Source organism: Ammospiza nelsoni, chromosome 14, assembly GCF_027579445.1.
Source record: "Ammospiza nelsoni isolate bAmmNel1 chromosome 14, bAmmNel1.pri, whole genome shotgun sequence".
Classification (NCBI taxonomy): Eukaryota; Metazoa; Chordata; class Aves; order Passeriformes; family Passerellidae; genus Ammospiza; species Ammospiza nelsoni.
Window position 1 is genome coordinate 20,969,566 of NC_080646.1, and position 69,068 is coordinate 21,038,633.

General features: G+C 53.9%; 2 protein-coding genes across 2 annotated transcripts; both read left to right on the top strand.

Annotated features, from left to right (window-relative positions):
• Window positions 1-13,848: 13,848 nt before the first annotated feature.
• Window positions 13,849-33,630, top strand: LOC132079346 (hydrocephalus-inducing protein homolog). The gene is made up of 13 exons (XM_059481868.1): window positions 13,849-13,878; window positions 15,671-15,805; window positions 17,245-17,444; window positions 20,093-20,217; window positions 21,491-21,695; window positions 22,877-23,066; window positions 24,157-24,256; window positions 25,483-25,601; window positions 26,701-26,924; window positions 28,815-28,882; window positions 31,042-31,274; window positions 33,222-33,322; window positions 33,600-33,630. Exons 1-13 carry the CDS (start codon window positions 13,849-13,851, stop codon window positions 33,628-33,630), a joined length of 1,761 nt encoding a protein of 586 aa, XP_059337851.1.
• Window positions 33,631-36,834: 3,204 nt separating this feature from the next.
• Window positions 36,835-40,820, top strand: LOC132079795 (uncharacterized). Its single transcript, XM_059482616.1, has 3 exons — window positions 36,835-36,960; window positions 38,244-38,470; window positions 40,311-40,820. Exons 2-3 carry the CDS (start codon window positions 38,358-38,360, stop codon window positions 40,708-40,710), a joined length of 513 nt encoding a protein of 170 aa, XP_059338599.1. The 5' UTR covers window positions 36,835-36,960; window positions 38,244-38,357; the 3' UTR covers window positions 40,711-40,820.
• The last annotated feature ends 28,248 nt before the right edge of the window (window positions 40,821-69,068 follow it).

A 69,068-nucleotide genomic window follows, 5' to 3' on the forward strand; every position in this document is an offset into this window, starting at 1 on the left:
ACGGTGGTTGCAAACGAGTGAGAGGGGTCTTCTGCAGGGTTCCACCACTCAGGAGAAGTCCAGCCAGACCGAGAGGTGGGGCAGCTTCCAAGGCTGTTGTTGCAAAAAGGGCACGGTGCCCCCTTCTCATTGGGCTCAGTGTAGCATACAGCAAACAACACTTGTGGAAACAGTAGCTTAGCAATGCTCTCAGGTCTCAGGGCCTTGTGGCATATGACTTTCTCCTACAGAGGAGACGGGGGGGAGGGGGGGGATCTTCTCTTCAGTGGTCCTCAAATGACGATCGTGAGGCAGATGAGGGAAAATTCGGACAGACTCTTACACCTGCTCAAGGGGAGGTCTCTGTCCCTGTCACTCCCTTGCTCTCCCCACCTTTTCTCTTTCTTTCCATCTCTCTCTCTACCTCACATTTACTGTTCAATAAAATCCACTTTGGATTTGGTCTCGTTAGCGCCTTAATTGGGGCTGAGGCATCTCTCTAACAATTTTCTTAACCAGATTGCCACATGATTTTGGCACAGTGAGTTCAGGGCACTGTTGTCTGTCCCCAGGTGCCTTTGACAACAGCATGGTTCCCGTCCTCTGAGGAGGTTGTGGTTCTCTCTGGAGGAACTCTTGGAAACTTGGACACAGCTTCCTCTGAGCAACTTACGGGAGAACTGATGAGGAAAATGGCTGTTGTGGGTGGCCAGTGAAAAGAAAATATTTTGTTGTCCTTCCTTGAAAAGTGTGTTAAAATCATTGGAGGAAAGGGAGCAAATGTTACCAGCGAGACTGACAAGGTTCATTCACCCCACAGTGAGGAACATAAGGCTGCTGAAAGTCCTACAAGAAGCCCAGCTCAAGTACCTAAATTCCTGAATATCTCCTGAATTCCCAGGCTTGGGTTCTTTGCCAAATGTGAGAATCATTTTTCTCTTGATCCCTGTCACCTTTGTGACAGCTACACAGAGCTTCCCCTTCCTTTTAATAATCTGTATTGGGCCAAATATTCTCTTTTCTTCTTTTAGAACCTGCCAGCAGCTGAGCTGGAGCTGTGCAGGAACCAATGAAACTTGGAATTGCCACATCACTGCTTGGATTGTCAGTTTATTCATATTTGGGATTTGTTTGCATTTCCATCACAAGTTACTTGTGGGAAGAGCAAATATTCTTCAAAGTGATTTATGCAGAGTTAAGTTTGATTTCTGCCAAGTTTATTTTGTCCAGTGCCCAGGAGATGCTCAAGGGGTCTCTGTGCCTCTTGCCCTGGGGGATGCTTGGGAGGGGCTTGGGAGTGTTGTCCCTGTCCCTGTCACCCCAGGCCATTCCCCAGGGGACAATAAAACCTGGCTGAAAGTGGAGCAAATTTTGCAAAAGTGGCAGTTAATGGAACAGTCAGTGCTACCTTGAGAGCTCAGTAACAAATCAAGGCGGCCCAAGGTAATTATGGGGCTCTGTGGACACCTAAAGTAGAACGTTTAGTAAATGGCAGGTATTGAAGGGAAGAACTTGATCTGTCTTCCCCAACAGTCTTGGGGACATTGGCAGGAGAAATGATGTCATTGTCTTCTTTATGGACTGTCAAGCTGACATAAAACCTGACTTGGAGGAAAATGTCCAAAGGCTTCACCCACAGAGACTTTTTGCCTGAACTCCTGAGAAGAAAGGATTCTGTGCCCCAACAACCCCATAGCTCAGCCAGGGGCTCATGCACAGCCCCCCTGGCAAAGACTGATCCCAATGGATGCTCCAAACCAGGCTGTGGGTTTGCAGCAGTGGGGGAACTGGCTCAGATGTGACACACATCTTAAACTGATCCAAAGAAAAACAATGAGGCTGTACTCACCTGGGAGAACTTTGAGCACTTTATGGCAATTAAAAGGACTATAAAAGGGCTGGAGGTGGACTTTGTACAAGGGCTTGGCATGGAAATGGCGTCACAATGACAGAGGGGAGAGATAGGTGGGATATTGGGAAGAAATTCTTCCCTGTGAGCATGGTGATGCCTTAACAGAGCCTGCCCCATTCCTGGAAGTGTCCAAGAGCAGCTTAGATGGGATCTTGCCGCAACCAGGTCTAGTGGAAAATGTTCCTTTACCTGTCCCTGACAGGGGGTGAAACGAGATGATCTTTTAGGTCCCTTCCAGCCCATGCCATTCCAAGGCTCCATTAATCTATGACTTCATGGGCCCCACTGGCTCCCAGGAGTGGAGTGGGGTGCGTTGCCTGGCTACAGGAGTTGTGTTGAGGAGGGCCTCAGTCCTGCAAGGGATGTGGAAGGAGAAAGAGCCTGCTGGCTGCTCGTCCTTTTTATCATTGCTTTGCTCATTGCTTCTATCACCCTTTTGTTCACCCTGTTTGTCGTCCATTTTGCTCATCCCTGACAGACCCAACTGGGCAGAAGGCTTGTGACAAATCAGGGACAGAGTGTGTGCAGACAGCGGGAGAGGAGTGTGCTCCTACATCCTGGGGTGTGCCCCAACCTTGCTGTGGTGTCATGGGTTCCTTTCTGTGCTGAAAGATGCTGACCCAGTTCCTGGAGAAGCTGCAGAAGGAGAAAGCAGATCAGCAGGACATGATGGCTGCCATGGACATGGTACAGTCTAAGGGGCCTCTGTGCCAGCCCAGGGCTTCCCGGGCAGGGTGACAAATGCCCCTTGTCCCTTGGGGGCTGGGTGGCAGAAATTGTCCCCTTGGGAGGGGGAATTTCCTGAGCTCATGGGGTCCCTCACCCTTCACATGGTGGGACCAAGCTCACCAGGGTGATGGGGCAAATGGGGCCACAGCAGCCTGAAAGGGGCATGATGGCCTGGAGGAAGCACTCCTCCCTCTGCCCCTCACACGCTGGCCCTGCCTGGCATTCCTCATCCCTTTCCCCGCCGCTCTCCTGCCGTTCCCCTCTGCTAGAAGGCGGACAAAGCTGCCTTGGACAGCAAAGTCAATTGCAGCCAGTTTGAAGAGAACATGGAGGAGCTGGATGAGAGAATGCAGGAGTTGCAGAGCCAGATTTCAGGCCAGGAGCAGCACTGGAACAATATGCAGCAGCAGTTCAGCAATGCAATTGAAGACAAGGTGAGGGGTATTTCGTCCCCACCATGAGGAACTGGCACCTTTGGGACTTGACAGCCTGCGGCAGCATCCCTCTGAGGATCCCCCTCCAGGCTGTTCCCTGGAGAGCTCCATGTCACATCCTGGAGCAGCTGGCTGAGGCTGTGCACCTGTTCACAGCTGGATCGCCTGGAGCTGAAGACTTTCCGTAAACACCTGGAGGACTCCTGGAACAGGAACATGGAGGAAGTCGAGGATAGGCTGTTGCATGAAAACGCCGCTGGGATTAAGAAGTGAGTGCGATGGAGATTCTGATGGCTTTGGGAACAGAGATGGCAACTGCTCCTCCAGGCAGGGCTGTCACACACTATGTCCCTGAGCTGGGCCGTGCCCTGCCCTCCTGACCGTGCACACGGGGGGACTTTGGTGCCAGAGAGGGGCTGAAAGTGCTGCAGGGGCTGCTTGAGATGGTGGCATGGGTGCCTGTGCCCCTCACCTGGCATCAGCAGCACCTTGGGGATGGGGAGAAACAGGCTCAACAGCCCACGGTTCAGCCTGCAATGGCCGTGAGCCTGTGCAGTGACCTGCCCAGCAGCTGGCTGCTGCAGGGAGCTGCTGCCTGTGTGCTGCAGGGCTGTGGGCCCAGGAGCTCAGCTGGCGCTCTTCCCTCACCCTCCTTAGGCAGCTGCCAGTGCCTTTCACGTGCCTGTCCTGTGACCGCATGCTCAGCATGCAGGTTCCTGGCCAGTGAGTAGCACCCGTGCATCGGGGGCAGCAGGGCTGGCATGGGGGGAGATGGGTGCCAGCGGTGACCCGCTGTGCTGGGCACAGGGGTGACAGTGTCTACTTGGGAGGGGCTGATGTGGGGAGCCCCCTCTGCAGCCCTGCCCATCAGCAGGGCCTGTGGGGGCTCATCCCAAGGGCTACAGGCAGCGAGATGCCATGGGCTACAATCCCATGGCTTTGGGAGTGCTGCCTCCAACAGGAACAGGTTCGTTGTCCCCTGCCACACACCTGTGACTCCTGCCCTCCCCAGGTACCCCGAAAAACTCCCATATTTGCAGCCGATGCCCCCTAGCAAGGAGCCACCGCCCAGCCAAAGGTAAGGGCTCTGAGGACACGTTCCCCACGCCTGGGGTGCAGGGTAGCCCTGACACAGCAAGGAGGGCTCTGCACCTGGGCTGGGGCAGAGGAGCCTGGGGGGACGGGGCAGGGTAGGGGAGCAGAAGGCAGCTGTGGAGGGCCAGTGCTTGCCCCAGGGCTGGGGGCTTTTGCATTCCTTGCCTTGCACTGCCCTGTCTGGCCCACCTCTCTGTCCCAAGGTTGCTGAAAGCACATCTGATGAGCTGTGTCTGTTTTCAGTCTGAGCTCAGGCTTGGTGGGGACTTGTGTGCCTCCTGTGAAAGGAGTTCCCAAAACCAATCCCTGCAGCTGGGACAGCGCAGCTCCTGCCAGCTGGTGTCCTGTGCACAGGGACCTGCCATGGCCATGGCCAGCACACCTTGCTGTGGGGACAGAGCCAGCAGATCAAGCCTGGTGGGATGGGCTTGGGGCTCCTGCAGCAGATGGACAGGAGCTGGCAGGGACATGCCCCTGCAAGCAGCCCTGCTAGTGCCCTCCCTGGCACAGCAGGGTGATGCCCTGCATGCCACAGGGCTGGGCACTGAGCCTCCTCTGTCCCATCCCACAGGAGGCCGCTGCTCTGTGCCAGTGTCCCCCGTATGCCTCAGATCTCTGGGGACCATCAAAGCAGCAGTTTTACGATGCAGAACATCAAGGCTTCCCCACATACAACTGCACAGCTGCAGCGTCTCCTGGTACACCACAACAAGGCAGGTGTGATGAAGGTAGAGACACAGAATGGTGACTGAGGCTTTAAGCATTGCTGACTATCCAGGAGGAATCTGTGCCTTCAGTCCCCAGGGAGACCTGGGTTAGGAGGATTATTGGGGGGTGCTGGATTGGGCCCTGCATTGCAGCCAGCTGCCCTCTCCTCCTCAGCCTCGTGTGACCCTGCTGCACGGTGATGGACACATCTGGAGGGGCCGTAATGACCAGCATTGCACGGCGATCAGGACACAGGATGTGTCAGACATGGCCCTGTCGGGGCAAGGGGGTCAGTGATGACAGGGGGCTGATTATCTGCAGGGTGCTAGCTGGGGGATGAGTGGTGTGCTGGGTAATGTGGCATGGGTATTTTGTGTCTGGGGTAAGAAGGAAGGGGCAGAATGGAGCAGGAGGACTGGCACATGGGGCAACTGAGCTTGGAGCCGCAATTATGTGGGAGAATGGCCATGCCCAGTGTGGGACAAGACCTTGAGTGCTGGTGCGCTGGGGCCAGCACCTGTGGCAGCTCACCCTTGTCCTTCACCGCCCAGGCCCTGCCACCTCAGGACAGCACCGGCCAGGCACAGCTCCTTGACAGGTCTCATGGGCCCCAGGGCTCGAGCAGCCTCTCCAGCCCCGCCAGACATCAACAGCCCCCAGCCAGCTGGAAAGGACTCAGCGCCCAATGCTCGGCCTGGGACATCTTGTCCGAAGCGAGAAACACCTGTGACAACTGTCATAAGGAACTTGACTTTTTACTTGTATATAATAACTAAGTTAGTTGTACATAGTTATTAGGTTAATAAAAACTGTTAAAATTACGGGCAGAGCCTTGTCTCACAGCCTGTCTCTCCCCGGGCTCCCTGGTGCTCCTTCAGCTCCTTCCCCCCTGCTGTGGCTCTGCCCCCGGGCTGAGCAGATCGAGCCCCGGGCCAGGCCCTGAGGCCGCTGCTGCTCCCGCAGCGCCTGCGGGGCAGCCCTGAGGCACCGGGCCGGCTGTGGGAGCCGGAGCCGCGCTGCAGAGCCCGCGGCCCTCACGGGCTGCGAAGGCACGGGCAGATGGCCATGGGGCCCGGCTGGCAATGCCGGCGCTGCTGCTCTCGGCTGCCGCCTGCAATCCTTACAGGCAGCCCTCATGCCGGCTCAGGAGCCGCTCGGAGCCGTGCCCGAGGGCTGGCCCCGACCCGCGGCCCCAAGGGCACTTGTCCTTCATCTCAGCACTGCCACATTCCGAGCTCATTTGTCAGCTCCCTCCTCCCCTTCCTTTCTGCGGGGCAGCGTTAGGGGCCGGCCCAGCAGCTTTCCTCCCGCACAGCCGGCAGCCCCTGGCCCACAGCTCCCTGGCGGGAGCCAGAGCTGCTTTCCAGCCGGGCAGCCCCGCCGTGTCCCGCAGCCCGGGCCGGCTCTTTCCCGCCGCCGGCAAGGCCCAGCGGCTGGGCCCGGCCATCCCGGGCCAGAGCAGCTCCCTGGCCGGGGGAACACAGCCGGACATGGGGGGACACACAGCAACACAAAGGGGACACACGACGGGCACCGTTTCCCGTGTCCCCGTTGCCGCAGAGCAGTGCTGTGTGCGGGGCTGGCACAGACCCGGGCACAAAGCCATGTCTGTGCTGTCACCGGAGAAAGGACACGGCAGGGGTGCTGCTCACGGATGAGGGTGCTTGGGGCTGGGGGAGCTCTCTGACCTTCTCACACCTGTGGAGGTCGGGGCAGTCTCTGTCCCTCTCAGCCCTGGTGTGACCCCACCCAAACATCATCGGGGTCAGAGGGACAGAGACACCCGCAAACCCCCAGAACAGCAGAACCTGGGATTTGGTTTGGGGCTGAGGATTTAGGAAGGGGCTGGAATTGGGGCTGGGTTGGAGTTGAGGCTGAGATTTGGATTAGAGCTGGGATTGAGGTTAAGGCTAGACATGGGATTGGCTTTGGGCTGGGGTTGGGTTCCAAACTAGACAAATTTGGAATTGGAATGTGATTAAATACAGAACTGTGAGTGTGTCTAAACGTGGAGTGAGATTGAGACCAGGATCAAGGTCAGGTTTGGGACTGAGCTCACCCAGAGCGGGACAGAGGGAATGTCACTGCAGGATGTCCCTGGCATCATCCCAGCCCTCCTCAGGCACCTCCAAACATGAGGGGCAGCTGGGTGCCCCAAGATCCAGGTGCTCCCACGCTGCCCCTCAATACCAGGCAAGCATTCCCTGAGGGCAGCCCTGACTGTGACCCTTAGGGCTCTGGGATCAGCCCTCACATCCCTGTGGGAGCAGCTGCAGACAGGATGAGAGATTTCCCCCCCCTCTTCCCTGTGGAAAGATGAAGCCCAGCTGCCCTTTCCTTCTGGTGCCTCCTCCTCTCCTCAGCTGAGGATGTCAAACTTCCCAGGAGCAGGAAAATCCCCATTCCCTGTTTCCTTGTGGCTGCAGCTTGGAACACCCACTCAGAATTAAGGACTTTCTGACAGCCCTGCTGAATGACACTGGGAGGAGATTTGTGAGAAAGGGAGGAAATTGTATTTCAATAGTAAATAAAAGGTGCAAAATTATTTCTTTCTGTCACATTTGTTTTCAGTCAGTTGCACTTCTGGTCCCAGGCCAGAGAAAAGGGTGGGGCTGGGGGCTGGGAGAGGCGGGGGGCTGGGAAAAGGTTGCGTTGGTGCTCGATGAAGAGATGCAGGGGGGTCTGGGTTCTCAGCAATGGGGGTGCCAGGGGGGTCTCAGGGTCATGGGAATGGGGGGGGTGGGCAGGGATGTGGAGAGGTAGAAGGGAGTTCCAGGGGTTCCTTGAGCCCAGGAAAGGGGAGTCCAGGGTTTCCCAAAAAGGGGGGACCAGAGTGGGGACACCCGGGATGTTCGGAAAGGGGCAGTTCAGGCTGTCTCTGCTTTTGCAGAAAGGTGTGCCTGGGAAAGGCAGGAATGGGAGACCAAGGCGTTCCAGGTTGTCCCAGAGTCAGGCCTACGCCAAGTCTGGAGGCTGGGAGCGATGGGATGGCCGGGAAAAGGGGAGCAGCGGGACCTGATGTCCAGAACAGGGGGATTCAGGGGGTCCCTGTGCAGACTAAGGAGAGCAGGGGGGTCCCGGTGCTGGCAGTGGCGGTTCAGGGTCCCGGTGCCGGGGGTCCCACTCGCCCCTGGCCCCCCAGGAGCGCCCTCAGCCCCAGCGCTGGAGCCATCGCGCTGCTCCTCCTCACTGCCAGTGTGATCCCAGGATGATCCCAGTAGAACTCAGTCACCCAGGAGCTGCTCCCAGGATGATCCCAGTACAGCCCAGTCACTCCCAGTCCTGGCATCCCCCCAGGCCTCTCTGCGTTCCGACCTGTCCCGGCTCCATCCCCGCCCCTGCCGGGGGCTGCAAGGGCTGCGGGAGCGGAGGAGGACGAGGAGGAGGGAAGGGAGGAAGAGGCGGAGCGGGGGAGGAGAGGGGGAGCCAGGCGGCTCCGGCGCTGCCTGAACTTGCAGCAGCCGCTTGTCCCCTCCTGTCAGGGAGTTGTGCAGAGCCAGAAGGTCCCCCCTGAGCCTCCTTTTCTCCAGGCTGAGCCCCCTTCCCTGCTGCCTCAGCCCCTCCTGCTGTTCCAGCCAGGGTCGGATACTAGTGCTACAAAGAGCAATGTACAGACCTGGCATAGGTGCCTTTGTCACCACATTTTAACCTTTCATTGGTTACAGAAAGACTCTTGGGAAGCCCCAAACTGCAGTCAGTCGCTGCAGTGCCAATGTCCTTGGCAAAGCCCTGCGGCCCGGCCCGGCCCCGCACTCGGCGCCGCGGTTGCCCGGTAACCGCGCCCGGGCCCTCAGCGCCTGTGACAGCGGCGCGGCCTCAGCTGCCTGAGAGCGCGGCCCTGGCTGGGTGTGCGCAGCCTGGGCTCCTGCAGGCGGCTGCACCGGGCCATTCGCCGGGTGAATTGTCGGCGTAGAGAATTGCTAAAGGTGCAGAGCATTGGCCTCTGCGAAAAGCTCCGCAGCGTGCAGAACACTGGTGTCTGCTAGGGAGTCCTGAATTTCACTTGAAGGTAAAGACCGACTAAAGTTGAACTTTTTGGTTTTGTTTCATCTGTGCTCTGAAAGAGAATGCCAAAGGGAAATAGAGGATGTGATCATGCCAGTCTTCTGGCGCAGCAGTTCAGTGACATGAACACCTGAGAGGATGAACAATAAATGAACTACTGATTGTGCTTTTTTTACTGAAGAAATGCAACATTTTCTAAAGGTAGTAGTCTATACATTTTTTCCCTATGGTAAGTGCTTAAACTGCTTAAAGGTGAATGAGTTCTGTTCAAGTTTCAGTGGGTTTTTATCATCTGGGTTTTAAAATTTTTAGGGAGATGCCTCTGTATTGAGGTGCAAAGGAGACCATATGCCAAAGTCAATGGTCTGGATTTTATAGAACAGTAAATGTGAGGGAGAAAGAGAGGGAAAGAAAAGAAAAAGTGGGAGGCGGATGGAGGTTGGGAAAGGGGGGAGGAGAAAGAGAGTGACAGAGAGAGGTTTAGTAGAAAATATCACCATTCCCTGGATCCCATTGGCCTACCATTAAATCCTCTTCTGGTCTTCTCTGTGGTGAGGTCTGGCAAAATGTAAGACTCCAATGGATTAATGCAGATTTGGGCAAGGGGATACCTTGCCCAGGTACCTCCCAGGAGTGGGGCAAGTTGGACTGTGTCTCTTGCTACTTTCAAATAATATAAAATCTTTAGCACCCATATATCCTTTGAGTCTGCCATGAGTTGGGTTCTGGATTTTCAGATTTGCTGTGTTACTTTGCATGCCCTGCAGTCGTCTGGTGCGAGGCCTCAGGAATGGGTCTGGAGGCACTGCGGAGGTCTTTGCTGGGAGGTTTGTGTGCAAACCTGGCCTCAGCAGAAGAGTCTGTGGCTATGACTTCCCCAGCCTGAACCCAGACAGAGCTGATTTTCAGGACAGCTGCTGGGTTTGGCTTTGTTGTGGATAGGTTTTACTCCTCAGCCTTGTTTACTTGTCCCCAGACCTGAGCTAATGGGACAATAGTGTCACCTTGATCTTGTCTCAAGTTCCCTTAGGCAGCTTAACTCACAGTGCCAAGTTCCAGTCAGGAGGCATTTTCAGGGAGGGGTGGGCTTGGGTGTTCGCAGCTTCTTTATAGAGTTTTGTCACAATGGGCAGAAAGTCCTTTATAATGATATTTAAGCCATTAGCCATAACATTCCAGTCTCTCATTAGTCTCTCAGCTGTGAGGAGCAGCTGAGAGAGCAAGGGTACTTTAGCCTAAAGAAGAGGAGGCCCACTCTAGCATTTTTTGAGTAATATTTAAGCTACAGCTTTGTCTGTTCGAACTGCTATTAATGTTCAGATTTTTAGCTCCAGGTTTCAGTATGATCTAACTTTGAATTGCACAAGGTAGCCATAGAGTTCAAATAAAGTCCAACTGGATGCCTAATTATACTAGCTACTTACACCAAACAAGCACTTAGCTACTTTCAAGTAATGTAACATTTTTAGCACCAGAATATGCCTTGAATCTGCCATGAATTGGGTTGTGGATTTTCAGAGTTCCATTGTTGCTCCTTCCAGTTTTGTTGAGGCACTGTCGCTCACCTGCGACACCGTCCCTTGGAAATGGCGTCTGGATTGCCAAAGAAGACACCGACCCCTCGTCTTTTGTCCAGGGAAGGGCTGAAGCCTAATACTGTGAGTACCCCCTGGGGCTGTGTTAAGGCTGGCACTGCCCTGGTGTCCCTGCTCTCCCTGCCCCTGTTGTCCAGCAGTGCTGTGAAGCTGCAGAGCCCCTGCCCAGCCCTTTGTGCTGTGCTGCTGTTGCTGGGGCTGTCCTGGTGCAATAGGGAACACTGTGGGTTGCTTCAGCTGTGTCTTGCCTGGCTGTGCCAGCAGAGCCAAGTGAAACCAATGTACAGCTGAAGGCCTGAGCATGTGTTCTGTCCCTTTCCCTGTGCCACAGGAATTCCTTCTGTCAGGCTGGGCACCACTCACCTGTGCTGCTCTGACCATGCTTGGGCACCTGGGCATGCGGGGGGGGGGGGGGGGGGAAGCTCAAACTCTGCCCAAAGCCTTGAGAGCCACGGCTGGTCCCAGCTGGAAGAGCTTCCAAAGCAGCTGTTCTCTCCCAGCTCCTGTGTGGGCACAGATGCAGGCCTGCAGGCAGCGCTGGAGCCAGGGCTGCAAAGGTCCCTTGCTGTCTGCAGCTCACTTGGCTGAAGATGCCCCACTGCTGAGGCTCTGTCAAGGAGATGCCTCTGTTTTCTTCTGTGGAGGGCTCTGTCAGCCCAGGCAGAGAAAACAATCAACAGGGAGAACTAAAACCTAGAGACATTGCTGTGCACCTCACTCTTGGTACAGCGTTCCTTTCTTGCATCTCTTGGACTCATCCAGCAGCGATATCTCCTTGCTGTGAGTTCTGGGTGTTGTGCAGGGATGGAGTTCAGGCAGTTCTGAGAGCTCCTCCCCATTCCCTGGAAAGGTCACTGCCTCAATCCAATGAAACGTAAGAGGAAACAAATGCCCAAAGAGCAGAAATCCCCAACCATGTCCCATCCAGTCATGGAGAAGCCAATGGGACAGAGCCATATGGCTGGAGTATGTGTGTTCCACTCTGTATTATTAATTCACTGATGCTAAGTATTTCAGCTGGAAACTCCCAGGGCTTCCAGGAATGTCCTAGTGGCTGTGATCACAAGTTATTCACCAGTGCCACTTGTTCAAGAAAAGCCTTTCTGAGCAAGCACAACTCTGAGGCTCTAGCTGGTTTACTTTTGCCTTTCAGCTGCTTCCCTCTAAGTTCCAGAGGGAGAAGTTTCTCAGCAGGAAGAAGGAGGCCAGCACTGGGGGGAGTATTCTGCCCAGAATTGGCCCATTTCTAGACAGGAGTGAGACTCGCCCAAAGGTAGCCTTTTCCTGCTCTTTTCCTTTCTGTTTCACATGAAGTTTGAAGAGGGTGTGTGCTTGTGACAGGCTTGCCTCCAGCAAAATACCTCAGTGTCCAGGTCCTGCTGTCATTGCAAGGTGCTGGGAGTGGTGGACTGGGAGTCCTGATCTGCACTAAGCCAACACAAATACCCTCTGCTGAAGCTGCTGGGGTGTGCTGGAGTGCAGCTGCCATTGCTAAAACAATGGGAGGAAGGCTGGGGACACAGAGGCCCAAAACTGCCCTTTGCCATTCTCCTGCTGAAGGAGCCACCTCTTGCTTTGGTGTGGTCACCATCAAATGCTCGGGGTCACAGAATTCCCTGCAGAGTGGCAGCGTTGGCCTTTGAAGGCCAAGGATCTGCAGGAATTACTTCAGATGGAACAAAACAAATTGCATTACTGCTTTGGGCTGGAACAATGTGTTGGAGCCTGACGGGGTGTTAGATTTTGCAGGCTGCCAGATGTACAGGGGACTGGCCCTGGGCAGAGGGGAATGGATGTGCTTTGTCTGGATCAGTGCCTATTCAGAGGTGTGTTTAAAGCTGCTTTTCTGGCAGGACTAGCTCGGTATAAAGCACAGTCCAAAAGGGTAGGTGACTGAGGTGGGCTGTTGAGCAGGAAATTGGCAGCAAGAGACACGGAACACAATCCAGGTTAAGGATTGTCCTGGAGAGGGGCCTTGGGAACACCTCAGGAAAGGGCACAGCTAAGGGACAGTGTGCTGCAGCCACTCCCTTGAGCGGAATGTGTCTGCTGTGAAGTCACAGAGGAGACCTGCTTGTGTCTCTGCGGTGACAGCAGTGTGGCTGGAGAAGGCTGACAAAGCAGGGCAGAGTTTTCTCCAAGCAATGTCTCTGCTCCAGAAGCATTTGCTGTTGTTGTGTCATTCCAGACGTGCCTCTACAATGGCATGAAATAAGGTTGCAGTAATGACAGGAAAGCACCCATTTAAAGGCCATTGAAAAAGGAGATACCAACTCTACTTTTACCCAAGTTGCTGAGAAAATAACTGAAACTTATCCTCATTCAGCATCCACCTTACTTGTCTTTTTATTTTCAGCTCATTTGTCTTTTTATTTTTGCCTTTTCCTCTCTTTGGAACACACTAACTTTTAAATACAATGAAAAGGAACAAAATGATCAAAGCAAAAGAAAAGTGTTTCTTAGTAAGGATTCAGCTGAGCTGGGGATGTCTCCCTCTCTGAGAGCCAAGCGCACACACACACCCTCTGAGAAAATGGCAATCTTTGTATCCCCTTTGTACCCGGCTGGGGCGGTCCCTGTGCCCTTTGCCATTGGATGGGTACTCAGGAGCTTCCATTCTCTACTGAGCACCAACTTTTCTGTCCGCTCCCTTCTCATCCTCCTTCCTTTTGGTCAGGTCTTCAACCCTGTCCCTCTATTTGTGACACTCAACAAACCAACCTGAACAAATGCAAACCACAAATAACACACAGAGCCAACAAATTCCATTCTTTTGCTTAATAACCTTTTGGCTTCAGCCAAATGTCACCTCATCTCTCACACCTGCTCTGGTCCTGTGCTCTTCTTACTGAAGTCTAAGTTCTAGAGCAAAAAAGATATTTGCAGTTGTGTGGGCCTCGGTTTCCCTGTCTCAGAGTAAAAGACATCCCAAATCCTTTCCCATGGAGTCTCCTGTAAATTCATGGGTTTTACTTACTCCATGAGTGCTCAGTCAGTGCCCCAGAGCTCTGTGACCGCATGGGCACAGGGCTGTGTTTTAGGAACGTGCTGCCTGGCATTCTGGAGAAAGAAACCTGGAGAAATCCATGCCAAAAGAGCAGCTTGGCTTGAGCCTGCTCTGTGTGGCCCAGCAGCTGTGGATGAGCTCAGAGCAGAGGTGGGGGAGCCACTGTTTGCCCAGTGTGGGCTGGGCAGACGTGCTCCCTCAGAGTCTGTACTTCACTGGGGATCAGTGGAAGATTCTCCTGCATGAACCTTCCTCACAGCAGCTGAAGCTCTCCCTGCTCTCTCTCCTCTCCAGCTGCCGTCAGCTGCCCCGAAACAGAGCTGGTTTGGGGTTTCCCCACCAGAGCTGGTATTTCAGAACTTCGTCGCTCGGCAGGTGTCGGAAATGGTGCTGTCTCTCATGAATAAGGACAAGGTAAGTGCTGGCACGCAGAGCTTTAACGCTGTGCTGGAAGAGGAGAGTGCTGTCATTCCCTCAGTGTACAGCAAAGCAAGTTATCTGCTGCAGCACATGCAGAAGAAAATGTCTCAGCACCTTCTTCTGCAAGATGGTGGAAATCTTCCTGTGCTGGGAATTGTCCCCAGATTTTGGCCAGGCGTTGATGGTATCTATCCCAAAGGAGTTTCCTTCTCTTGAAAGCTCTGGATTGACTGGAATGTTGAGGGCTGTACAGTTCTTACCTGCTCTCATGCTTTGCCTTGGGTCTATAGCACACCCTGTGTGTCCTTGGTTAATCTTGGCTCCTGGTAGGAATCTCTGCCTCTCTCAGCCAGTTTGGCTCCCTTTGTGCAGCTCACAGGCAAAGCTCAGGGGCTGAGCCTTCTGCACTTTATGCTGGAATCACTTCTCATTAATGGCATTGGCCCTGCAGGAACCGTGTTCTGCAAGAGCCCTGCAATCAGAGTGATGGAGCAGAAGCAGTGAGAGGCCTTCAGGTTCCACTTGAGGCTCCTGCTCAGCTTCATCCAGCTCTGCTCAGCTTTTCCAAAAGCAACACGGTGCTCTGCTTTCCCTTTGCAGAAGCACAGCACATCCAAAGCCATGTGCTCCTGGAGGTTTCCACCTTCACCTGAAGAAACTGGGATTGTTTTGCAGTTTCCCAAGAGAGCTGAGAGGGAAAAAGTTTAAAAATGTCAATTGTGTTCCACTGTAAAGAGGAAAACTTGAGACCATTTGAATTTCAGTCAGGGAAACATTTTCTCAAGTGAGGCTTGTGCCAAGAATGGGCTGGCGGGAGGAGAGAGGAGGGAGTCCAAATCACCTGGTTTAGATTTTTGGAGAGCATTTTGGTGCTCAGGGGTTGATGAGATCAGTGTGCTAGAAAATGCATGTGTGCTGTGTCTGTGTACCCCAGAGGGCCGAACCTGGCCTGCTGGCTGCAGGCAGGAATGCCCAGCAGCCCAGCTTGCCTGCACAGGCAGCAGGAAGCCCTGGAGAGCCAAGATTGGCTTTTCATACTGGAACCACACTGTCAGTCAGTGCTGGTCCTGTTTCTCCAGGCAGAAAATGCCTCTGAAGCCCCACGGTCAATAGACACCGCCTGTCTGTGTTTCTGTCACTGTTGGCAAGCTGGTTGCTCTCATGGTTTTATGATTCTTCCTTACTGCTTTACTGCCCATTTAAATTCTCTTTGCCATCTCCTTGTTTTAGGGATTGTCTTGCTGTGTTCATTCCTTCTTTTGCTTTTCAGGTTTGCTTTTATTCCCAGTAAGACCACAGTGTTTGGTCTCCTGTCTTGCTGCTCTGCCTGCCTGACTGTATCCCCAGAAGGTCCCTACCCAAACCTGATCTGCTGGAAGGGAATTTCTTCCTTCCCCCACAGAAATGGGCTGGTTTGCTTTTAGGTAGCACATTCCCCCTCTGGAACATGACCACTTCATGGCTGTGTGCAGGCAGAAGCCAGCAGGTTTTTTGGTCTTGTTGAACATGCAGGTGACTTGGTTCAGGTGCTGTGTCTCCATCCTGCTGGTGCTGACCTGCTTGGCCCTTCCTTCCCAGCAGGCACTGCCCTACTGCCCCTGGCCAAAATGCTGGAGCCAGAGAGAAGGGATTCAAGTTCAGCCTTGTGAATGATGTGCCTGTGCCTGCTCAGCTGGAAGTGCTTTGGAAAAGGGGCAGGGGAGGGATGTTAGCAGGGCATGGACAGGTCTCCTCTCGTCCTGTTTCCACAAGGGGTTAAAATCATAATTTCATGTCTTTGCTGCAGTTTCTTCACGTGGTGAAGGTCTCCATGGAGAGCTCACCTTACTTCCAACTGGTGAGCTCCAGCGATGCGTACCGTGCCGTGCCGCCGGGCGCCTCTGCCCCTGTGCGCATCCGCTTCACCCCCAGCAAGAACAAGGTGAGGCTGGAGGAGCCAAAGCACACAATGATCTCCACAGCCATTGTTTTCCCTGCACTCTGGCTCCAGCCCATTGCATGCTGTGAGCTGGGCTCCAGGCGTGGGCAGGCAGCCTGCAGCCAGTCACACCTTGGCACTGCTGGCAGGCACTGCAGCCAGGCCTGACAGGCTCTGCTTGCCCTCCCTGCACACTGCTGAGCATTGCCAAGGGAAGATGCACGGGAAACAGGATGAAAATGACAGAGGGCTGTTGATAGATGTTGGGCCATCTCTAGGTCCAGTGGAATGAGTTTCATTCTGATGGAAAACACCAGAGGAACAAAGAGGTCAGAGAGCTTTCCTCCTTCCTGGACTGCCAACAGCTTCTCTGCCTGCCCCTGGGCTGGAGCACAGCCGGTGCTTTTTCACCCCCTCTGTTGTGCAGCCTTGCAGCTGTGCTGTCCCAGAGCACAAGTGAGCATGGCACAGCTGCAGGGCCAGGGCAGAGGATGTGCTGTGCCCGTGAGCCCAGCCTGGCACAGGCACACTGGGCCCTGGGTGCCCTTGGTCAGCAGGAGGTTGCTGAGCTGCAGGGCACTTGGACACCTGCCTGAAGGAGCTGGTGTAGGGCAGGTACAAGCTGCAGGCAGAGCTGTGAGCCCAGAGCCCGTGGCAGTGACACTGCTGGGGCTCTGTCTTCATGCCTGTCCCTGTGCTTGCTCTGTCAGCTGGCACCCATTCCGTGCCAAAGGTGCTTTTGTGGGGAGCTTTGAACAGCAGTGCTGAGGCCCTGGCAAGTCTGATCTCAGTGCAGGGATCTGGAGGGTTCATGTTCTGATCTGGAGGCTTGTTCATACAGAAGGGTTGAGGGCATGGCATGGAAGGGAGGAAGCCTTGCAGGGAAACAAAGAGAGGCCCTTTCCAACAGCATCCTGCTACCTCTTAGCACCGTTCTTCTCCTGACTTGGTTGGACAGGCAAAGTTAGAGGGGAGTTGTGAGCCAACTGATGTTTCTGCACCAGGCCAGAGGTGCAGGATGTCTTTGGGTGCAGCTGTTTTCTCCTCTTCCTTTTGCTGCTAAGAGTTAGTTGAACACTTTGTCCTATTCTCAGACAGTGGGAATATAGAAGCCTAAAGAGCAATGCCCTGTGTTCCCCAGCTCCATGTTGCTTAGAAGGGGCTTAGGAATTCTTTAACATCATTAAAGTTTAGAGTAGAAATGATGGTGGCCTAGGGCTGTTATCTGTATGAGCCAAGTGACACAAGAGCTGAATGCCACTGAGACGGATTTTGCAAAGTGCGCAGGTGCCTTTAAAACGTGACATAGCAGTAGAACTTAGTGTTCATGTGAGGGTGCAATAGGTAAATGGATGCCCTTGAAGGGGTATAGGAAATGGTTTTTCTTCTGCCATGGGGATGGCACTAAATGTCCTGTGCTGAGCCAGTTTCTTTTCCTGCAGGATTATTGCCACGAGCTGGTGTGCCTCACTGCAAGGGAAAGGATCGTTGTGCCAATTCGGGCCATTGGTGCCCGAGCTGTGCTGGACTTCCCTGCCCAGCTGGACTTCTCCAAGTGTCCAGTCAAGGTCAGCACCCAGCAGACTCTGCTGGTGCGCAATGTCGGTGCCCGAGCAGCTCGGTACCAGCTGAGCACGCAGAGGTGAGGCAGCTCATCTGTCCCTGCGCAAACACCTTTGGGTGAGAGCAGAGTTGGGAAAGAGCTACAGAAGGAACCAAGCACCGGATCTGCTGCCCTGCAGCCTGGCTGGAAGTGAGCAGGATGGAAGGCATTCTGCTCTTGCTTTCAGTGGCCTTGGAGCTTTCTGTGTCCCAGATTTCCTGGAGGCTGCTGGAACATGTTGGGAGCTGGCTTGCACCCTGCTGAGCACAAGCAGCTTCTGAAATGCTTCCTCAGCACTGTCAGCCAAAGAGAGCCATTCTCTGGGAGGCCACAGGCACGTGGCTTTGCAGTGGTCCTGGAGGGGACCTCTGGAAATCATCTGAGCAAAGACACTGCTCAAAGCAAGAGCAGTGTCTGGGGGTTGCAAGGTGCCATTGGGAGACATGGACCTGTAAGGCATCTTGTAAGATGCCTTACAAGAAAACAAACATGTCAATGGACCTAGTATAAAAGCAGAAGAAAACAACCTTTTAAAACCCCCTCCATACCTTATCTTTTCTGCCTGTCAGGTGCAGTAGTGATTCATTGAGAGGATGGATCTAACAGGATGAGAAGTGTCTTAAGGAGCAGCTGACAATTAACAGAGAAAAGCCCAAAATTTAGCTTTCCAGGCCCATCTCTTGACAGCGATTTTAATTTGGTTCTTACAGTGTCAGGGATGTCTCCTTCACAGCTCTTCTAGCTGTGGGCTCAGGGAACAGTTTAGTGGTGTTGGCCGAAATTCAGAGGAGTTAAGTTTAGCTGTGGAGCTTGTGTCTTTGGGTCTTGGGGAGCCAGGTGTGTGTGAGAGATGACTGCTAGAGCAGGGACAGAGGAGTCTGGTGGGTAGAGCCCAGGGATGGAGGCGATGCGGGGGCTGATTTGCACTCAGTTTTTCAGTCCTGACAGCTGAGTCCTGAACTTGGCTGGATCCTCTTCTCCTGATAATTTGAAAAGAAGAAGACACCTTCTTTCTCAGGCAAGCCCTGAAGTCATCCCTGGAATGTTATTCCCATCCTGCCACCTGAAGGCAGGAGCATGTAAAATGGGGCAGGAATGGGAAGGGAATGGAATGGAAGGCAGTGCTGAAGCCTGGCCAGGGATTCCCCTAACTGGCAGCTTCTCTATTGCGGTGAAATTTCTGGCCAAAGACTAAGAACAGAATGCTGTGCCTTGCCCCCAGCAGGCCCTGATCCCCCAGCCCCAGCAGAGCTGCAGCAGTGCTGGCATCAGCCCCGGGGCAGATGCAGGAGCACGAGCACTGATCTGGCTCTGGGGCTGCTGGGGCCTTGTCTTTCCTCCCCTCCCTCCAAAGTCTCACGTCCAGCACATGAACATTGCTGGCCCAAGGCTTCTCCATCAGCCAGCAGTGATGTTCTCACCAGTGGCAATGGGAACAGGTCAGCCCATAATTACAGCAAGAGGTCCTGAATGAGCAGAACCTGAAGCGAGTTCATCAGCTGTTACTACTGACATGAACAAAGTTCAGCTTGCCAGATGTTGTCTTTGCTTTTGTGTGTGATGCATTCATCAGCAAAGTCCCCAGAACACATTTGAAGTGACAGATTGACCAGCAACAAAGCACCAAGGCCAGGAACTTTGGTTTCCTCACTGGGGCTGTAGAAGGGCACAAAGCCCAGCAGCTGCTGGGCAGAAGCACATTTCCCCTGAGCTGTCCCTGAGCATCAAAGCACAGAGTCTTGTGTTTGTCAGGCAAGAGCTGTTTACCTGGTGACTAAATCCTGATTGCTCCTGTTAAATCCAAAGTGCACCAATGCATCTGCATCATTATTTCCAACACATTGCACAGAGTTTCTCTGCTGGGCCAAGCAAACAGTTACCAGCCTGCATGACAGCGCAGAGTCCCAGACTGCATTGCTGGTAAACACACAGAAACCTCCGATTCTGCTTCCTTGATGTGCTCCTGCTCATGGTGCTTCATTTAGCTGGGATTGGACCCTTCAGACTGTAAATGGCATCGTCCTTTTGGGTTTCCATGTCACTGTATTGCTCTAGTCTGCATTTGCACTCTTTCAGAGTTTTGATTACTCCTCTTCTTAGAGCAGCTTTCATTGAAATGCCTTGAAAAGTTGCCCTTTTTAAGCTAAATCACGATGATTTCAAGGTAAAATAAACCAAAGAAGCACACTGCAAATTCAACAGGAACTATTCCTTGGTCTTCAGGGAAAAGTTCCTTCTCCCTGTCTGATTCCTAGGCTGTAATCTCCCAGGACAGGGAGTGCCCTACTATTTGCATCTCTTGAGATGGGATTTGTAGGCAGCAGGAAAAGGCTAATTCCTGAGGCAGACAGTGTCAAGTTGTGCATGCAAATAGCTCTGAACCCTCTCTGTGCTTTTCACAAACCATTCTCTGATGGGATTGCTGGCAGTGGGAGCCTTGAGGCTCATTGCAGAGAGCTGGATGCAGAGAATGGGGAGCTGAGGCCCTGTTACCCCCAGGATCTTGTGAGGGCTGGATCTTGTCAGCAGTGGCTCAGTGGCTGTTTGTGATCCTGTCTGTTCTGTCTCTTGTGCTGCCTGTGCTTGGTTTGCTCCCTGCTTGGCCAAGGGAGCTGCAGGGAGCTGCAGTGCAGCAGGAATCTCATGGCCAGGCGTCCCCAGGCCTGACCCCTCTCTCTGTGTTGCAGTCCTTTCTCCGTGGTGCCGGCCACAGGAGCTCTGGGCGCTGGTGACACCGTGCAGGTGACAGTGGCATTTCACCCGCTGGCCAGCGGTGCCCATTGCGGCTCCCTGGCCGTGTGCTGCAGCTCAGGTGAGTGCTGGGCCCTGCAGGGCACAGGACAGTTCTGCACATGGCTCCCTGCTGTCCCATCCCCTGCATTGCCTCCAGAGGTGCCTCCCCTGTTCAGCCTTACCCCAAAGCAAACTGAGAACTCCTTGGTGTTTAGGGGCTTGAGAAAGGCAAAGATTTTTGACTGCTGTTTTGCTGGGACTTGCTGAGTGGAGGAAGGAGGAACTCTGATTCTCCACTACCATGTGGCTATGCCTGGGTGAAGTTTTATTTGATTCCTGGGCAGTGCTGTAGGTGAGGTCTCCATCAGACTCTCTCCAATGCAATGGATTTCTTGCACACCTCTGTCCCATATGCTGCTTCTCCACTGGCTTGTCACAGGCCCTTTTTCTGTGTGGCCCTTACACATAGATGTAGTTTCTGTCTAACAACATTTTCAGGCCTTTAAGTTCCTTTTTTGTGACAAATCAAAACAATTTTTTCCCTGTCCCCATTTCCCAGGCTGTTGAAGCTGTTGCAAACCTCTCACATCTATCTCCTATTTGATTTCTAGACTGAGGGATCCCATTCAGTCTTAATGTAGAAACTGCTCTGTACTCACTGATCTTTCCTTTGTCCCTTTCTTCTTTGATTTGCAATGCTCCAGCTTGGTTTTTCAGATCAGAACAGTATAAAATATTTAAAGACTGATGTGGCTGTGGGTTTGGACAGGGAGATGATTTTCACGGTGCCCATTCTGTAGTGGTTTGTCACATTGCAGAGCCAGGCTGGTTGTGTTTCCTCACCTGTGTCCCCTCCTGCTGTGGGCTGTCACTTCACTTGTTCCTCTGGGCCTCCTTTTGCTGCCCACCTGCCCCCAGGCATATTTGCTGGTCAGCAAGAAGGGATCCAAGGGATCAGGAGAGACAGGAGTCTCCTGGGATGCCCGGGGAGAGCCTGGGCAAGGCAGGACTGAGCAGGGCTCCTCAGCCCTGTCACCTGAAGGACTTGGATGCAGAAATCCTGGTGATCTGAGTGGGTCACCGGAGCACATGGACCAATCTCCCTGTCCATCCTGTCCCCTTGGGGCCAAATCTCTACAAACACCCTCAGAAATAAGGTGTTTTAGGAGGTGCCCAGGACATCCTCACGCTGTACACACAGAGCTGAAGGATGTGATCAATGGGGTGGTCCACAGAAGTGCTCCTTCAGCGCAAAACTGGGACACTTTCTTCTGTGCCCTGTGCTTTGCTCTGTCCCTTGTGCTTCCATCAGCCAGTGAGCTGAGCAAAGACTCCCCTTTGCTTTGTTCCAGGTGAAGAAAGAATCCACACAAAGCTCCAGGGAGAAGCTGTAGATGTCAACGTTGGGCTGAGCACAAATTCCGTGGAGCTTGACAAGACTTTCACCAGCATGTCAAGCCACAGAACCCTGTTCATTGAAAACAGGAGTAACATCACAGCCCACTTCCAGTGGAAGGCTTTTGCTACTGAGGAAGAAGAGAATGAAGCGAAGAGGAGGTTGGTTTGAAAGATGCATTTCAGTGAGATACAGGCCCAAGACTGAAACTAACGTGTGGCCTCAGGGGATGTTGGTGCTTTTGAATGGTTTAGGCCAAGTGAACCATGCCCGGCACTGGGGTGTGTGTCCCTGGGCTTCAGGAGCTCAGCACTCAGCATTCCAGGTCATTTATACTCCAACCAGGGATGGCATTTTGGGAAGGAAAGGTTGATTGGGATGACTGGATTTCCTCAGGTTCTAATTGGGCTCTTGTCTCTCTTCTCTTCTTTCTACATGACCTGGCAACATCCTTAAGCATTTCCTGAGTTGCCAGTCCCTCTTTCCAAAGGTGATACACCCTCTTTTTTCCCTTTAGTTCCTTCAAAATCTCCTTGCCCATGCGGGCTGGTAGTGTGTCCCTGTGCTGCTGTCAGAGAGGTTTTGTGCTCTCAGAGCAGAGAGGATTTTTTGTGAGAGAAGATAGTGCAGGATCCTTTCCCTCTCAGGACATTCTAGTGCCATGCACTGGGATGGGATCCAAAAAGCTCTGGCTCATGGAAAGGTCTCTCCAGGAGTTTGCTGTCTCCCTCCTGCACAACAAAGTTCCTTCCCCTCTCAGAGCCTCTGTTTTCATGCATATTGCATATAAAAACTTGAATGTCCCTGAAGGGATTCGGTGCCTGAATTCATCAATTTCCTGTGGAAGTGCTCTGGGATGCTCTTGTGAAAGGCAGAGTAGGGAACGGGGCAGGTGCAAACTGGAAGAAACAAAGAGTGATGCTGGTAACACGTAGCTGCAAGCCAGCTTTGTCTCCCCTTGCCAGGGAAATGCTGCAGTGGGTGCTCTGTGATCTTTCTGTGCCCCCCCGAGCAGCTCAGTGGGAGGAAAAGCCACTTGAAATGGCTGGTTGATTCTCCCTCAGCTGTGGCAGAGGCTTTGAGGCAGGAGGCTCTCTGGAGGGATGCTGGCTTTGCAAACCTCTGCTGAGCTTGCAAGGGTGGAGTGAAACTCCCTGCTGGGCCAGGGAACAGCAAGTTGTCCTCTGATCCCTGTGGGACCCTCGTGGCTTGGGCTCAGCCTTTGCTGGGGAGCTGCTGCTGCTGCTCCTCAAGTGCTTTGCTCTCTGGCGCTCACAATTCTCTCTGCAAATCTGTGGCTCATGAAACCATCTGCTGGCCTTGTCTCTCCCTGGGGCTGCAGGCAGTGCTTGCTGCGGCCGCCCAAAGAGGTGTCCCAGGAAAACTTCCCAGAGGAGAAAGAAACAGAGAAGGTGAAGAGCTTTTGTGGAGATCACAGTGCCCTCCTGAGCAGCATGGACAAGGAGAAGATGGTAAAGGTGCAAGAAGACCCCATGCTGTTCTCTGATGACATTTTTTTCCTTGAGCCAATGGTAAGTGATAGCTGAGAACATTCTCTTCCTCCTCCTCCTCCTCCTCCCACCCACCCTCCTCCCTACACCCACCCCTTCCCCTGCTGCGGTCACTGGGCAGATCCTCAGCTGGCTCCATGTGCTGGCAGGGAGGACATGGAGTTTCTGGTGAGGCTGCAGGGCTCGCTGCTGAAAGCATTTGTGCCCTGCAGGCTCCAGGCAGGGCTGGGAGCCTGACAAAGCCCAGCTCTGCTGCCAGGCTCGAGCTCAAGGCACTGCCTGCATGCCCTGTCAGTGTCCCAGGGAGCAGTTCTTGTAGGCAGGGGCTCCCCTGACACGTGGGGCTCAGCAGAGGCTGTTGGAGCACTGCCAGCTCACACACTGACCTGAAGCTTGCAATTGTTCCCTAGCAAAAGGAGGCCAAATTCAGCCCAAGGTTAATGACAGAAATGCCAATCCCCTCCTGTAACCATGCCTTGCACTATTTCTGAGTGTCCCTTCCAGTGTCATCTGTGAGCCTGGACACCAGGGTGGAAGGTTAAAATGGGCCTTTGGAGTTGTCCTGCACACAGGGACAGAAAACCTTTTCCTTTTCTGGTGGTGCAAGCAAACTGCCACATGCTCCCATCAACCAGAGCCTTGATTCTGAGTACTGGCATTGTGAGAGATGATGAATGCCTGGTGTGTGCACAGTGGAACACCCTTCTCATCTTGGAGAAACCTTAGAATAATCCCAACCTCTGCTTTCTTTCAGTAGAGGTTAAACTAATATTTTTATTTCCAAGGAAGGGGATCATGTTCTCTTCTTGGTTACAGCTATGGCCCATCTAAGGCCAAGAGCCAGCAGGGCACAGTGGCAGTTGCATCCCACTGTAGCTGACAGCAGCATGATGTGCCCAAGAGCTTGTGTCAGAGCAGCAGGAATATTGTGGAGAGTGGGAGCTGATCAGCTGAGCATTGAGAGCTGTGTTGGGCTGGGTTTGGAGTGTTTCCTTGGCTCCTTGTGTTGTTCACTCATCACTGATGCTCTAAACAAAGGCTTACAGGAGGGTGGTGAAAACAAGAATGTGAAGTTTGCAGACCAATCTTTTGCTGTCCCTTTCTGGTGTAGGAGGGAGAAATCAGGCCGAATTGTTCAGCTGAAATCAAGGTGACCTTCAAACCCCTGGAAGCACTGGAGTATGGAAGTGTGGCTTACTGCAGCATCTCAGGTGCAGCTCCTTTGCCCTGCCTCTGTCCCCCTCAGTGAAGCCCTGGTGGCAGCCTGAGCCCACTGGGCTCCCATGGAAGTGCTGGGAAGGGTCCCTGGTCAGCAGGGCAGTGCTGGCACATCCCCCCTGGCCCTGCAGCTCCCAGGGAGTCTCCCGTGCCAGGCCAGGGCTCAGAATGCTGTGTGTGCCTGAGTGATCCCAGAACAGCCCAGGCAGTGCAGGGAGAGGTTTTCATGCCGTGGCTTTGCCAGCATTCCCTCAAAGGCCAGAGAGCTCCAGAGCAGAACAGCTTCAGTGAACAAGCACTCAGCCCCTGCAGGCCCCTGGCCTCCAGGATGGCTCCATTTGCCATGAATCCATCATCAGGGAGCAGGAGCTGAGTTAGAAATGGGCTCCCTGAGCCTGGACCACCTCCCAGTGCCCAGACAGCAGCAGAGCAGAGGGGGCTGAGCCCACTGAGCCCGGGCTGTTGGTAGAGGGAGCAGCCTTGGCCAGCAGCTGCTTCTCTCCCTGTGTGGCAGTTGTCACCTTGCAGCTCTCAGTCTGTGGCAATAGAACACAGTGCTGAGTGTCACAAGGGGAGCACCTGGGCAACAAAGTCCTGTGCTCCTGGGCCAGGGAGTTTGGCAATTGCCAAACCCTGTTGGAGCTTTGTGCCTGCACTGAATGGATTTCAAAGCTCCTATAGGTGCAGGGGAAGGAAACACAGAATCACAGTATGGTAAGGATGGAATGGACCTTAGAGATCATCTAGTCCCAAGGCCCCTACCATGGGCAGGAACACCTCCCTATAGAGCAGGGAGCTCCAAGCCCCATCCAGCCTGGCTTGGAACACTTGCAGGGCTGGAACCTCCACAACATCCCTGGGGAACCTGCTCCAGTGCCTCACCACCCTCACAGGGAAAATTTCTTCCCTAATATCTCACCCAAATCTCCTTTCTCTCCATTTCTACCCATACCTCCATGGCCTGTCACTACAGGAACCAGAGATGTTTTAAACTCAGCAAACTGGTGGCTCAAATTGGAAAGCAGCCCAGGGAATGGGTTAGAAATTGCAAGTCAGCCTCAGGGGATATGTCCTGAGGGAAGAGAAGGGTCCATATCTTCTCCTGCAGCATCAGGAGCTGGTTGCATCCAGCTCAGAGTTGGGGACTAGCACTGAGGCAGCCTGGAAAATCCAGTGGAGCAGAGGGAATGATTGTACTGCAATGGACATCTCTCCCCAGGCTGTGAGAGCAGGCTGCCCCTGCAGCTCAGAGGGGAAGGCCAAGGACCCTTGGTTGAACTCAGCTCTCCTACTCTGAACCTTGGGAACGTTTTCGTCAACACCCCCCATGTCTATGAGGTGAGCAGCAGGGCTTGGGATGGATCCTGATGGCTCCTGAGGCAGCAGCAAGCCGGGTGCAGCTGTGGACTTGCTGCCAACCTGGGCAGCTGTGAGCAGGGAATATTTGATGGACTGCTCAAATCTGGGGGGACACAAAGGTGTGTCAGTTGTTCCTGAAGCCCCAGTCCCTGCTTTTGGGCAGCCTTCCTTAGGGATCAGCTGGGAGGCTTCCTGCAAAACAACTCCTTGGCCCATGAAACCAAGCCTGGGTCAAAAAGCTGCATGTTCAGAGGCTTTTGTGGCAGTGCCAGACACAAGGCACCTTTGGACTGGGCTCTGCAGAAGCAGCTGCACCAAAGTGGCTGCCTTTGAGCTTCAGCCCACTGCCAACAGCTGCCAGCCAAGTGTCTTCTGCTTATTGCTGCAATCACAGGAAATCCTTGGGAGTTCTCTCCCTTGCTGACCAGTCCCTCACAGCACTTCAACCTTGGTGCATTTCTGGCTCTAGAAAGAGAAAAGTGTTCCTGGGAATAAAGCAAAGGGTTTTTCTACCTATTTGTCTCCCCCCCAGTAGAGTCAAGCTTGCAAAAACTTCATGAGGCACTGCATCATGGCAGACACTTTCAAAATCTTGGCTGTGGATGGGAAAGACACGCTGAGATTTGTTACAAACGATGGTGCTCTCTGTACGTTTTGACGCTGATGCCTCATTCTCAATGTATTGTTTTCATGGTCTGGGAAAAGGTGAATGAGCAGATGGTGCTGTTGGAGCTGTGCTCACTGGGGCAGCAGCAGCTCTGGGGTGATTCCCTAGGCAGCTGCAATCAGCCCACGTTGCTCTCAGCGCCAGCTCTCAATGCGCTTGGTGCTGCTGAGCAGAGGGGCACTGCTCTGTGCCCATGGGATAAGCCCAGGGTGACTGCAGTTCTGTGGAGTTGCCACTGCTCTGCATGAAAACCCAAAGGCAGAAGTTGTCCTGTTGAATCTTTGGACTTCTGCCATTCAGCAGCACAAAGCATCTTCTGCCTTTTCTGGGTGTTCATTGCATCATTAGACAATAACTCACAAGAAGGGGAGATTCCACACGTATTTCCATTTTGCTCTCTTGCTGCTGCAGGTGAAACTGATGAACCCAGGAGCTATTGATGCTCCCTTCACCTGTCTCCCTTCAGCCACCAACCTGGGCTTGTGTTTCAAGTTTGCCCCCGAGGAAGGCATCATTGCAGCAGGTGGGAGCCAGGCTGTGCAGATCTCCTTCAGTGCCACCGTGCTGGGGAGCTTTGAGGAGGAGTTCCAGTTCAGTGTGGCTGGATCTCCTACGCCTGCCATCCTGACCATCAAGTAAGGACCCTGGGAGCTGGGTGGGCACATCTGTAGCTGTCTCTGGGACATCCCCCACCTGCCTCCTTTTGGGGTGGAGCAGAGGAGAAAGGTGTTTCCTGAGGTCTGAATCTCTGCTCTGCCGCTGGCATTGCTTTGGTGTCAGGCTGCCTCCTGCCCTGTGTGGTGGCTGGGAGCTGGAATGACTCGTCCCTGCAGGGATCTCCCTGTGCCTTGGGCCATGGCAGGCAGTGGGATGGATCAGCTTTGGGCAGCAGCTGCTCTGGGATGTCCCACCTGAACACCCAGCAAGGCCCCCAGGGCTTTGCAGATGGGCCAGCCTGGCTGATTCTGCAGCAGCAGCAGCAGTGTTTGTAAAACCTTGTGTGAATAATCCATGCCAGATGGGCAGCAGCAGCCTCAGCTCACCTCTCATGGCCATGCTGTGGGGCACAAGCTGTGCCCCCAGCTCCTGTGCCCAGAGGGCTCTGGTGCCTCCTTTGCACAGCCAGCAAAGCGCTGATGTGGGAGTCAGGAACTGTGGGCTGGTGCCATGGCAAGAGACAATCCTGGCCCAGCCACAGGGAGAAGGGTGGATCATAGGGGAGGCAGAGCTCAGTGCTCAGCACCACAGCAGCGTGAGGCCTTGTCCCTGCCAGCCTGAGCCATGTGCTGCAGGATAATGGAGTGGAAGCAGGAGAGCTGATGCTGGCTGCTCTGCAGCTTTGGAGCTGGGCTGCTGCTCTTGGGCAGCACTGGCTCAAGGCAGTGAAGAAATGAAAGCAATCTGCACCTGATGATACCAATGAGATAAGGGAGATGGGTAAAGAAGAACAAGGAAGTTATTCCTTAGCAAGAGAAAAGTGGTGAGCAGGTCTGCCCATAGTGCAGAAACAAATCTGCTGCCTTTGTTTTTGGAGGAAAGGTGCTGCTTTATTCATTTGGAAATCAAGAGGGAACCTTTCACCATCAAATAATTGATTCTCCTCTGTCCCTCCCCCAAAATGGCCATGGGGTGTTTGTGCATAAGCAGCTTTCTCCTTGAGCAGGGGCAGGTGTCTCTTGTTGAGATGTGCAGAGCAGAGCCAGGGGCAGTCCTGTGAGTACAATAGAGGACACAGCTGACTGGTTCTTGATTTTGAACCAAAAGGCAGAGTGGGCACTGATTGGCATCAACCATGAAATCAACTGGTGAATGTTGTGCAGCTTCAAGTGCTGATTTCAGTGGATGTTGGTGGCTTTTGGAGTGTGCCTGCTGAGTTCAAGGGAAGGTGAGGTGCTGTGCTAGATTCAGGACAGCCAAGTTTGGTTGTTGAAGCTCTTGCTCTTGGCTGTGCCAGCTGGTGCACTGCTGACAAGCTGGTCCTTTCCTCTAGGATTCATCTGTGCCCTGGGTAGAACTGTAGCTGCTCTTTTCAGAGGATGTTTGGGAATGCCCTGGATTCGTGTCTCAGAAAGTGTCTGTAATGATTGTGTGGGTCAAACTCTCTTGAGAAAGCTCCTCCATGGGAACAGCAGTTGCAGCTCAGAAGGAGCAAAGCAGGGAAGCTGTGGTTGGAAGGGCTGCTTACAGAAGTTAGTGGGGACACCTTGATGTCCATGCCATTGCAGATGGGGAAACTGAGGCACGGAGCCATGTCTGAGTGTGTGTTCAGGGTCCTTCATGGGACCCCCAGCAACCCGGGGGCTTCTCCTGCCTGCCCTGTGCCCAGAGCCCATCAGGGGCTGTTGGCTGCTGCCCCTTGGCTGGAGCTGCCTCCTGTGCCCAGGGCCCTGTGCTGAGCACACGGGGCTGTGTTGGTTGGAAACCCCGGGTGCCCTGAGCCCGGGTTTTGTGCCCCCGAGCCACGACAGCCGGAGCTTTGCAATGCCTTTAACCGAGCCATTGCCTGCTCTGTCCTCGGCCTGCAGGGGCAGCGTCACTGCACCGAGTTTACACTTCGACCTCGCTGAGCTCGACTTCGGGGACATCTCCTTTGGTGAGTGTTCCCTGGGCTGGGACACAGCCTCAGGGATGTGTGCCTTCCAACAGAAAAGCATCCCTCACTCCTGCTCTGCCCCAGCAGCCTCTTCAGGCTGTGAACTGCAGAGCTGCTGCTGCTGCTGCCTCAGGGGGCATTTTGCCATTGTGAGATCCAGTGGAAGCAAGGAATAGAAAGGCAGAATTTTCTGGTATCTCTGTGCTGCTTTAAAAGACAGATGTCTGCCAAGGAAGGTGGGAATCTTGCTGCAATGGAAAGATGAGCCCCTCCCTCCAAATGATTATCCCTTTGAAATGACAGGGCTCCCAGGCAAAAGTGTGGGAAAAGGAATAACAGTTCTTTGCTAGACTGTCTCAGGAGAGCACAGACAAGAAGGCAAGAACAGACATTTCCCAGTCCTGTTTTTCCCCTTTGGTGGAGTTCTGGTTACGGCAGGAGGATCTGTGGGCTCTGGCAGGCCAGGGATCCCCCCCAGCCGGTGCGGGAAGGGAAGGGAAGGAGGAAATGCTCCTTTTGCAGAGCCCCAGAGGGCAGGGGGATGCGGGCAGTGCCCAGCAGCAGCAGCAGCAGCAGCAGCGGGGCAGGCAGGCAGGGTCGGTGCCAGCGCTGAGCTGCAGCCAGGGCAGCCCCGGGCCAAGCACAAACCTCCCGCAGCAGCAGCGGCCGAGCTGCGACCCCCGAGCGGGAGGAAGGGAAGCTCCGCTCCCTGCCCAGCCTCAGCTCCCACTGCACAGCCGCCCACGGCATCACGCCACAACTCCCAAAAACCCCCCAGGGAAAAGCCCAGCCCAGGGCCAAAACCGCCCCAAACCCCCCAGAACCCCTGTCCCCCTTCCCAGACCCAGGGCAACGTTCACTGCCAAGCCTAAAGCCAGAACAATGAAGTTCATGAACTTCTGAAGGAAACTCATTGCCTTTCTTGAGCTGCTTCTTCTCCAGCCTGCATCACCACGGAGGCGCTTGTCAAGTTGCCTTTGGAAGGAATAAAACACGAAAGGAAAGAGATGGAAATATGGTTCTGAAGCAGGAGATTGATCCTGCTGAATCCATTTTCATTCCTAAGGGCTCTTCGGCTGAAGGCAGCTGTTGTATTTTTGCTTCTTTGTAACTCTTGACTGTTGTCTGCATGTGCTGGCCTCAGTCTCCTTGGAGGTTTTGACATCTGGGTTTGTCCTTTTTGTGCCTCTCTTGCCTCCCTGCTGGAGTCCCTGCTGGAGCTGGCAGTGGTCACTTGGATGGGCACAGAGAAGCTCTGGGCTGCAGCTGCAGTTGTTTTTCCTCCCCATCTGTGTCCCAGTGACTCCTGGTGAGCAGGCCTGGGGAGAAGTCTCCTCCCCACAGAGCTGGCCAGCCCAGCCAGATGTGCAGTGCAGAGCAGGCTGTGGCTGCTCTGCGCGCTCTGCAGGACATCCCCACCATGAGTGGCTGTATCTCTGGCTTTGCAGGATGGAAAGCAAATCTCAGAGCCAAAGTGGGGTAAACCCTTGCAGGCAGCACTCTCAGTGAGCAGCACGGCTGTGATGTCCCTGTTTGTGGGCTGAGGTGGGACCTGGTTCCTGATTGCTAATCTCAAAGCAAGGCTCGGCTGTGCCCCCAGCTGAGCGGGCTCTGAGCTGTCACGTGCTCAGTCTGTTTGGCCCAAAGCAAGAGATGCCTTAAGGATCCTGCAGAGAGAAGCTGCATTAGGGTTCTTTGCCTCACGTTCTAGTTGCGGATTCCATCCTCACTTTCTTTTGCTGTAGCTTCTTCTCACTGACAACTCACTCTTTATATGTCTTGAAAAAGGTGGGAGTGTTGGCAGGCTGAGCAGGGAATTGGACAGCTTGAATTCTCAGAGTAAATGCTGGGTCTGGGTGCACACTCATCACTGAGAGAGAACTGGTGCTGGTTTGGGGCAGGTGAGGGAGCTTGGCCCCATCACAAAGAGAGAAGCTTGCAGTGTTCAGCAGGGCTAGGAGTGGGCATTTTCAAGGCTGCAGTCTGGAATCTGTGTCAAAGGGAGCTAAGTGACGATTAATTCCTCACGCAGCTTCTGGGTGAGCTGTAGTTCAGATCATAGAGAGCTCCACTCCAATGCCACTTTGATCCTGCCAGGATCTTGCCCCCAGGATCATGGCCTGCTGGGTGCCTGAATGGATATTTGTGTCCTTGCCCAGGCTTTCCCTACACGCAGCGCTGCCGCCTCACCAACAGCTCCGCGGTGCCCCTGACGTTCCAGCTCCGCATGTCGGACGATGGCACGCAGCCGGCTGTGGACAGCGTGGATCAGATCCGCAGGGACACCGACCCGGCCTGGAGCAAGGGAATCCATTTCCGTGTGGAGCCCAGGGAGTTCACCATCAATCCCAGCGGAGGCACCATCCTCCCCCAGGGACACCGGGACATCGAGGTACGGCAAGAGCCCAGCCACAGCCGCTGCAGCACCAGGGCTGGAGCTGCACTGCAGGGTGGGAGGGCTTTAGCTCTGGTGCCAGCTTGGAGCATGCTGGCACGGAGAGATCTGCACTGCTGGGACGCCTCTGCTGGCAGGCTTACTCGGGATGTTTCTCAAAGAGCACTGTTTGCTTTCCAAAATCATATGCTGAGCTCACAGACCTTATGGTCAAGGCCTGAAGCCATTCTTGTGTTTTTGAGAGCGATTGATTTGATTGCAATGGGGCAGAGCAAGGATGAGGGCAGAAGGTGGCTGTTAGAGAGATGTCATTGTATCAAGCAGTGAGCTTTCCTTTGTGGTGTCATTTCCCCCCTCCTGGGCAGCAGAATGATTTGTGTTCACTGCAGGAAGCTCCAGTGGAGACAAAAAAATCTGCAGCCATGTGTAGCGGTTCAAATTTATTGTATTGATTCCTTGTTAAGTGGTTTGTTCTGTGGTACCCCGTGTTCTCCCTGAGTTGGTTTACCCCTGGGTTTTAGCCTCCCTCAAAGCTGTCCCTCATGCCATTCCCTGCCCCTTGTTCCAGCTCTTTCCCTGCCTGTCAAACCCAGCCCCTTTTGTTCCCCAACCTTCTTTGCCAATTTAACCTGGAGCCAATCCCTGTCTGCAATGCCCCTTTGGAATTCCCCTATTCCTGGAGGCCCCATTGGCCCATGTGAGCCATCCTCCCCACCCTCCTACCCAAAGTGGCCCCAGACACTTGATGTAATCCCCTCAGTGCTCCCCTGAGGATTCCCTTTTGGCTTGCTGTTTGTATTCACCCTCTGATTTGTGTCTGTACAAAAGCCCTTGCACGGGAGTGTCCAGGGCTCTTTTGGCTTTGACCCTTTTGCTTGGAATAAACCCTTCCTTGTGGAACTTCAAGACAGAGATCCTCCTCCTTTCTCCTCTGCCTGGTCCCGTTGGTGGCTTGTCTCTTGCGGCGTAGAGCAAGAGGCTCTGAGGGTTCTGCCTGTGGTCAGTGCCCACCCTGGGGCAGTTCTGAGGGTTCTGCCTGTGGTCAATGCCCAGCCTGGGGCAGTTCTGAGGGTTCTGCCTGTGGTCAAAGCCCACCCTGGGGCAGTTCTGAGGGTTCTGCCTCTGGTCAGTGCTCACCCTGGGGCAGTTCTGAGGGTTCTGCCTCTGGTCAATGCCCAGCCCGGGGCAGTTCCCCACTCCTGGCGTGGGGCCGGAGTTCTCAGAGCCAGCCTGGGGTCAGGGTCCAAGGGCAGCCATGAACTGCCCAGCACCTGCTGGGCCACACTTTGCCCTCAGCCTCCTGCTGTAAAGCTGAACTCGTTGTGGTCGAGTCAGATTTCCTCGGCATGGATGTCTTTGTAGTCAGATGAGAAATTGGCCCCTTAATTTGAATGCAGTGTTGCATGGAGCTGTAGTCTAATGTTTTAACGTAGCTGACCTGACATAGGAAGGGGACCAGGACACCAGGTGGTTCATCACAGGTCCAGTTTATTGAAGAAAGCTTCAAACACTTATACAGCAAATAATAAGCTTATGAATATTCTGTAAGCCAAGCAATCTATTGGTTAAACTATACCATTAACTCTTCCTCATTCCTTAGGGGTTACATCTCTCTTTTCTCATGTCTCTCTCACTATTTGTTATCCTACTACAGCTAGGCCCAAGGACACGCTATCTCACAGGTGCAGGACTTGGAATTAGCCACAGTCTTGTACTTTTCCATTCTCTAGTCTCCTAAATTTCCCAACACTGACCTGTGCCCTTATAGCAAGGTGTGTTTAACAAATGTGGTATTGCCAGAAGGCTTTTGTTACTCTGAGACTGTGCTCTACACATGGAGCAGCAGAAGAATGAAGGGCAAATCCTCCCTCAGGAACTGGAGGTTATCACCCGTGGGTAATGAGCTTTTGTAAGGAAGCATTAACAGTTCTTCTCTTCCACCAGGTGACCCTGTGCTCCAACACGGTGATGGAGTTCTACCGGAGATTGCTGGTGGACCTGGAGGGTATTGGCAAGGGAGTAGCATCCCTGATCATCACAGCCAGGTACCAGCCCTTGCCTGGCCTCCCCCAGGCACTGCCTTGCCCAGGCTGTGCTGGCTGCAGCTGCCAAGGAGAAGTGCTGCTGAATGCCCTCATGTTGTGCCAGCTGGACACGAGAACAGCAGTGCTTGGGCAGCAGCCCGTGGTGAAAAGCACGTTTGCTCGCAGCCCAGCACGGTCCTGGGCCCTCTTCTAAAGGCACCAGGAATGATATCATTGATTGGCCTTGTTTTTGGTGCTTGAGGTGGAACAAATTTCCTGAGGGCCTCCTCTCCTTCAGGCTGCAAGAGGTGGAGTTGTGCTGGCTGTGAGCATGGTGCACTGGTTTGGGCCACACCAAGCAGCTGCTGAGAGTCAGGCTCTGCCTCTGTCCATGAGGGCACATGGCAGGGGAGAAGTGGCTCCCAGCAAGAGTGGGGAGGGCAAGGTGTGACAAGGGGAAAGCAGCCCTTGATGTGGCAGGTCAGCTCCAGTTTTTGTCCTTCCCTCTGCTTCCCGTTTTGAGCTTTAATGTTGTCAGAGTTGAGAGCAAAAGTCGTTGTTGCTGCAGCAGAATTCCATGCTGCTGTGCTGTTGTGGGTGTCAGTGTGATGCCCAGAGGGATGCAGCTCCCTGGTGCTGTTCCCTGTGCCAGGCAGAGCCATCCAGGCAGTGCCTGGGCTGCCACTGTGTACAGCAGGTGGAGCTGGGGCCAGGCAGTGCCTGGAGCTGTGCAGTGAAGGAGCCAGGGAGCTGCAGGGCCTGGCAGGGGCTGATCAGCCCCTCTGTGGGGCAGCTGCTGTCTCGTGCCCTCCAGGGCTGGGGCAAAGAGCTGAGTTCTCAGGCAGGGCAACAGCACAATGGCAGAGAAGGGAGTCAGTTTTACTGAGACCCTGGAGCTGTGTGTTCCTTGAGCCTTAGGGAGCACTGATCCTTGTTGGGAAGGCTTCCCCAGAGCTCGTGGGTCACTGGCACTGTTGCAGGAGTCCTTGCAAGCCTTCTTGGGTAAAGGAGGGGCTGAGGCAGCTGTGGGGCAAAGTGCTCTGCCTGGGGCACTTGGCAGCCTCTGGGTGCTGCCTCTCAGGGTTTGCCCCTCCTTGACAAGACATGTGGGAGTGGGAAGAGGTAGAAGGCAATTTATCCCTGTAGGGCTCTTCAATGTGCATTTGACAGTGACCAATGGGTTCTGCTCCATTTCACAGTCTTTGGGGGTAGGCATTCTCCATTCTCTCAGTATCTCTGATTGTCCTGGGGTCATCTCTTTGCCCAGATGTCTCGTTCCTGAGCTCCAAGTGTCCTCCCCAGTGGTGCTGTGTGATGAGTGCCACCTGAAGGTGCCCTACGAGAGAAAGATCCTCATTAGGAATCCCAGCCACCTTCCTGGCTGCTACGGGCTTATTCCCCAGGTTTGGCATCACATCCACCTTCTCCTGTCAAATATTCCTGAGGAGATTATTAGGGGAACAAAGGGTTTGGATAAGACCTTGCTGCTTTCCATTCAGTCTTAAAGATCTGCTGAGAGCAGGATCCTACCAAACTGTAAACTTTAGGAGGCAGTTTAAGCTCCTGAGGAAACAGTTGATGCTCTAGTCATCAGGGTGTTTTCCTGTGGGAGATCTTAGAGGGTTGTGAAAAGCTGCTGCACCCACAGACACCAGTGCCTGTGCTGGCAGCCTCCTTGCAGGATCCCCTGGGAGTGCTAACCCTACAATTCTTGCATCTTGTTTGTGCCTTTGACCTTTGTCCTGGGGAGCTTTAAAGGTGTGTGTAAGTTGCTGTTGTGGTGGATGTTAAGGAGCCTACAGTTTCTTGAGAGGTCCCTCTGAATCTGCGTTTCATTGTGTCCCTTCCAGAAGCGCAAGGAGGACTCTGCTGTGCTCTACTCCAGCCCCAAGCCCTGTGGGATTGTGCAGCCCCAGAGCACAGCAGAGATCCCAGTTGTGGTGGCAGTGCAGGCCCTGGGCACTCATCGCACCAACGTTCTCATCGGCGTGTTCGGGGATGAGAGAAACCCCCTGGTGAGGGCAAGGGGAGATGTGAGCCTGTGTGCAGCTGCTCCTGGCAGGATGCACAGGGACAGGGATTCTGCCGGGGAAAACAGGCACAGGCTGCTGGGGAGAAGGACAGGAGGGACGGGGGCACAAACAGCTCCTGCCTTAGAGGTGGGAATCTCAGTGTCTGACACAGAATGGAGTTGGGCTCAGCTGGAATCCAGGGGGCATTTGAGGTCATTATTCTTTCAAATGCTGGTAACTTTGGAAACATCTGTTTGAAAATGTCATCTCTCTGAGCGCAAGAGAGGATGTCAGAAGTCTTCTGGGAACCTTGAGCTTTCTGTAAAAGAAAGGAAAGCTGGCATTTGAAGAGTGGTTGCAAGGACTGAAACTTCGATTAAAACATATGGAAATGGCAATGCCAAATTCCCCGGATGGCACCAAACATCTGAACCCGGGCCGTCGTGGCACTGCCTGTAAATCAGTGAACAGGAAGGAAAGGCAATGCAGGCTGTGCCAGGGAGCCTGAAGTTTGAGCAAACAGTTGCTTTTAACTATCAGGCTGCTTCCCTTAAAGAGGAGGGTTTCTCCCCACAAGAAGAACCAGTTGTTTAACCGTCAGGCTGGTCTTACCTAGAGATTTCTTGCAAAGATAAAACCTTTCGGACAGTAACTTTTAGTTTGAAAGGTTCTCTTAGCTTAATCCTTTTCAATTTGGAGGAGAACATGTAATTTTCTTTTTCCCCAAAAGCCCAGCATTTCAGCTGGAGAGTGGTAGCTGTCCCTAAAGAAATAACTTGAGCAGGGTTGAGCTGTTGAAGGTTTTTTAGGTTTCTCTGTTGTGGTTTGTTTTGGGTTTTTTAAAATCTTTCTTGCTTGCTTCCTGGAACAGAGAGCACAATTACGGAGCTCAGGACGGCTGGCAGAAATCTCCCCAAGCCCAAGGCTGGCAGAGCTTGGCAGGATCCCAGCACCACAGCCTGTGTATGTATGGATGGAAGGAAGGATGGATGGGGAATGCGACCTGAGTCACCTGGGAGTGTTGTAAAATGTCAACCAACCCCCCAGCGGTGTCAGGGGAACATTCCTGATAAATCCCTGGTGGAGCTGCAGAGTTTCTGGCCTTGGGCACTGGGTGGGCTGTGCTGGCTGGGCACTGGCTGGGTCTGCCCCTCGGTGTCTCAAATCTCACCTTTTTGCTGCCTTCTCTGTCTTTTCCTCTCCCACTGTGCTTTTTGCATCCCCACCAGGTGTAAATGCCTGTTCTCTGTAATTGCTCAATGCGAGCAGTTGCAGCTGCTGCAGCACCTCAGTGCCATCCCTGGGCTGCCTTTAGAACAGACCTGCCCCAGCCTGGATTGGGAAGGGCTGGATCAAACCATTTCTCAGTCCAACGAGCCAGCACCCAGCCAGGGGCTGCATCCTGGCCAGGAGCTGCTCGTGCAGGTGTCCCTCCCTCCCTCTCTCCCACTGCAGGTTCCTGTTCATAGTTATTTATTTTCCAGAGATGAGCTCCACCCACCTAAATTCAAACCCCAGCCACCGAAGGAGAGGAGAACCAGTCTGGATTGTGCGGCAACTCGATGGAGGCACTTCAGGACTGGACAGGAGGAGGCAGCCAGAGCCCTGAAAGAAGTGCAGGATTTTACCCACTCTTCAGGAGCAGAGGTAGATTTTCTTGTACACCGACTGCTTGCTTTGCCTCCCCAGCCTGCCAGCACCAAGTCCTGCTCATGCTGAGCTCCCTTTTTGCTGCCCTGCTGTGCTGTGCCCTGACAGTGGGCTGGGCAGCAGGGCCAGTGGCTGGACATGGGCTGAGGGGGAGGGAGAAATAGGAGAGTTTTCCTTGGAGAAGCTGGCTCAGATCCTACAGGCCTGTGCTGAGTGTGGGATTTTTTTGCCTTGTTTCCTTCCCAGTGTAAGATGAGGCTTTTCTCTGCATCATCATGGTAACACCTCCAGCTTCCCTCACAGAGCAAGCTGGGATTATGCTGATCTCCATGGACCCTCTTCCCAAGGCAGCCAGACTCCCTGTTTGCAGGGCTCTGCTTTCACCCAGAGCTGCTATTGCACTGCTGGCCCTGGAGCTGTCTGACAAAGGCAGACTTTGCAGAGGGGCTGTCTCTTCCTCCCAGCACAGAAAATGGCTTGTTTTTTGGGTGCCAGCACCAAGTCCTGAGCACCCTCACCTGCCTCGAGGCTTGGAGGGATTCAGGTGCTCCCTGGACGTGGCGCACACTGCCCTGGGAGCAGAGAAGGCAAGAGGGAATCTGACTCCCTTGCCCATTGTCAGTGTGGCAAGCAGGGCTGGAGCTGCCAGTGCCACTGGGGGCCCTCAGCATTGGCCACAGAGGGGCCTCCCATCCCTGCAGGCCCATCGCAAAGTGCTGCTGGAGCAGCTGCTTGTTGGAGAGGCCGTGCAGGACACGTTGCAGGGCTGCCCAAGGATGCTGTGCAGCACCTGTGGAGGGCACTGCTCCCCCTGGAACTCCTCAAGTGCTCCACAGGAAATTGTTGCAGGAGCTTTTGCTGTAGCACCTTGAGAAAGAAGCATTTAAATCAGAGAGAGAGGGGAAGAGCCTCAGGAGTCAGATGAGCTGGACTGGACTCCTTCCCTCAGCTCCAAGAGCTCTCACTCTGAGTCTCCTCCTTTTCTAAAAGCAGGAAGTTTTGAAACTTTGTAATGGCAAGTTGTGCATCAGAGAGAATTTCTACTGCCAGGAGACATCCTAGTTCACTTTCATGTAATGTACTAATTAATGCATTGTGCTGTGAGTATGGGAGAAGATTTTCCCCATGGTCCCTGCACTGGTCAATGGCATGGATGCAGGATGAGGTGAGGGTGATTCTGGCAGTGTTTGGGGAATAGGCCCCTCTGGCTACAGCTCCAAGATGCTCTTCTGCATCCATTTCCATGCTCAACACCTCAATCTCACTTGTCTTCCATCCAGTCTTTCAATATCCTGCCACTGCCAGGTGTGCTGCAGCCAGGAGAGAGCCAGCAGGTCACCTCCACCTTCTCTGGCCACCTCAACACCACCTGCAATGTCCCGGAGCTGTGCCACATGGAGGGAGGCTCCACCTCTGAGGTGCTGGTGCCCAGGGCGGCCTCACGTGTCAGCTCCTCCCTGAGCCCCCAGGAGATCAACTGTGGCTCTCAGGCCTCTCTCAGGGACAGGTGAGTCAGCCTTCCGTGGGTTCCTGCTCTGCCATGGGTTATTGTCCCTGCAGGGCTTCCCTGCTCCAAGGCCTCTGAGCTCAGAGGAGCTGCAGAGCAAAGGCCAGCAGCAACATAGGGATGGCCACTCTGAGCTCCCTGGCTGCCAAGAGAGGAAGGACCTTCTTCTGTTGAGACAGAACATCATCTTCTCTATTTGAGTGCTGAGCCCTCCTGGCTTAGCTGCTCTCTGCGGGGAGCTGGGCTCTGGGCCTGCCTTGGCACCGCATTTAGAGGTGTCTTGAAGTCCATGGTGTTGAGTGGCATCTTCTTCATCATCTGCCTTCTTCACCAGAACAGTGGGATTGTGGTATGGGCAGGCGTGGGGCACAGAGCAAACCTTGCTTTGGGTCCTGCTCCTGCCACAGATGAAGTCCTTGCACTGCTGATCTGCCAGGGTTCTCCTTATGGTGGCATAGCAGCCAGAAAAACTCCTGTGCTTTAGGCTCCCCTGCAGCTGCAGCCGTAGGCAAGCACAGGAGAAGCTCAGCTCCAGCAAGGCAGCCCAGCTCAGGACACACAGGCCAAGTGTGGAGCTGGGAGTGGAGGTGCTTAAAGCAAGCCTGTGCATCAGGACTTCTTCAGGCCAGGCTGAAGTTGGTTTCATGGGGAGGAGACGGACGAGGCTGCTTCCAGTGGTTTCCATGGCAGCCAGCACTGGTTTGCTTGGTCCCAGCTGGGTTCCAGCAGGAAATCTGCCCGACAAGAGCCTGTCTTGCAGGAGAGGAGTTCCTGCAGCCTTTGCTTTCTGACTGATAGGATTGTTCTCATGAAGGAGCAGGCTAGGAGTCGTTAAAACCGAAGATCACGGGCAGAGACTCTCTAACTAATTAAAGTTAGACAGTGGGATGTTTATTAACACCGGCGGGCGGCACCAGAGCCGTCCCTAAAAGGCGTGACCGCGCTGTCCAAGGTTCTTTGCCCTCTCTTTATTTCCCAAGATCTTACACACAATACATCTGCACAACCCCAGCACCTCCCATCCCTGCTCTGTATTCAAATGAGGTCATTGGTCCTTCACTCCTGTGCAATTCTTCCCTTGAATTGGGTTGGTGTCTCGAATTGGGTCAGTGGTCTTAGGGGATGAAGTCAGGAATGTCTTCATCAGGTCTCTGTGACCCTCTGGCACCATCCAAGGTCCCCTGCTTAGTGATTGATTGACATCAAGCCCAGGTGCTAACCATTGTTCTACTGGTTTCGAGATGTTCTTATAACAGTTCACTTCCTCCACTTCCCTCTCCTAATGGTAAACAATAGAACAATCTGCTCCAGCTTAAGCATCTCATAATCATTAACCTATGGTCTGCCTATCTAACCTACATCCTGATCAATGGGAATTGCTTCTAACCCTCAGCTGAAATCTGAACTCTTTAAAATCATGCTTCAGCTATGCCCAGGGAGAAGGGGGCTGAATGAGCTGAGTAAGAACTGTAGGAGAGCTAAGCAGATGTCAGCAATCTGTGCTCTGCTTTAAACTGGGAAGCCAAGAGACAAAGGGCGTTTCCAGGCACCAGTGCAGAGAGCTGCTGGATCAGCCTTTGGCAGGGGCTGGAGGGGTCTGGCTGTGCCTTCAGAGGGAGCTTGCACAGTCAAGACCTTATGATGGCAAAGCTCAGGTTTGGCCGGTCCTGGAGGTCCCCTTCCACCCATGCCCTCACTTGGGATGTTCCCAACCTCTGTGGGTTGAGGAGAATTCACGGAAATGGCCTCAGGGTCAAGGAATGAAGTGCAGGGCCAGCCAGGACGAGGGAGCCCAAGGTTCTGGTGGGACTCTCAGCCATATTTTCTGTTTTGTCTGCAGAAGGGAGCTGAAGGAGCCAGCTCAAAAGGTCGAGGAGGAGGCAAAAGCCTTAGAGGAGGAAGAGAGGAGGAAGGAGGAAGAGAGGCAGAAGAAGGGAAAGAAGAGTGTCTCTGTTGGCAAGCAACCTCCAATACCAGCAAAGGGGAAAACCAAGACCCGAGAGAATAAGGAAACCAAAATTCCAAAAAAAGAAACCAAAATCCCAGAGAGGAAGGAAAGCAAAGCATCAGAAGGGAAGAAAATCAAAGCATCAGAGAAGAAGGACACCAAAGCATCAGAGAGGAAGGAAACCAAGATGCCAGAGAAGAAGGAAGACAAAGACCCAAAGAAGGCGGAACCCAAAGCTCCAAAGAAGGGAGAACCCAAAGCCGTCAAGAAGGGGGGAACTGAAATCCCATAGGACTAAGCTAAGATGGAGAAGAACTCTTTATTCTTTATTCATACAACTCATTTTACACAGTTTAACAGACCTTGTGTGCACCTTTAGTTCATTCAAAGGTTTCTTATCAGTTAGTCGATTATTGGTTAATAAAATAGATTTTACTTGTGCATCAAATCTCTCTATTGTATTGTTTACCTCTTCACTGATTCTCATGGGACAAATTACTTGTTATTGCAGGTGCATTTGTTTTTCACCCTCAGAATAGAATGGTCACAAAGTCTCATTCTCAAAATAGCTTCACATGGGAACTTGTAACTGCTTAGTTGCACACAGAAGAGATGATAGGCCAGCTATTGATGTGGCTGAACAAGGCTTCATTTCAAAAGGCTTTTCTGTCGCAGACATTTTTTCACAGAAATCCTTTCTTTCAGTTTTCTGTGTCTTCTGGAAGGCTGAGGCCTCAGAGGAGAACATAAACAATTATTATCAGCTTCTGGGGAATGCAACAGGGGCACCTATTTTGATTGGTGATTGGTTCATGTTCCCATGTTTATAATTAAGGGCCAATCACAAAGTGTAAGCCAGGGGACTGAGTCCTTGGCCACAGCTTTGTTGGGATTCTTTTCTATCTCTTCCTAGCTAGCCTAGCTGCTCTGCAAACCTCTCTCCTTATTCTTTCTAGTATAACTATAATGTATTATATCTTATATTAATAAATTCAGCTTTCTGATTCAAGAAACAAGATTCACCGTCTCTCTATCACCAGCAGCGCCCACTCAGGCGCGGTAATATCTGGTGACCCGACGTGTCAGAGCAAAAATTAATTTAATAAGACCAGAGGAGCAAAATTGCTGCACTGGGTAAAATCCTGTATGTGTGGCATTTGATGGTTGCTTTGAAGTGACCAAAGAAAGTGGATTCAAGCCAGGAGCTGAAGAACTGAAGATCCTGATTTGGACAGAGTTCACAGCCAAGGCTGACCACAACAGAACCTTCTTCTGGAAAACCATCAGGAAAGATGATGGAAAAGGGCAGCAGACCTGTGGAGCTGGCCAGAGCAAGCTGGACTCTTTTAGAAGGTACTGTGGGCTTTTCTATCCCTGATGAACCAGCCCTTCATAGCTTGTGGCTGTTCGTTTGGCAGACACATGCCTTGCCAGAAGAGATTCAGTTCTCCGCTTCAGAGGAAAAGCTTATTGCCCTCTGGAAATATTGGTGCAGAGAAGATGGTTGCTTTTTGTCAGAAACAGATATCTATGGGTTCTTTCGATGGGCAAAGCTTTTTGGGTTTTTTACTGATGTCCTGTACGCTTTAGATGTTTTCGTCTGGGAGTGCATGGACTCAATTATCCAGTGCGTCTACAGTCAGGGACGCGTGTTGCCTTCTATCTACCCAGCATTTATAAAGCTTTTCCCAGTCCTGAAGCGCAGAGCAGCTTGTTTTCAATGGATCTCTAACTGTTATGGCCAGGCTCCGTTTCCACCGCCCTTGGCAGAAGACCCCATGGGTGATGACTTTGGGCTTTTCGCCCCCCCCTGCTTCGCGGCGCGGGGGGCTGAAACTTCGTGGCGCGAAGAAGTTTTTTTTACTCTTGCTCCGGAGCATGCTCAGATGGAGTGTTGTCCTCCCCCCCCTTCTCTCTTTCCGGGGGGATGGGAGTGGTCGCTCAAGCCAGCGCCGGCCTCTCAGACTCCGCCTCCTTCACACATCGGAGCGGCACCGGTCTCCGAGGCTTCCTCCACGCCCCTGCTAGAGCCGTCACTCCAGGAGGTCCCGCCCGCGGTTTCACCGGCCTCCCCGCCCCCGCCAGAGCCTGTGTCGGAGAAGGCAGAAGAGAACAGCACTTTCGGCGATTGACCTGTTGCTAAGCAACAGCGATGCCCCGCCGCTTCTCCCGGCTCCGCTGCTGCCTGTTTGCGCTCCGAAGGAGACTGCGACTGCGCCTCTGCAGCAGACCCCGGAGTCAGCGGCGGGGCACGGCGCCGGCCCCGTGTCGTGCCTGCCGCTGCTTTCAGGGCTGGGGGACGCGGCGGAGGTGGGTTCTCGCGCATCCCCGCCGCTTCAAGCCGAGACAGTCCCAGAGTCAGCGGCAGAAAACGGCGCTGAACCTGCGGGACTCTCGGAGCAGCCCGCGGCTGATCCCACGATCAGCGTGATTCCCTCCTCGGCCGGCTCCTCCGTGGCCAGAGTCACTGCCGCGTTCCAGGCCAGCCCCAGCGTCATCCACAGCCCCGTGGGCCCCCACCCTGGCCCAGCGCCCCCCATGGCCGGCCCGCCAGCCCCGGGCCCGCTCCAGGAAGCGGCCCCGGAGTCTGGTCTCTCCTTCAGTGGAGCGGGGGCTGCCCGCCAGCTGACTCTTGCGGCAGTCCAGCTGCCGGCTTTCAAGCTCGGCGGTTTGGGGGGTGGTGTTTCGGTTGCTGTCCCATAGAGGCTGCCATCTCTGCCGCCCATCTTGTGCCCTAGCGGCGAGGGGGAGGGGGCTCCCGAAAGTTCTGCCTCTGGTCCCCAGCCCGGTGGGGGTGGTGACATGTTGCTGTGGGAAACAAACATTCCCAGACCCGAGATGAAGATTCTCGGGGCAGCTTCTATTTCCCTGCTGCTGCCATGCCTCAGTGGTTTAGGGGAAAGGAAGCGTCTCACTACCCGTGCTGCCATTGTACTGGCAGCAGGGTTCAGGCCTGTGGATATGCAGAGCCTTCCTCATGGGTTTGGCCTGGGCCGTTGGGCTCAAAAAATTCCTGGGCTGGTCCCACTGCGTGGCCTCCTTATGTTTTTGGGGACTCTGGTTTCTTCTACCGGTCCTGGTCCCCCTTTGTGAGCCAGTTTTGGGGTTCCTGGTCCAGTATGGGCCAGGGCCCCCAGGGCCTTTCCTTGTCTGGCACTGCTCTGCTCGGGTGCTGCTCTTTTGTTTTTCAATAAAAAAAAAAAAAAAAATTAAAATTAAATAAAAAAGATTGAAAACAGCGGGCAGCAGCTCTGAAGCATTGAAGGGCCAGAAAGGACATTCCACAAACTGTTTAAAAATTGTGTTATGACTGTCAGTGGTTTTTTGATAACTATTGATGGGATTCCTTTTGCAGCAAGTTGTTTTCAGGACCAAAAAGGACTCTCAGATATTCCAAGGGAAACAACTTTGGCTCTTGGACTGTTCCTGAAACTCAGCTGCATGGACTCAAATTCTCTTTGCATTGTATTTTGCATTTTTCTTATATTGTAGCATTGTTCTAGTGATTTGTTAGTTATTGTATATTCTACAGGTGAAGAAATTTCCTGTTCATTCCACATCAGCATTTTTTTTATTTTATACAATTTAGAAAGGTGAGATGTCACAGACATTTTTTCACAGAAATCCTTTATTTCAGATTTCTGTGTCTTCTTGAAGGCTGAAGCCTCAGAGGAGAACATAAACAATTATTATCAGCTGCTGGTGAATGCAACAGGGGCACCTATTTTGATTGGTGATTGGTTCATGTTCCCATGTTTATAATTAAGGGCCAATCACAAAGTATAAGCCAGAGGACTGAGTCCTTGGCCACAGCTTTGTTGGGATTCTTCTCTATCTCTTCCTATCTAGCCTAGCTGCTCTGCAAACCTCTCTCTATATTCTTATTAGTATAGTCATAATGTATTATATATAATATCTTAATAAATCAAGCCTTCTGATTCAAGAAACAAGATTCACCGTCTCTCTATCACCAGCAGCGCCCACTCAGGCGCGGTAATACTTTTCTTCTATCATTATTCTACCTATGACATGCCCCGGTGTGTCCTTGGACCCACATTGTCACAACTGACCCACGGTTCCATGAGGTTCCCCTGTGTCACCATGGTCACTGTCAGAGGCTGGATGAGATCAATGTCCTGAGACACTGTGGGATGAGCTGTCAATCAGTCACACAGTGGGTACAGTGCTAACCCAGCCCTGATTGCCTGTGTGATCAGAAATCCCACCTGGGGGAGGCTCACAAGGGCCCGGGGGCTTAAAATATAGAGCACAAGGTGAGCCCCTGGTATGGACTCTGCCCTCTCCTGGGGTTTGTGTCTCACCCACACTGGAACCCTAGGAGCTGTTAGTCATATATGTGTCTTTCTATAGAGCTTCTGTCTTTCTGTCTCTCTCTCTTTCTTCTTGTTCTAATGCTCTTTATATGGAACATTTTTGGATACCCTAACAGCTTACGTGTTTTAATGTTTCCAGGATAAATGGGCTAAGTTAATGAAGTTACTGCTATGATTAGTGTTTTATGTGTAATTTGATGTTGCGTTAAATCCTATTCCAAAGTTCTTGATTTTTTGCACTTTGCCAGTAGAATTTTGTGTCATTTTGACCTCTTACAAATATCTGGCTGGTGTTTTTCCTGTGCACCAAATTTGAGTAAAGGTGGCAGATGAATTGGTGAGTTGGCACGCAAGCCCTGAATGGAGCTCCGGGTGCGTGGAGGATCGGGGCAGTGTGAGTCGCGCACAATCCCTGCAGTGGGGGGACACGGGTCCCTAGCGGGGTTTAGGGTGCCCCGAGTACAGCGGCAGCACTGAGTAGAGCCAAGAGGGCCCCAGTGCCCAGGGTGGAACGGCGGTGCTGGGGGTTCAGGGTGCCGCCCTTCAGGTAGAAACCGTAAACCCACTGAAGGCCCCTGAGGGGATTGGGGTCACAGGGCAGGGCAGGGCTGGGCTTACAGGGCAGGGCAAGGCTGGACCTGCCCCTTCCTCCCCCACACACAAAATGTTTAGAGCCAACAATCTCCTCCAGTCTGTCAAAACAGGCAGTGTTGGAGGTGAAATCCCAATTGTGGCCATGGGCACCTGGCTGAGAAGGACAGTTCTTTTCCATGGGAAGGAAAGCACAGAGCCTCAAGGTTTGGAAGGCAAGTGAGAGCCTCAGCAGGCCAAGGCCAGCTAGATTGTCAGTAATTGCAGAGTTTGGATTTAGGGAATTTTGGAGGTGGAAACCCAATCTCAGCCATGGGCACCTGGAGAAGCAGGACAGTTCTTTCCTTAGGAAGGAGAGCATGGAGCCTTTCCCAATGTTTTGGGGACGGATGAGAGGTGACCCTTGTGAAACCACTGCCAGACAGACTTGTCCTGGCAATATTCCTATTGGAAGAATCCCTGGATATAAGGACCTTTGGAGGTGAAATCCCAATTCTGGCCATGGGTGCCTAGAGCAGGAGGACAGTTCTTTTCCATTGGGAAGGAAAGCACAGAGCCTCAATGTTTCAGCAGCAGATGAGAAGTGACACTCAACATGCAAAGGTCAGTTGGACCAGTCAGGCAGTCTATGGGAGGCCAAAGCAGCCAGACTTGTTTTGTGTTCCCTTGGTTTTGTGGGGCTCCATATTGTCACAATGGTTCCTTGGATCCATGGGGCCCCGCAGTGTCAGAATGGTGACTTGATTCCATGGGTTCCAGCAGTGTCACAATGGCCCCTTGATTACAAGAAGACCTGCAGTGTCACAAAGGCCTCTTGGTTTCACGAGGCCCCACAATATCACAATGGTCCTCCCAGGATCACAATGGTCTCACTGATTCCATGAGGCCTCACAGCGTCACAATGGTCTCTGCGTTTCCATGAGTCCCCTGAGTGTCACAATGGTCTCTGTGTTTCCATGGTGCCTCTCAGTGTCACCATGGCCCCTTGGTTCCATAACACCCCAAAGTGTCCGAATGGTCTCCATGGTTCCATGCAGACCCACGCTGTCACAATGGCCCCTTGTTTTGATGAGGCCTCTCAGTGTCACAATGATCCCTACATTCCATGGAGCCACACAGCATCAGTACAGTCCCCATGGATCCATGAGGCCCAGCAACGTCACAGTGCTCTCCATGATTCCATGAGGCCCCACAGTGTCACAATGGTCCCTTGTTGTCACAGGGTCCCACAGTGTCACAATGGTCTCTTGGTCTCACAGGGCCCCACAGTGTCACAATGGTCTCTTGGTCTCACAGGGCCCCACAGGGTCACAATGGTCCCTTGGTTCCATGGGCCCGGTGCTGCTGCATTCCCCCCTCCCCTTCTCAGGCCGCCCTGCCAGCTGAGAAATGCTCCCTGGGCAACAAATGCTCGCCTTGGCCAACAGCCCCTGGGCTCAGCTCCTCTGCAGCTCATCACAAACACTGTCTGCTCCAGGCACTGCTGCTGCCCAACCAGCTCCTGGTTCCTATAGGAGCAGCCCTGGGACCTGTTTGTGTTCCCTGAGCGGCACAACATCCCTGTTCTCACCCTGCCAAAGAAAGCTGCTGATGCCAAGTGCGGCCAGGATGAACCATTGCTGGGACTGAAGCCCCTCTCTTGGGGCCCTGCAAACAGCGCTCCAAAAGGAGCCCTTGGAGCTCTCCTGGGCCAGCCACTCCCTCTGAGTGGGGCCTCTCCCAGCCGGGAACTCTCCCGTTTGCTGCACTCGGGGATCCCGAACAACGATGGGGCCTGGGCCGATCCCCCCACTCCTCCAGGCTCAACCCTTCACCCGCTGGGGAGATGCCAAAGGATCCACAGTGAGCATTTCCTGCCCTCAGGGGAATTTCTTACAGGTGCCTTGCACTGACTCTTTGTGTCTGTGTGCACACAGGAGTGCCTGTGCTGGGGAAATGTGGCAGAAATGCTGCACTCTGAGGGGCTTGAGTGCCTTGGATAGCTGAGTCAGTCAGGCCTGTAGGGAAGGTTAAATCACAAGGCCTAAGTGAAGTTAAATGCTGCTGAGAGGTTTTCTTTTGCTAAGCAGTTACCTTTAGTATAAGTTTTATGTTAAGTTCAATATTGTTAAGTGTTATTCCTCTGTTAAATTGCGAAGTCATAGGTTTAAGTTAGGTTACATGCTGTTATACTCTGCTCTTTTGCTAAACTGTGAGGTTGAAAGTATCAGTTAAGGTTAATGTATAAGTAAAGTCCTGTTAAGTTTGAGCTCTGTTAAGCTTTCAGGCCATGTTCCTTTTATCCTTGCCCTCGCTGTCCTTGTGTCACTCACACATGCACACACAGGGACAGTTCCAGGTTAATTTCTGGTTTTATTGCCTGGATTCTGTTTGGTTTTGTAGTTGCTTTGTTTCCTTGGTGTGCCTGAAGTGTCCAGTCAGGAGCAGAGTGACTCTTGCCAAGGAACTTTGTGCTGCTGTCCCTTAATATTAAATCTGGTTTTGGCTGATCCCTTGCCGGGGGTTTTTCAGCGCTCTCAAGGCCTCGTTTGTAACAGGGTGAAGGAGCCCTGGCCCAGGCTCTGGCCCTGGGGGACATGGGGACGCTGCCGGAGGGTCCCTGTCCCCCTGTGCCACCCCCAGGGCCCCGTCCCCCCGTCCCCGTGTCAGGCTCTGGGGTCGATCCCATGGAACATCCTCTGGGGGAGGCTGCAGGGCCGGGGGACCCGGGGGGACAGGGGACCCCGCTGTGCACGAGCAGGGTTGGACTGCTCTGGGGGGAACTGTGAGGGGGGCCGGGGCAGAGTGACCTCCCCAGTGACCTCACACAGCCCCCGTGATGTCACATTGCCCCTGTGATGTCATGCTGCCCCCATGATGTCACACAGCCCCTGTGATGTCACACAGCCCCTGTGATATCACACTGACCCTGTGATATCACAGAGCCAACTCTATGTCACCCTGTGATTTCATACAGCAGTGCTGTGACATCGCAGAAGACTGATGTCACAAAGTCACCCTGTGATGTCACAATCTGGTCTGTGATGTCACAGCCTCCTCTATGATGTTACACAGCCACCAGGTGAGGTCACAACCTACTCTCTGATGCCTCAGAGCCACCCTCTATGAGAGCAGACACTGCTCTATAGCCTCACACCCTGCTCTGTGATGTCACAGCAAGCTCTGTGATGTCAAAGCCAGCTTTGTGATGTCACACAACCCTCAAGAACCCTTAAGAACTCAGTTCTATTGAAACACTGAAGTTTCTTGTACTTTGAAGAGATCCCTGTCAGGGACACCACAGGGAAAGTGTCCCCAGGCCCCAGGCAGAGCAGAGAACTGGAGGCAGTGATGACAGGTGGGGACAAAGAGAAGCCAAGTCTTGGTGCCCTGGGGCACAGCAGGGTCTGTGCCACCAAGGGCTGTGAGGAGACACCTTGTCCTGAGGCACGGGGGCCTCCTGGCACAGCCCCAGCCAGGCTGGGCACTGTCAGCCCCTTGTCCTGCCCTCAGCATCCTCCCCTAACCCACATCCCAAGGCCTCAAGGATCTGCTGGAAGGAGTCCCTGGGGAGCCTTGCTCAGGAATGGTCCTGGGGGCTCCTGAATGCTTCCAGGGACTGCAGGTTTTTCAAAGGACTTTGGGTTTTGCTTTTGCCTTGGAGTCTCTGAGAGCTTTGTGCAATCATGGCCTCTAATTATGTGTTGCAATTAGTCCTTAGAGAGGCTTTGTCAGTAACACCACTCAGTGGGGCTCATAAATGCTTCAAGGTACTTCAGTTCTTTTAAGGTATTTGGTGTTTCCCTTGGGATAGACTCTGGGAGATATTTGTCCAATCATGGCCCCAATTATCTGTGTTAATTAGTCCCTGGAGAGCTTTGTACTGACACGAAATGGGGCTCATTAATGCTTTGAGACACTCAAGGTGTTGAAGGTACTTTAGATTTTCTTTTCCACACTGTCTGAGAGGTTTTTGTGCCATCCTGGCCACAAATTCTCTCCTCCAAGGAGTCCATGAGGAGCCTGTGTTGGAGAGGGACCTCAGAGGGAGCCATGAATGCCTGGAGACACTTGGGGTGTTTCCTCTGCCTTTGACTCCTGGCAAGGTTTGTGCAATCTCCTCCCAGGCCCTGAGGTTCAAGGGCTCACTCCAAATGCACAGTGAGGCTCATGAGGATCAAGCAAGTCCTGACAAACCCTTGCTCTGCTTTGATTTCCCTCTGCTCCTGTGTAGTTCATTAGGAGGTTTTCCTTTGACAGTTATAGAGAAATAGTTCAAAGAGCTTCCAGGAAATATGTAGTCCGATTTTAAAGGGTGTCTTTTTATTGCTGTTCTTATTACACAAGAGGTGATTGCAGCATTCAGTGACTGATATTGATCCAGGGACTCTCCTAAGGAGCCCTGGCCTGCTCAGAGAAGTGGTGCCTTGAGCTCTGAGCCAGTGTGGACAACCTTGCTTCATATTCCCCAAGCCCATGGTCTCTCTCCTCACTCACCTGGAACCTGCTTTGCTTGGAGAAGTGGCTGCACACAGCCAAAGAGGGATTTTCCTTCATTTGTTTTTGAAGCAATCTAAAACTCCTGAGTTTCCCCACTGAAAACAGACATCCTCCTCAACTGTGTGCCAAGCTCAAGCTGCCACCAGAAGCACTCCAGACCTGCCCTGGGCCAGCTGTGAGGGTGCATCATCATCCCAACATGCAGTGGTGCCATTGCAAGGGACTGTTGCCATGGACACTGCAAGGACCGCACTGCTGGGTTTGGGTGCCATGGCAACCCCCATCAGTTCAGGTTTCCTTGGAAACCAGCCCAAGGAGCCATTTCTGCAGCCAGGTTCCATGGCCACTTGCCTGCAGAGCTGTTGCTGCCCTTGGCTGCCATGGCAACCATGGGACAAAGCAGTGCCAGGGCTGTTCCAGGTACAATTGCAGTGACACTCGTTGGTGCCACCAGGTGCCATGGCAACGGCCACGGGGACCGGTCCTTGGTTTGGTGCAATGGCAACCAATGCCCAGAGCCGTTGTGATGGTTGGTGGCCATGGAAAGCTGCCCTGGTCCCTTGCTCAGGGCTGGTGTCAGTGCCCAGAGCCAGAGGGGATCCCTTGCTGGGGGCTGTGCCATGGCCACCTGCCCTGTGCCGCGCTGGCCGCTCTGGCACCAGGAACCAGCAGCCACCGGCACTGCCAGGGCCAAAGGCCAGGTCAGCCAGACAGAAAGGGGCAGGGCTGGGCACTGTTTCCATGGCAACCGGCACTGGGGGGACACCTGGGTCACCTGGCCTGGCAGTTGCCATGGAAACCCCCGGCAGGGACTGAGGGCACAGCCCCTGGCACTGAGACACTGCTGGGCCGGGTGCTGAGCACAGCGCTGAGCACGCAGAGATGGTTTTGTTCTTGCTGAGCTGCAGCACAGCCAAGGCCTGTCCTGCCCCTCGTCCAGCCACGCTGGGGAGGGGCTGGGGCTGCGGGGGAGCTGGGCAGGGGACACAGCCAGGACAGGAGACCCCAACTGAGCCCGGGCATAGCCCAGAGCAGAGCACATCATGCTCAGGGTATGAAGGGGGGAACAGGGAGGAAGGGGGGAATTTTGGAGGGAGGGCTTTTGCCTTCCCAGGGAACACTTAGGCAAGAGGGGGCCCTGTTTCACCAGTGGGCAGGGTCACTACCAAAGACACAGACACCAAGTTAAGGAATTGTGTCATTTATATCATGCACAGCTGCAGAGATTTACAAAAGGATAAGCTCAGCAAAGCACATTATCATTAGCAAAGAATTACAAAAGAAGCTCAGCAATCCATCATAACCCATCATTACATTTTGATGACCAATCCCTTGGTGAAACACCAGAGGTATTTGTGGCAGACAAAGATTCTGGCTGACTATCAAGGTACACCTTACAGACATCAGCAGTACTTTAGTGACACCGTTCTTCATTTTTTTTTCTCAATCTCATTCGAGTTAGGAACAAGAATTCTGTTGTGCCTGGAGCTGGCACCTTTTTAATTCCAGAATAATGCCCCCAGGCCCTTTGCTGTTCAGCTTTCCCATGCTGTCTGTGGCTAACAAGGCTTGGGGGGCCCTTTCCCCTCTGTCTGGAAGGGGCTGGGTCCCAGTGCCTGAGGGGCACCCAGGCTCCTGGATGGAATTGCTGTGCAAGTCCCTCAGTGTCACAGCAGCCTTCACACGGAGCCCCGTGGATCAGAGCATTTTCCACAGGGGCCCTTAGAGCAAACAGGGAGATCTGGTCTGGCAGGATGTGTAAAACAATATAAAAAATATATACATATTTTTTACACATATGTGTATACACATATATACCCACATATATATGTGAATATATTAATATATATATATATGTCTTTATATACTATAAATATGTATATAGATATTTATTATATCAATATTTCACTTGTACAAATGCATATTAGCTCAAGATTAAAACCTTCTGTTGCTCCATGTGGGAGCATTCCAATAATCATTGTTCCTTCTGAAAGTGCTGTTTCCTATGTACTCTCAACAAATTCATCTTTGTCTGCCCAAACCCACAAGGTGTTTTCCTTTTCCATTTGCAATTTTTGGATGCATTTGAAGCCATCCAGGGGTGCAGCTTCTTTTACCCGACTGCCCCACTGCTCACAAGGGGCTCCGACCTCAGCCCACTCCAGAGCCAGGGAACTCCAGGGAAGGGCTTCCCAGCTGGCAATTTCTGATGGGACTGATTCCTCACATTGACACTGAACAAGTGACATTTTGTTGGCATCTGGCCAGACTGTGCCAGTTTTGTTTTACCAGTGGGCAGGGTCAGCACCAGAGATACAGACTCCAGCTGAAGGAATCAGTGTCATTTCCTGCAGCTCAGAGCAGCAAAGAATCACAAAAGGAGCAGCTCAGCAATGCACCCAACCATCCCCACCAAAGATTGCCTGCAGTGATTAACAAAGATCCAGCAGCATTTACCCTCAGCCTTTACCATCCCCCAGACCCACACAGCAGCTGGGGAAGCTGTCACAGCCAAGGGCTGCAGAGCCACTCCTGGGCACTGGGAATTCCTGCAGGTGCCTCCAGCCCCAGGTGAGGCTCCAACCCCGCTGGGAGAGGGCCCAGCTCTGACAGTGCTGAATGAACAAACTGACAGCACTGCTAGTGTGGCAACATCTGCTTTCATCCTCCTCTTGGGTCCCTCCCAAAGCCTGGCCAGGGCTCAAGGAGGAACCAAGGGAGCTGACTTTGACCATACAGCCCCAAACAAGGCCAGATGTCAGATTTCATGGTCTTGTCTGGCTTCTACATACACAAAGGTCAATCCATGTTTCACTAAGGAGTGGCTACATCTATCACAGTGTTAATGACCATGCATATTTCATTAGGGAGCAGATACAAAGATAACCTTTGGTTGGAAGGTTCATCCAGAGGCCACCTTTGGCTCAGGGCCTGCTGTCCAGGCCTCACTCAGGGCTGGTGTCCAGGCCTTGGCACTTCAGGGACGTGCTTTAGTGCTGGGCTTGGCACTGCTGGGTGACCGGCTGCACTGGGTGAGCTCAGAGGGCTTTTACAACAGAAAGGATTCTGTGATTCCATTATTATATCCACTGCATTCAGCTGGGGCTATTTTAGCAGCATTCCTTTGCTCCAAAAGTTCCCTCTTGCCCAGCTCCTGTGGCCTGAGGCTTCAGCTCCTGGTGCTGAGCTGCTCATGCTGAACAAGACGGCTCGGAGAGAAGAACACAGTCCATGCAATTCCTTCTGGGACACGGAGAGGGGAGGCTGTGCAAACAGGAGCTTGTTTGCTGTGGCCTCCTCTCTGCCCTTCACGCCTTTCAGCGCTTTGAACCAGCCAAGAGCTTTCTCCAAGAGTGCAATGGAGCAGCTGTTCCTGCTCCCAGGCCTGGCTCTCTCCAGTCTCTGCCCTTGCCTGCTTCTGTCCCTCTTGCTGTGCCCTCTGTTCCCCCAGGGCTCGCTGGCTGCTGCCCAGGACTGTGGCACTGGCACAGATCCAGTGCTCCAGAGCCTCCTTTCTGTGCCCTTGCAGCTGCCTGGGCACAGCAGCCTTTTCCATCTGGAAGCTCCCCATGCACAGGGAGTGCCCAGCTCCGTTCCTTGCACAGCCTCCAGGAGCCCAGGGCTGCCATCTCCAGTCCCTGCTGGCCCTGGGGGCTCCCAGGTGCCTCAGGCTGCTGTGACACCGCTGCACACGGGAGGGAAGAGGGGCAGGGGCTGTGCTCAAAGTCAGCTCCATCTGCTGCTGCTGCTGCTGTGGGGTCATTTGTGCAGCCCTGTCTGCCCAGAGTCAGGGATCAGATCCTGCCAGTCTCTTCCAGCCCTGGCTGCTCAGAGTTTGGGCCTTGGAGCCCCAGGTGGCCAAAGGCAGCTGCTGCTGGTGCCTCTGTGTGCCCGTGTTCAGCAGTGCTGCTCCATCAGTCTGTGCCCAGCAACGGGGAAAAGCCTCAGCCCTGCAGGGCCAGGAGCTGCCGGGCTCTGCCTGAGCAGCTCAGCCAGCAGGAAGGGAGCTGCTCCACACGGGAACCAGGAGCAAAGGACATTCCTTTAGTAGGACATGTTTTCTATTGAAAGGAAAAAAAAAAAAAAAAAAGCAATAAAAAACTTTATAAAATGTGAAAGATAAAAACAAAACCCAAGTCTGCAGTGGAAAATCTTCTCTAACTTTGATTTAAGAGGTAACTGATCTTTTGAAACAGTACTCAGTTATTTATTTTGTAAATGTGCTGATGGCATGGATCCATCTTACTTACCTCAGCAATCTTTATAAAAAGTTTTTGGGGATTGTTTCCAATATTGTTATTTTAAATTGTGGTCGAAGAAAGAGGAAATTGCTTTGTGCCATTCCAGCTCCAAGCAGGACTGGGAATGGAAACTCTGTCAAAGCCCAAATCCTTTACAAGATGATCTTCCTTCTCAGCCTTTGAATGAGCTACACATTCCTTTTGAAACTGTCAGGGATTTCTTAGAGACACAAAGTCCCACTTACAGCTTTTTGCTCTGGTTTGGCAGTGCAGAAGGGCAATTCTCCATCCACCAGCTCCAGACTGCACTGCCTCAGGAGCACGGCCCACTCGCCAGCTTTGGCCCACTCGTGGCACTTCTAGAGGAGGAAGAAAGTGCAATTGCACAATTCCAGCCAATCAAGAAGGAAGAATGGGACAGACAAAACACCCTGTGCAGATCCAGGCATTCAGCTGGGACTGTGGAGAGTTTGGGTCCTTGCCAATTGGATGTGTGTCCCCAGCTGCAATCTCTGGGCCTGCAGCAGAGTCTCACTCACCTGCCAAAGCAGAAAGCTCAGGCACTGTTCTCACAACGGGCTCGTCTGATGCAGAGCTGTCAGAGCAATGTGAGGGCAGAGCCAGCCCAGCTGGGCCCAGGGCTGAGCCCAGCAGAGCCCTGGCAGAGCCCAGAGCAGCCTCAGCACCTGCAGAGCCCAGCTGCAAGGAGAGAAAGCAGAAACCGCCCGTCAGCTGAGGGCTCCTGTGCCCTTGTGCCAAGGCCTGCGGTGCCCAGGCCATGCTGGCTGTGCCCAGAGCTGTGCCCAGAGCTGCCCATCCCTGCTGCCTTTGGCACAGAGCAGGAGGGCAGCACATGTGCCCAGCCTGCAGCCAGCCAGGGCACATCCAGCCCTCAGCAGCTGCCCAGAGCAGGATGCTCCTGTGCTCGCTGCCATCTCCCAAAAGCTCTGATACCACCCTGCCAAGCACACAGGGACCCACCTAACACCAGCCACGGCTGCAAGAAAAGCTGCTCCCAAACCATGGCCTCAGCCTTCTCCAAGGGCACGGCCCATCCATGCCACAGCTGCTCCCCAACACTTCCCCACCCACACTGGACCACCTGGAACATTTCCTCTGGAAAAACAAACAACACATTCTTGAAAAGAGATTAGAGACAAAAAGGGAAAACAAGAAAAATGGTAAAAAGTCTTATCTCTGTCAGAGCCTTGAGGAAGGCTCCCTCTTGGGTGAGGGAAGCCCACACTTTCTCTCTTTCCCCCTGCACTGGCCCCCAAAATCACGGTGACCCCAAAGCAAACAAGGGCAGTGGAGCAGCCCAAGCCCTTCCTTGCCTGCACAGCAAAGCAGCTGTGCTCAGGTTCTGGAGTCCCACCTCTGCTCCCACCATGGGCTTTGTTTGTGTCGGGCTCGCTGCCCCAGCCCCAGCCCGGGGCACGGTGGGTGCTGGGGCTGTTGGCAGGGCCAGGAGCCCACTCCCATTTCGTACCCACCCCAGCCCATCCTCCCAGCCCTGCCAAAAGCAGCTGGGCAGCCACTGAAGAATGAGTTGCATCTGCCCCAGCAAAGGGGGAGCCTTTGGTTCCCAGCCAGGCTGGGCCATGCCCAAATCTGGCAGAATTTCCCCTGGTAGGACTCATCTGCAAATTCTCTGGAGAGTTTGGCTTTGAAGAAGGTGCCAGAATCAAAGTCCATCACCTTCAGCCTCCCGTGGCCAGGCCGAGGAAGAGCTTGTCATCCTTGATGTCACCCTCGCTGTCTCCAGCAGCATCAGCAGCAGCAGCAGCATCATCCCCACCCGGTACAGCTTCTCCAGGGGCTCCTTCTCCTTCCCTGGGGGCAGACCAGGCTCTCAGGCCTCTGCCCAGGGCCCCAGCTGTCAGGGAACCAGGACAAGCAAAACCAGCTTGGATGGCGGCCACCAGTGCTGGGCAGAGCAGCTCAGCTCCAGCACAAGGGCTGCGTGTTCCCATCCCATGAGCCCGGTGCAGTGACACAGGCAGCACAAAAAGGGCTGGGTTCCTTTGCTTCTCATTGCCAAGGCATGTGTGCAGCTGGAACTTACCAGGGCCCTGGATACTCCAGGGACCTGGAGAACCATTCCCAGCAATTGGGAAAATCCTAGGTGCTCCATCCACCCATAGATGAGGTCTCCAAAATTGCCCCAAAATTTGGTCCAGCTTTTAGAGGCCAAAAAGAGCAAGTCCAAGTGTCTTGATGATATTTTTAGCCCAGACCTCTGCTGGGAGCCTTTCTCCTCAAATACCCTTCAGACAAACCTCCATGCAGGTCAGTTGGGAAAGATTCTTCAAATGATCCATTTCTGGCACATAACTACACAGGGTTATGGGAAAGATTCTAAAGCAGCTGCTCTGGAGTCAAAGAGCCAGCACTAAGAGTCCTTGTCATCTATTTGTAGCTAAATCCTACTCTGGGGGAGTCAAAGGACTTTGGAATGACTAGAAAGCGGACCTCTGAGTTTTTCAGATGATGCCATTGCTTTTTCTTCTCTTCTACAAAGACAGGAAGGGTGAGTTTGGCTCACATCTCCACCGCGTGGCTCACAAGGCCACAAGACTTGTAGTTACAAGAGCTTTGAATGATTTCTTGGCCAAGAAGACACGGCCAACAAGGATACTTGTGTTTTGGAGCCTACCCTTCAATATTTCATCTTATGGACTCATGCTACAGTGTAAGCCTCCTTAGCCAATCATGTTATGACACACAAACTCACAGCACTGCATCCTAAACTTCTTGTTTACCATTGTAACTACTTTTATTTTTTCTAGATCTTGGACTCTAAAACTCTAAATTTTCCTCCCCATGTCTCTGTTATAATAAACTAGAAATCCTCATTCTCGCTTCTAGCACATAAGTTTGGAAGCCCTTTCCAAGGTCTCCAATCAAATCCTGTGTTTAATTCTAAGCTTTGCTGACAAGACCAAAGGTCTGAGATTTCCTTGCATTTGGGTTTCCAACAACACTGATGCTGTTAGTTCCACAGTGCCCAGGATCCCTCTTGCAAGTCAGCTCTGGCAGGAACAAGGCGGCTGCCGGGGGGCTGCTTGTGGCCTCTGACAGCCAATTGCCCAGGGCTTGCCAGCGCCCCAGCCCCTCAGGGGCTGCCCCAGCCCGGCCAAGCTGCCCGGCAGCAGCGCCGCAGCCCCACAGCAGCTCCAGAGCAGCCCCATCCAGGGGTGCCTGGGAGCCCTCAGCAAGGCAGCCAGCAGCACACGGGCAAGAGGACACGGATGGCGCTTCCTGCCTGGCACAGGGCTTGTGGCCATCTCCAGGCACCGCTCTGGCAGAGATCCCCGCAGCTCTGGCCCCTGCCCAGCCGCTCGGTGGGCAGCACAAAGGCTTCAGCAGAACCACCACAGGACAAGGGGCTTCTGGCCATTTCCCCTTCAGGGCCTCACCACCCCTCAGCCTGCTGTGCTGCTGAGCACAAGCTCCTTTTTCACCCTTTCCTGCCTCTTGCCCTGCAGACCCTGAACAGCAAAGAAAAGCTCCTGGCAGTCTGTGTATCATAACACATTCTAGAATTATTTATAGTAATCTATAATATATAATATATAGCAAAATATATAATTATAATATACTCTAGAACTTATTTATTTATAATATAGATAAAAAATAGAAAGGAAGAAAAGAAAAATATTAAAGAAAAGGAAAATTACCCCTGGCTCAGGTTGCCCCAGCAAAGACAGCCTCCAAGATCAGCTCTCCTCCTAAGTCATCTGGCAGTGCAGCAGCCGAGCCCTGACAGGTGAGGACAAGTCCTCCATGCCCTGTGCAGCTGATCTTGCAGCCTCTGGATGGTGGAATATCGCCCATGCTGTAATGCCTGGAGGACATGCAGTGTTTCAAGTGCCAGCTGTGACACGGCACTGCTCCTGTCCTCCGTCAGGCGTTCCAGGGCTGCAAGAGAGAGGAACAGAGGCACGGTCAGAGCCAGATCTGCGGGGAGCCCAGGAGAGCCCCCTGCAAGGGCCATCCCAGCCGGCTCTTGCCATGGCCAGGAGGGAGCAGGGAGCAAGGGGATCAGCCCGAAGCTGCTGGCCACCAATGGCCCACGTGCCCTGAAAGCTCCACGTGCTCTGCCCATGGGAGCAGAGCCCTCCGCAGCCGGGGCAGGGCTTGCATCTCTCCCCCGGCAGCCTCCGCTGTCAGCCCGCTGCCCTCACTCACCAGTGCAGATCAGCTGCAGCTCTTGCTGCTGCCCCCTCAGGCGCCGCCCGGCCATGCCTGTGAACACAGAGCCTGTCACGGCCCCAGCGGCACAGCTCCCTGCCAGCGGCGCTGCCGGCGCTGTGGCCACACGGGGTGCTGGCCCGGCAGGGCTCAGCCCGGCCCTTGCCGCACGCTGCCGCCCCAGGACACGGCTGCCAGAGGGCGGCAGCAGCAATGCCCGGGCCAGGCGGGGCTCCACGGCGCCGGGCCCCGCCGGCGCTGCCGGGGCAGCAGGCGGGGCCAGGGCCGAGCTGCGCCGGGCCGGGGAGGGAGGGGAAGGAAGGGGAAGGGCAGCTCGGGCACGTGGCTCACCCATGAACCTGATGGCCGCCTCTCGCAGGGGCTCCTGTGGGCTCTCCAGGTAGTGCAGTGCCCGGCGCAGGTGCTCGGCCGCTCGGCTCCTGTCCTCTGCCAGCTGCAGAGAGCAGCAGGAGGGAATGGTTGGTGCGAGCTCATCCCCTGGGCCAGGCACTGCCTGCGCCCAGCCCCGGCCTCCCCTGCCCGCACAGGCCTGAGGCGCGGCCAGCAGCCGCTGGCCAAGGGCTCCCGAGGGGAGGGGCAGAGGGCCGGCTGCTGCCCGCAGAGCCGTGGTGCGGCCCCGCAGCCCCGCCGGGCCGGGGCTCCATGGGCACCCGACTCAGGCCCACGGGAGCCTGGAGAACAGCCCGCGCAGCCTCTGGGTGCAGCTGCGGGCACAGCTGCCAGCCCCGCACACCCCTGAGAGCACCTCCCTCAGGGGCCTTCTCCAGGCTGAGGCTGGGGCTTGCAGGCCCTCCTTACCAGGAACTCAGCGAACTTCCAACGCTTCTTGTTCTTCAGCAGTCTTTCAAGATCCCCCCTCTTCAGGAACTCGGCCACACAAAGCAGTGTTTCCTGAGAAGCCTGGAGAGCAGCCGAGATGCAGGGATGGCCCCACAGCGCAGGGAGCAGGACCCACGTCCCTGTGCTAAGGCCTTGAGGAGGTTGCAGCCCAGCAGGCGCCAGGGCAAGAGGCAGCCGAGTCCCCTGCCAGGGGGACAGCAGCAGCCCACGTGTCCTCACCTCTGCCACACGCTGATTCTCATCATGGCAGTGGAAGAACAGTGGCAGCAGGCTCTTGCGCAGGGGTGTCCTCAGGTCCTTTTTTGCCTTTTTCTCTGGATGAGTCACCAATGTTTGGAAGAGCAGTATGGAGATCAGCTGTACCTGGCTATTGTCCTGTATGAAAGGAAGAAAAAAAGACCTCAGCATTGGCTGCACGGAGATCAGCTTGGAGCAAGCCTGTAAATCCACAGGGCATAACATGTCTGGGCAGCACCCAGTGGCTGAGACTGGGAGCAGTGAGCCTTACGTGGTCAAAGAGTGGCAGCAGCGCCTCAAGGAGCTGCAGTGTGATGGGGCTGGGCAGCAGCCTGTCACTGTCCAGGATGATAGAGTTGAGTAGCATGACTGTCATGATAACTATCTCTCCATCCCACAGGAGCTCCACAAGACTTTCAGTCAGGCTCTGCATGTTTTTGGTCTGTGCAGAACACAAGTTTATGAAATGCCATCCTGCTGCCACAAGGCTTGGAGGCTAAAGGCCTGTCCTAAAGAACTTGGGCAGCTGAACCGGGAGGCAGGAGAGCTGGGAGCAGCTGCCCCAGCACCCAAAGCCCAGCCAAGCCCAAGCGACTGCATTCCCCAGCTCAGCCTCAGCTGCTGCCCCCTTCTCACCATGCAGGGATCATGAGTGAGCTCAAGAAGGGCCCTGAGCGCCAGGCGACGCCTCTCCCTGCATTCACTCTGCAGCTGCCTTGACAGAATTTGCAGGACTCTGTTAACGCCGCGTTCACTCAAGTCCAGCCACTTGAGGACCTGAAAGGCACAGGGCAGTGACAGGGAGCCGGCCGGCAGGAACCCAGAGCCGCACAGGGCTGGGCCCAGGCAGCAGCACAGGCCGCGGGCACTGTCCTGGCAGCTGTGGCTCCAGGAGGGCAGAGAGCTGGGAGGCAGCTCAGCCAGGCAGCGCTGGTCGTCAGGCTCACCTCCACAAGGAACGCCAGGGCAGGCAGCTCCCAGCGTGGCTCCTGTGTGCTGAGCAGCTGGAGCAGGTAGCGAGCGATCCGGGAACACAAGGGGATGGAGACACAGCACATCCTCCTGGCAGGAGGAAAAGTAACCAAGACTGTGGGCAAGGGGGACAAACCTCTGCCAGGGCTGACACACACAGGTCTGGTCTTTCCCCAGCATCCAGCAAGGGGCCCTGGGCTATTTGGGAGGCAGCTCCTGGTGGGCACCCTCCTCTGCCAGCCTTTTCCAATCTGCTTGGCCATCCCTCGGTGACAAGGCCCTCTGGCCCACGACCTCGGGGACCGTGTGGAGCTCCCTGGGCACAGAGCACAAATGTCAGAGGCAGTGGGGAGAAGGGGGTCTCACCTGGCCAGCAGACCCACGGCATAGTGGTGGGTGTCAGCACACAGCAGCGTGTCCCAGCTACACCTGCGTTCCATTGCCACCACCACATCCTCGTGCTGCATTCGGCAGAGCAGGGACTTCAGAGTCTGCACTGCAAACCTGTGTGCACAGCAAAGCCCAGGTCATGCTGGGAACACTGGCTCCTGCCCAGGGATGTGGCAGGGACAGGAGGAGTGGGATGGAGCACCTGTCGGGGCTGGTGGCAAGGCCGTGCTCTTCCTGGCATCGCTTCCAGAAGGTATCCACTTCCTCTGCCATCTCTTCTGTGCTGAAGAACACTTGGAAGAGCAGATGCACAAACAGGCGAGGGAAATACGGCCTCACTACACGTGGGACACAGGGTACCTGGAGGATCTTCCACATCACCACAGTTGCCTGCAAAGGACAAAGCCCCCCGAGACAGCGCTCAGTGCCGAGGTGTGCGTGTGGCAGGGCCCAAGTGTGGCAGGGAGAGGCCCGGAGAGACCTTGGCAGGGGGAGCACGGGGCCTGGTGGGCCTGAAGCTGCCCCTGGGCCAGGTTTCAGGCCAGCACCTGAGGCAGGGAGATGCAGTGGGGAAAGGAGGATGGAGAGCTGCTGGAGAGGCGGCTGGCCTTGGGGACAGCAAAGGCCAGTTACAGAAACTCACAGTCAGGCCAAAGACACCCGTTCTGTCCCCATCAGAGGTGCACGTGCTGTGCTCTGGCCAGCTCCCCAGCACATCCAGGAGTATTAGCAGCACTGGCTCTGCAGTCCGGGGTGAGCACATGATGCTCTTCCACATGGTCAAAGCAGCTCTGTCGGGTTAGAGCTGTGTCTCAGGGGGATCTCAGACACAGCACTGTAGCCTGGGCAGCAGTGGGGAGCTGAGCTGGCTGCCAGCTCTGCCTCTGCCCACTGGCCCTCAGCACACAGGCAGCCAAGCCTCGTGGGGACTGGCCCCTGAGGAGCCTGGAGCGAGTATGGCAGCATGCTGGGGGCTGGCAAAGGGAGGAGCCAGAGGGCCCTGGAATTCTCTGTGTGTCAGACCACTGGGACAGGCTGTACAGGGTGATGGGCTGCTGAGCCCTGAGCCTTGTGGGCACATGGGCCCTGTACCTGTCACATGATGGGGCCACACGCAGGAGAGCCATCACCACATCAGCGGGCTGTGCCTCTGTCAGATCCAGAAGGGGCCTGTGCAGGTTGTACTCAGGAAACTCACTGGCCACAAGCCACTGGTGGATGTACCTGACCATGGCAGGCACCTGGAGAAGGGAGAGAAGACTTGGAAAGCTGCCAGAGGGAGTCATGTGCCCAGCTGCCCCAGAGAAGTGCTTCCCTTGCCAGCACACTGCCATGGCCTCAAGGCTTACAGTGAGCAGCAGGCGTGGCTTGGGAGGCCAAGCAATTGCTGGGAGGATGGATGCCAGGCCACAGGCTGCTTACTTGCTTTGGACTGGAAAGACCCTCCTCCACAAGCATATCCAGCAGGGCAGCACTGCTCTTGGTTTTGAAGATGGGAGAGTATGCTCTGACCACAGTGCTCATAACGCTGGTCTCTTCCTCTTGAATCCTCTTCATGAATTTGCCAGACATCTGTAGCAGAAGGGCAAGAAGCCGGGGATGTTGCATGGAGTGCTGCACACACGGTGCTGGGTTGAGCAGGGACAGCAGGCCCAGCCCAGGTGGGGGTGGCTGCAGGTACCTGCTCTGTACAGCGGAAATAGCCACGGCTGGACTCCTGCTCCTGTGTGCGCTCCAGGGCTGCATCTGGCAAAGAGCGAGCGCAGCCAGAGCTGAGGGGCTGCAGGAGAGGCCGGAGAGCACAGCCCAGCCCTGCGCTCCCCAGGCAGGGACAGGCCCGGGATGCTCCAGGGGATGGAGCATGGCCCCTGCAGGGTGTCTGCCCAGCCCCTCTTCCGTCCTGTCCATGGGCATTTCCCCAGGGGATGGGATGGGATGGGATGGGATGGGATGGGATGGGATGGGATGGGATGGGATGGGATGGGATGGGATGGGATGGGATGGGATGGGGCCAAGTTGGCTGCAGGCTCCAGCCCTGCAGCCCAGCTCTGCCACTCACCCTCCTGCGGTGGTTGGAACGGCACCACCTCTTCAGTCTCCTCTACTGGGGCAGCTCCAGGGCCTTCTTCCTCCTCCTCCTCCACCCAGGCCAGCTTGGGCACTCTCGGGGCTCTCTGCTCCATGGCTGTGCCTGGAGCGCACCCCAGCAGTGAACGCAGCCGGTGCCGCTCCTGCAGGGCCTCCTGCGCCGTCCCTGCGGGCGGGACGCGGCTGTCAGAGCTCGGCCCGGGGCCAGCAACGGCCCCCGAGCGCCCCTCACCCGCCCCGGGCCGGCCATGCCCGGGTGTTCCATCCTCGGAACGCGGCACGGGAGGCTCGGGGCCGGCGGCCGCGCTGCCGAGCGGCGGAGCTCGGGCCGGGGAAGCCGCAGCGGAGGCGGCGGGAGCGGCTGCGCCGCGTGTGTGCTCCGCGGGCCCCGGGAGGAGCCGGGGCCGGGACCAGGGCCGGGACTGGACCCTGCCTCGGGGCCGGGGCCGGGCTCCGGCCAGGCGGAGCCGAAGGGCGGCGGTGCCGCCCCGGCCCCAGGCACCGATGCCCGCCCGGCAGCGCCACCGCCAGTAGGGCCAGAGCCGGGCGGAGGCGAGACCGCGGCGGGACGGCCGGGGCCGGGCACGGGGCAGCCCCGCCCGGGGCCGGGGGCGGGCCGGGGGCATGGCCCTGCCCTGCAGGGGAGAGGGAGGCGGGGAGAGGAGAGGGACGCCGGGCAGGGGACCCCGAGAGAAGGGTGCCCGACAGCGGGAAAGGGAGAGAAAGAGAATAAGAGAGAGAAAGAGAGAAAACGAATCTGTTTTTGCTGCTTTTTCCGCTGCTGCTGCCGCCGCTGCTGCCGCTGCAACTGAAGCACCGGGGCCGTTCGTCCCCGTGTCCGTTCCCCGCTCGCCCCACGAGCCCCACGTTCGAGCCCCGCGCGCCCCGGGGACAGCCCCTCCGTCTGCCCAAACACGGGAACTTTGCAGCCTTGAGCCCGGATGCAGAGCCCTGACTCCTGCACGCTGGCACAGCGATCCCCTCGCTCGCTGCTGGGCATTGTCCTTGCTGAGCGTCAAACACTGTCGGGCCACCTTCCCTTGGGGTAGGATTCCTACCTGCACTTACACCTCCAGTGTTGCTTTCCAGTAAAAACAGGGGAAGGAAAACTGTGTGTGGCTCATGGTATTTTAGACCATCTAAAATCACTAAGTCACAGATCTTAGAGGTGCTATGCATCTGGAATTATTGGGATGGAGAAGTAGTGCAACATGGAAAAGGGGAGCATAGAAATAAATAGAGGAAAACATCTTGGATTGTTTCTTTCATTTTCATTTCCCTTCTGGAAAGCTATTTCAGTTTTCCAGGAATCCTCTCCTGTCTGCTCTTCCCAAGAATCTCTCATGGAGAGCAAGGTCGAGCTTCGGTCACAAGACTTTCCATCAGGAAATTATGCCACTGGTGAAATTTTCATTGTGACTGTTTGTGCTGGTTTAGGGCAAATTTTGGGAGGAAATCTCCAAAAGGGGTCCGTCTAGAAAGCAAGTTCAAGCGGCCTCTCCCCCTACTAGTTCAGGAAAAGACTTCCCTTGAGAAAAGTGAAAAAACCCAAGTTTATTTCACAAGTGAAGTATTCACAAGCATGAAAAATGAATAATATTAAATCAAACCTCTGACAGTGCTGAAGAGATGGCAAATTCAAAAAGTCCTTTTTGTGGGTTGTAGTTGGCTCACTCGGTCTCTCCTGAGTCCCTCTGGTTCTGGAATGCAGTGTCCCAGAGCTCGGTGGGCCACAGGTGTGAGCTGCTGCTGCCGGTGTTTGTCTGGGTTTTCAGTCCAGAGCAGGTTTAAACAATTCCAAGAGAAAGACAAGTCACAGTCCAAAGGAACTTCTCTGCCTAAGCTAGCTAAAACCACATTGCTAGACCTGGGCTGTGAAGGTATCAGAGTATTTCCAAATCTGGGCACTGGCAGTCCCAGCAACCACCAGAGCTGGATGGTGCTGGAGCCAGAACCTGCAAATTTCAAAACTATGGCTTTCTGTGCCAGCAAATCACTGGACTTGGGCTGTGCTGGCACCAGGTATTTTCCAAATCTGGGTACTGGGGCAGCAAACACAAGATATGGTCGGTGCCAGAGCCAGTAGCAGCAAGTTGCCGGGTTTTGGCTTTCTGTGCCAGCAAATGGCTGCACTTGGGCAATTTCCCAGCACTGGGAAATTTCCAGATCTGGGCACTTGCGCAGCAAACACCACATCTGGGTGGTGCTGGTGGCAGCACTGGGAAGCTGCTGGGTTCTGGCTTTCTTTGCCAGAAAATTGCTGCATTTGGGTTGTGCTGGCACTGAGAAATTGCCAAATATTAACTTTCTGTGCCAGGAAATTGCTGGAATTATGCTGTGCAGGCATCTGAAAAATTCCGGATCTGGGCACTGGCGGTGTCAGCAAACACAAGATCGGAGTAGTGTAGGCACCAGGTATTTGCCTGGTTTTGCTTTCTTTGCCAGCAAATTGCTGCACTTGGGCTGTGCTGGCACAGGGAAATATCCAGATCTGGGCCTGGGCGGTGCCATCAAACACCAGGTCTGGGTGGTGACAGTCTTGGCACCAGGAAATTGCTGCCTCTGTCTTCTTTTTCCAAAAAATTGCTGCACTTGGCTGTGTTGGAATAAGAAATGTCCAGACTGGGGTACGGGCTGAAGCCATTTATTATAATGGTTAATAGCTTCTGAAAAATAAAAGAATTAAAGACACTCAAAAATATATTAAGGGAATTGCAGCAGTTAATAAATAACCTAAAATACAGGAATAACTTTGATCAGATACTTAGATAAGGCAATGTAAAATACACTCACAATATTTGGATAGGTAATCTAAAATACACTCACAGAAGAAACTTTGGAATTAGAATATTTGAAGAAGAAGAAGTGGAAGCCAATAAGTTAAAGTGACCTGCCAACCCATTAGGATCAAGCCAAGTACAACAGTTACTTCAGCTAAGTCATGGAAAAACATGCCAAGGATGACAGGAAGAAGACCAAATTAGGAAAAGCTTAAAATTTAACTGAGGAAGACCAAGAATTCCCAGAAGACTCCGCCTGCCTATGCATGTAATAAATGATGTAATCCTTGTTTAAAATTGTATAAAAACCCGCTTTTGCTGTACATAATTCAGAAATCCATTTTGTGATTTCTCCGACGCGTCGTAATAAAATACCTCCTGCTTATCTGACTTAGGCTGAGTCTCTTAAGCAGTTATTCTCGCCTTTTGGGGCAAAATTCGGCATCATTTTCTGGCGACCCAGATGGGACCAGACAGGAGATCCGGGCCTTGAGGTCCTCCCGGGCCGGGTCCGGGGTCGGGATTCTCTGGGTGCCCCTGACGAATTTTTTGTCAGAAGAGACCCCCCCTGGACCGGCGCCTTGGTGGACGGAGGGTTCCCTGCATCTCCTGCTTCAATTAAGAGGTATTTTAATTGTTTATTGGTTTTGTAGGGAAACGGGGGTCAGACGTGACCGCCCGAAGGGAAAGCTGGGGGACGCCCCGGTAACGAGTCCTGCTGGGTTAGAGGCCCAGTAATAGAAACACAGGTTAGAGTCCTGCTGGGTAATGCAGGTTAGAGTCCTGCTGGGTTAGAGGCCCGGTAATAGAAACGCAGGTTAGAGTCCTGCTGGGTAACGCAGGTTAGAGTCCTGCTGGGTTAGAGGCCCGGTAATAGAAACGCAGGTTAGAGTCCTGCTGGGTAACGCAGGTTAGAGTCCTGCTGGGTTAGAGGCCCGGTAATAGAAACGCAGGTTAGAGTCCTGCTGGAAGGAATATTTTTTTTGTATCTTTGGTTTGTTCTTATTATGTGGGAAACTGTTTTAACATTGTGTTTGATGTTGTAATACTGTGAATTAAGGGTTAAGAACTGAAACTGCTATCTGAAGAGGTCTGTCAGCCGGTGATCTTTTGTGTCTGTTCTATGTGTTTGTTGCAAAATCTTACAGAAAACATCTTGCCGCTCTCTCTGTAATTTTTTAGAAGAGAATAAGTTGATAGATATCCGGAAGAAAATTGTGACCCCCTGCAATTGTTACACTGTCTACGGTTGCGATTGCACGAATCTGGCAAACCGGTGTCTCACGGTCTGTAGGTGACCTCGCGTGACCAAACCTGGTAACAGTCTGTTCTGATATAGACCATAAGGTAGGAATTCCTTTATAAAGGTGCGCGTGTATGGTTGAGAGTGAATAAGACGCAGCATCGCTGCGACGCGAGAAGCCAGGACAAAAGCGACTGAAAATTGTGTGTGAAGTGTTAAACCAACACAGGGAATAACTATGGGAAGTCAACAGAGTAAGGACGTAAATATGAAAACCCCCTTAGGATGTATCCTAAAACACTGGAAGGACTTGGGAGGGATCCCGGGGGGAAACATAAGTAAAAAGACACTCCTTAAATATTGTACGCAGTGGTGGCCGTTGTACAAGTTAGATGACAATGAGAAATGGCCGCCGGAGGGAACAACTAATTATAATACTATTTTGCAATTGATGCTTTTCCTTCGCCGACTTAAGAATGGGACGAAGTGATGTATGCTGACATGTTCTTTACCCTAAGAAATAAACCGGAGTGGCAAAAAGAGTGCGGGGTAAATGTAGCACCTCAGGACCCCCTAGTACTAGCCCTGGAAAAAGATAAGAAAGGTTCAAAGCCTAAAGAACGGTGCTGTGATGCATGTAGCATTGGGCAACAATGTCTTAAATTGACAAGAAGGGATAGTGGAAAGGAGAGCGAAATAAGCCTGTGGGAATACCATCCATTCGCCCCAGGACGGGAAGGGCCTCTTCCCAGGCCAAAGGAGGAACAAGGGGATCCTCGCCCCTTAAAGGAGCTGGAACGATGGTGGAAATCTAAGTTTGGGCACAGTCCTCAGAAACTAGATAACACTTGGGAGGAGGATAGTCCATTAAAATCGGGGATGGACAAGAGGGAAAGCAGCCCGCAGGGACCAGATAGTCCACAGGGGTCGGGAAGCTACAGGGATGCTGACAACCCACCCAGATTAGAAGTTGAGAGGGAAGAAGGCAGCCCACATGGAACAGAGAGTCGAGGGGAGACATGCAGCCTCCCCGAACTAAGTCCATATGGGGATGGTAGTACACCCAGAAATGGAGGTTTTGGGAAATCAGGTACCTGTAGAATAGAAACCAGCACACCGAGGACTGGGGATAACTCACTAGGAGGCAACGTCTCTAAGCTAAGGTATAGTGAGAAGAATGACACTGAGACATGCGAAAGGGAGGCAGAGAACAACTCACAGAAGCTGAATATAATAATTCAGATAGAGGATAAGAGAGATGGAAGGGGAACAGAAGATGAGGACAGTAGCCCGGAACAGGATAGGCGCCGGCAGATGCGGGAAGAAAGGCGACAGATGCAGAGCGAGGCGCGGCTGGACTGTGTAGAACAGGGAAAGGGAAAGAGAAAAGAGAAGAGAAAGAATAGGGAAGACATTGAGGCACAGGAAGATCCTGGGGAAGGGACTAGTCATTCGTATTATACCAGATCTGTGGCACGGAGGGAAGCAAAGCAAGAAGAGGAACGGAACCATACAATAGCTCCTCTCCGACAACTTATGCCAATGGTAGGAGAAAGGACCAGGGTAAAGGTGCCGTTCTCCACAAGTGATCTGAACAATTGGAGGGATGAGGCAAGGAACTTCAGGAGGAATCCAGAGGGAGTAGCGAAGAGGTTTGAATTAATGGCAAACCTAAAGCATCTGAAGCTCCATATTTCATGGGACACATTTCCTGGAGATGTGTAAACAGCTGCACAGGGAAACATGCTCCTGCTGGCAGACACTGAGGCAGGCCAGGGCAAACCCTGAGCCACTTGCCCAGAGCTGGCACAGGCCCAGCCTGGCCTCTGGGCTGCCCTGGGACAGCAGGGAGCCCAGAGCCCTGTGCTCTCCAGGAATGGCTCAGCTGCACACGCACCCTCCTGCTCCTCTGCCTGCCCCACAGCTCAGCAGCCCCACAGCTCCAGGGGCACTGGCAGCAGCACAGCTCATTGCAGGGGCACATGCAGGGCACAGCTGTTCCCTGGCAATGTGCACAGCCTCTCTGGGCTGCCACAAGACCCTTCCTGCCAGCAGAGATTGGCCCAGCTCCCCCCTCACCTCTGTGTGAGGCTGAGCCATGATTGCCTTCACCTTGTCCTCCATCTGGAGCTGCTTCAGGCTCCCCATGCCATGATTAGGAAATGTGATGGAGACAGTGGGGGCAGATGCACACCCTTCCTTAGGATTTCGTCATTTTTGGCACAGCTCAAAAGGCAAAT

Excerpts from the sequence above, each read along its gene's own strand:
- LOC132079795 (XM_059482616.1), top strand. The coding sequence starts at position 38,358 with ATGGAGGGAGGCTCCACCTCTGAGGTGCTGGTGCCCAGGGCGGCCTCA. Across the intron at positions 38,471-40,310 it reads CAGGCCTCTCTCAGGGACAG|AAGGGAGCTGAAGGAGCCAG; the intron begins GTGAGTCAGCCT and ends TTTTGTCTGCAG.
- LOC132079346 (XM_059481868.1), top strand. The coding sequence starts at position 13,849 with ATGGTGCTGTCTCTCATGAATAAGGACAAG. Across the intron at positions 20,218-21,490 it reads GGCCGTGTGCTGCAGCTCAG|GTGAAGAAAGAATCCACACA; the intron begins GTGAGTGCTGGG and ends GCTTTGTTCCAG. Across the intron at positions 25,602-26,700 it reads ACACCCCCCATGTCTATGAG|GTGAAACTGATGAACCCAGG; the intron begins GTGAGCAGCAGG and ends TTGCTGCTGCAG.